We start from the raw sequence: 72,089 nt of genomic DNA on the forward strand, positions 1-72,089 counted from the left end.
AGATGCAAAGGAGAGGTAATTCAGGGATTGTGGCCTTTATGATCTCTCATACTTGAGAGGAACAGGTTTACTTAAACAGCATAAATTATGTTTTTTGTGTATTATTTTATATAGTGTAGGTTGTATATACAGTAGGGTATGTGACAGCGAACATGATTTGTTCCAGTGTAGCATTTGTTATGGCAAATGTGCATTATGGTGACTGAATAACACATAGGAAGAATTAATTGGTTCCAGGGAACCAGAAAACAGTATAAAAAATTCCATAATTAAAGAAAAAAATTATCAAAATAAGCACATTTGCACTACTACATTTGAGATAACAACAAATACATATAGTACCTTCCCAAGTTTCACACCTAGCCCTAAATTCTTACCATCCTGAGTTTCATGAATTATCACCCCGAGTTTTGTGCTGCTTTGACGAGGATGGGTCACATTTACTGACTATTGGTATCACGCGTATACAGAGGAACCCCCATAAGTCGGAGTTATTCTCTCTCTCTCTCTCTCTCTCTCTCTCTCTCTCTCTCTCTCTCTCTCTCTCTCTCTCTCTCTCTCTCTCTCTCTCTCTCTCTCTCTCTCTCTCTCTCTCTCTCTCTCTCTCTCTCTCTCTCTCTCTCTCTCTCTCTCTCTCTCTCTCTCTCTCTCTCTCTCTCTCTCTCTCTCTCTCTCTCTCTCTCTCTCTCTCAGTAAGAACAATTCTAAGGATTGCTAAATAGAATGAGACTGATTGAAAATTAAGATAGAATTACGTATGCGAGAGTAAGAAAGAGTGAGAAAAGATGAAACAAAAATAGCATAAAATGAATGAGAGAGAGAGAGAGAGAGAGAGAGAGAGGTATCACTCCATAGGCCCTTATCTTTGACAGATAACTGTAAGGGAGGTTTGAGACAAGACAAAAGAAGGGATAGGAAAGGGATGAAGGGACAAACACCAGATAGGTAAACAATGGCTTGTACAGCTGGTGAGTTAATCTTACCAGTTTTAGTTTATCCTGAATGATTTTTTATTAAAATTTTAGTGCTCGCACAAATGGCAAGTTTGTCTTGCGGGTTATGGTTCATTAATCTGATTAAAGATTAAAATTTCAGTGTGTTATTGCATTTGTACGTTATTACAACTGTATTGTTGTCTACCCTACTGTATATATATTTTGGGTATTGCAAATTCAGTAAAAGTTCCAGACTAATTATATTTGTTTCACCAGTCAGTAGTAAAACATCAGCAAGGCAAATGAAGAAAACTGCAAAGAACCGTAAAGGATGCTGTCGGATTTATAATACTGCATTAGTCACACGCTCTGTGGAGGAGAGGGAGAGGCTGATCAGTGAAAAAGTTGCAGTACTGTTAACCTCTTCTGATACTGCAGAAGGTGGATGGGCCAATAGTGAGACTCCAAAACATTCCAGAAGATTAGCTTCTCTAGTGAACAAGGTAAGGCTGTCTCCATCCTCCTTTGCATCATTGTTAGCATGTTTGATTCCCCTGCAGAATAAGGTCCTTCCTTTATGGATAAACTTTACCATATATATTTATACAATCTCCATGCTGGACTAGAGAGTTGTTCCAGGGTGCCAGAGCACAACTCTGGTTTTGGTTCATACCTATTCTTTGGTAAGTAAAGAAGGGCTACAGCATGAAAGCAGACAAGCCCAAAGTGTTACAACCCATCAGTAATGTTGACCATTGAAACTTTTGGTTCCAAGTTGAGTGCCAGTTGCTACACCATTGGCCTGATGCCTACACATTGTTAAAATAGGGATGGAGATTCTCTCTCTCTCTCTCTCTCTCTCTCTCTCTCTCTCTCTCTCTCTCTCTCTCTCTCTCTCTCTCTCTCTCTCTCTCTCTCTCTCTCTCTCTCTCTCTCTCTCTCTCTCTCGTTATACCTTTAAATGTTGTAATCTCAACATATTTTTAATCCACTTAGGTCAAAATATACATTTGCACACATCGATGAAATTCTCCCAAATTTGTCTTTGTTGAGATTTTTTTTTTTTTTATGTAGGAGGGACACTGCCCAAGGGCAACAAAAATCCAATAAAAAAAATGCCCCCTGAAATGCCAGTCCCATAAAAGGGTCCAAAGTGGTAGTCAAAAATTGAAGGATAAGTGTCTTGAAACCTTCTTGAAGAAATTCAAGTCACAGGAAGGTGGAAATACAGAAGCAGGCAAGGAGTTCCAGAGTTTACCAGAGAAAGGGATGAATTGAGAATACTGATTAACTCTTGCATTAGAGGTGGATAGAATAGGGGTGAGAGAAAGAAGAAAGTCTTTTGCAGTGAGGCCGCAGGAGGGGAGGCATGCAGTTAGTAAGATCAGAAGAGCAGTTAGCATGAAAATAGTGGTAGAAGACAGCCAGAGATGCAACATTGCGGCGATGAGAGAGAGGCCGAAGACAAGTCGGTTAGAGGAGAGGAGTTGATGAGGCGAAAAACTTTTGATTCCACCCTGTCTAGAAGAGCAGTATGAGTGGAACTCCCCAAGATAAGTGAGGCATACTCCATACATGGACGGATAAGGCCCTTGTACAGAGTTAGCAGCGGGGGGGTGAGAAAAACTGGCGGAGATGTCTCAGAACGCCTAACTTCATAGAAGCTGTTTTAGATAGAGATGAGATGTGAAGTGTCCAGTTCAGATTATAAGTAATGGACAGACAGAGGATGTTCATTGTAGAAGAGGGGGACAGTTGAGTGTCATTAAAGAAGAGGGGATAGTTGTCTGGAAGGATGTGTCGAGTTGATAGATGGAGGAATTGAATTTTTGAGGCATTGAACAATACCAAGTTTGCTCTGTCTCAATCAGAAATTTCAGAAAGATCAGAAGTCAAGTGTTCTGTGGCTTCTCTGCATCGAATGTTTACTTCCTGATGGGTTGGATGTCTATGAAAAAATGTAGAAAAGTGCAGGGTGGTATCATCGGCGTAGGAGTGGATAGGACAAGAAGTTTGGCTTAGAAGATCATTAATGAATAATAAGAAGAGAGTGGGTGACAGGACCAGAAACCCTGAGAAACACCACTGTTAATAGATTTAGGAGAAGAACAGTGGACCGTCTACCACAGCAGCAATAGAACAGTCAGAAAGGAAACTTGAGATGAAGTTACAGAGAGAAGGATAGAAGCTGTAGGAGGGTAGTTTGGAAATCAAAAGCTTTGTGCCAGACTCTATCAAAAGCTTTTGATATGTCCAAGGCAACAGCAAAAGTTTCACCAAAATCTCTAAAAGAGGATGACCAAGACTCAGTAAGGAAAGCCAGAAGATCACCAGTAGAGTGACCTTGACGGAACCCATACTGGCGATCAGAGAGAAGGTTTGTGAAGTGATAGATGTTTAAGAATCCTTCCTGTTGAGGATAGATTCAAGAACTTTAGATAGGCAGGAAATTAAAGCAATAGGACGGTAGTTTGAGGGATTAGAATGGTCACCCTTTTTAGGAACAGGCTGAATGTAGGCAAACTTCCAGCAAGAAGGAAAAGTAGATGTTGACAGACAGAGCTGAAAGAGTTTTGACGAGGCAAGGTTGCAAGTATGGAGGCACAGTTTCAGAGAACAATAGGAGGGACCCCATCAGGTCCATAAGCCCTTCCAAGGGTTTAGGCCTGCAAGAGCATGGAAAGCATCATTGCGAAGAATTTTAATAGGTAGCAGGAAGTAGTCAGAGGATGGAGGAGAGGGAGAGGAACAAGCCCAGAATCATCCAAGGTAGAGTTTTTAGCAAAGGTCTGAGTGAAGAGTTCAGGTTTAGAAATAGATGTGATAGCAGTGATGCCATCTGGTTGAGATAAAGGAGGGAAAGAAGAAGAAGCAAAGTTATTGGAGATATTTTTGGCTAGATGCCAGAAGTCACGAGGGGAGTTAGATCTTGAAAGATTTTGACACTTTCTGTTAATGAAGGAGTTTTTGGCTAGTTGGAGAACAGACTTGGCATGGTTCTGGGCAGAAATATAAAGTGCATGAGATTCTGGTGATGGAAGGCTTAAATACCTTTTGTGGGCCACCTCTCTATCACGTATAGCACGAGAACAAGCTGTGTTAAACCAAGGTTTGGAAGGTTTAGGTCGAGAAAAAGATTGAGGAATGTACGCCTCCATGCCAGACACTATCACCTCTGTTATGTGCTCAGTACACTGACGGGTCTCGGACACGGAAGCAGCAGTCATTCCAAGGAAAATCAGCAAAATTCCTCCTCAGGTCCCCCCAACTAGCAGAGGCAAAATGCCAGAGGCACCTTTGCTTAGGGGGATCCTGAGGATGATTGGAGCGATAGGACAAGATACAGATATGAGATTGTGATCGGAGGATCCCATCAGAGAAGAAAGGCTGACAGCATAAGCAGAAGGATTAGAGGTCATGAAAAGGTCAAGAATGTTGGGCATATCTCCAAGACGGTCAGGAATATGAGTAGGGTGTTGCACCAATTGCTCTAGGTTGTGGAGGATAGCAAAGTTGAAGTCTGGTTCACCAGGATGGTCAGTGAAGGGAGAGGAAAGCCAAAGCTGGTGGTGAACATTGAAGTCTCTAAGAATGGAGATCTCTGCAAAAGGGAAGAGAGTCAGAATGTGCTCCACTTTGGAAGTTAAGTAGTCAAAGAATTTCTTATAGTTAGAGGAGTTAGGTGAGAGGTATACAGCACAGATAAATTGAGTTTGAGAGTGACTGTAGTTGTAGTCAGATGGTGGAAAACTCAGAAGTTTCAAGAGAGTTGCTGGCCATGACTAAGAAAATATGCAAATCAGGATGTAATGCTATTTTGTAGTACCAAATTAACATAGTATATGACCTCTCCTGTGCCAGCCAGCAAGTGGATATGACTTCTGTGCCAGCCAGCAAATGGACATGCATAATGCTCTGTTGTGTTCCAAGTCTTACACAGTGTGAAAGTTGCAGCTAGCTATGAGGTGCAGGGGAGATGAAGAAGAGTGTCACAGAGTGCACGGTTTATTCACAAGTTTCATTGTTCAAGGTGCACCTTGTGTCCTCACCTGTGAACCATATGGATACAGCTGTTTACTTTACTTAGCTAGTGATGATTTTTCTAGTCCCCCCAAAAAACAAAAGACAAGCAGAAATACAAGAATTATAATATGTGACCTATCATAAATTCTTCATAAGATGTTATGAATTGAGTGAAATCATTCCTTCTGTATCTAGTGCTTTGTAATTGTTGATTGCATGTTATAGATTGCTAAATGTTTTCTTTGTTTTTAGGAAGAGACAGAAGATGAGGTCGCAATCCATTATTGGAAATAACCCAGAAATATGATCCCATTGAAGCTTCTTGCTAAAAACACACTGGAGTAATTTAGGAGTATTGAGAAATGTAATAAAAAAAATTAAGAACAAAGGGTAAGATTTAAAGAGATAACAAGAAATATGAGTATAAGCATTGTGATAGACCCAATCATACCAGAAAGCTGCAAAAAAAAGATAAAATATGAAAATGTAGTACCACCCAATATTCTGACTATTTGCTGTGATGGGATGAGGTCATCACTGCTGCATAACTTAATTTCTCCAGCTGTGCAATTCTGGAGTATTGTAATCTCATTTATTTCTCCAGTGAGTGGATTGCTTTTTCCTCATGGCACTCTACAGCTTTCCTAACAAGTTGAGTGGCAAATAGTATATTTCATGGTCTAACCAAAATCTTGTTATGAGTTCTGCATCATTCAGCACATTCAGTGCCATACATGTCTTCTGGTTGGATTGTTTATCTGCCAGGGCTGTTATTGTGTGGTAGTCATATTGATGGCAGAAACATGTCACAAGTGGGGGTAAGAGAGCATGAACCTGTTCATTCTACTCTGCACAGATTTATGACACATGCACATGGTTTGTGATATTTTTAAGTTATGATAAAAATGTGTGATTTTCCTACTAAGGTCATTTCTTGAATATGGCTCTAGGGTCTAACAGGGATCATGATAACAGTGAATTGTGATACAGCAGATTAGATTGTAGGTTGGGTAGAGGAGGACAATATCTATTTACAACTCAGAAATTTGAGTATTAGACATAATAGTTCTCCTCTCTCCTCTCTCTCTCTCTCTCTCTCTCTCTCTCTCTCTCTCTCTCTCTCTCTCTCTCTCTCTCTCTCTCTCTCTCTCTCTCTCTCTCTCTCTCTCTCTCTCTCTCTCTCTCTCTCTCTCTCTCTCTCTCTCTCTCTCTCTCTCTCTCTCTCTCTCTCTCTCTCTCTCTCTCTCCTTAAAGTTTATGCCTTATTATCTGACAGACATGCCAGCTTTGGGAAGCTGCCAGAAGTGGCACTGATGAGCCTATCCACAGTTTCTATGTCCCTGACTTGGAACCATACATTATTCCTAAAGAGACAGTCATTGGGTCTCTCTTCAGGCATCTCTCACAAGTTCCAGGTCGTGTGAACACCACTGCCCTGCATGCTATGGATGAGGTAAATATTCTTAACTCAGATAAACCTTTCCCTGTGATATGCAACAATTCTCAGTTCTAAAAACACTGCAAAATATTTATAAGTATCTACAAGAAAGTAAGAGGTTAGAAGAATAGATTTTGCAATTTCCAGCCAGTATAGTTTTTAGAGGTGGCTGCTGAACAAAAAGGAATGTATCAGAGTGGTTAGGAAAGATGTGCCAAATAACAGTGAAAGGGTTAAAACAAATACTTATCAAGAAATTTTATCTTCATAAATCTGAAAATATAATGTGAACCAGTTGGTGAATGAGCTTCCTTCATTCTAAATCCATATTAATATTTAGTGGTCCTTTGCTTGGTTAAAGCTGGAATATCTAGTAATGGAATTTCATATTGAATTTTAGACCAGTATATCACATTTAAGTGCATTTGGTTTTCATTTGGTTGGTCCAGGTAAATACTGTACTTGATTACCAAGAACCATATTTTAGGATGTTTCCCATTTAGTTCAGTTTTAGCCATTCTAGGAGATATGGACAAATTCATAAGTGTCATAAATAATTATTACCAAAGTTATGTTCAACTAATTTATATGAATTTAGTTTTCTGGTACATATTATAGTATTAAAAATTATTGTAGGTTGTAGCATATCAAATTTTAAAGTCATTAACACTGCTGCTGGTTTCAGTTAAATTTCATGAAAATCTGAATTCAAAGATACTTAAGAAATATACTCATGTTCAGTTTTAAGTGAAATATATGAATTTAAGTATATATCTCAAGTATGATAGGTGCAGTGGATGAAAGAGGACAAGATCCACTGAAATGTGAAGACAAAGTGCTGAAGAGATAAAAAAAAAAAAAAAAATGCTGTGGGGAGAATGTCTGGATTAAAACATGTTGAAAGTGAATGGAAGAATAAGGATAAAGGGAGACTTTTTCTTATTGTTGATGCCATCCCTCTGAGAGAATTCTTAGGATAAAACATATCATACATCTGATAATGATACAATGACAGACCAAGTAAAATCAAGTATTAAAACCTAACAATTACACTACTGTAACTCTGAAATGATCATAATTATTGCAAAATGTCAGAAGGGTAAATAACTTTGTAAGCAGTCACTGACCTTTAAGTATATTAAATGTATGATACTTCCCAAGAAAAAAAAATCAAATGAGTAATGTTTATTGACCAGTAATTGTCAAATTCAGACTTCTTGTAATTATGAATTTTCTTTTATCCTTAGGAGTCTGAGTCAGAATGTGAAACAGAGACAACCTCAGAAGTAGAAGACTTTTGCACACAGATGGTCTTAGCTGAGCTCATGGGTTCTCAAGAAGAGCAGGACCATAGTTCAGAAACAGAGTGGGAGCAGACATCAGAAGTGATGGACACTCAGGGTTTCCTTTTACCTAGCCAGATTGCTAAAACACAAAGGGAAAGCAAAGTGAACACCAGCTTACTTGGCAGTGATCCTGGCTTGCAATTTCGTGAACTAAATGGAAACAATACTGTTAATAATGAGAGAGCTGTCAAAGAAAATTTCACTTACAATAGTCAGATACATAATTGTAAGGAAAATACTACAGAGCTGAAAGAAAGCTCAAATTTAAAAAACAAGGGTGATAAGTCGCCATTATTAGAAGGTTTTTTACATGTATATGAAGAGAACTATGAAAATATTGGTACTCATTCATCCAAAAAACAAGATGATTTTGACCACAACACAGATCCAGATGTCCATGATGATGATTCTGATAATAGATGTGAATCTGGTGATAGCATATCAGAAACCATAAGATCCAGTCAAAACAATAAAAGAGAGGCCATCTGTCAGGAAAAAGATACATTCCAAAATGTTCAAATACTGTTTGAATCAACAAAACATACTGAGGCTATTTCAGAGGATGAAACTCTAAACCACAATACTTCAGCCACTGCAAAAGAATCCATGTTAGTTTTGCCTCACTTAAGGGCATCTTGTAAGACAAATAACAAAAAACATCATGCAGAAAATGTAGGCTTCAAACTTGATATAGATTCTAGAGGTCAGTCCCAAAAACATGAGTCAAATATTGATATTGCTTTTAATGTAGTTGGTTGTAACGACTCTTTAGGGCTTCATTCTTTATGCAGTATACCCTCACCAAATAGCAGTTCATGTAAGAAATATGACAGTAATAAGAAACAATTGGAAGATAGCCCATTGCATTCTTTACAGTATGATAAAGATCCATATACAACACCCAAAAAAGCCTGTGAGTACAAGAAGGCAGGTTTGGAAGTTTCATGTATGGGATCATCTAAATTTCATGGAAACAATAGTATGCTCCAATCTAGTGGAAAGGATTATTCAAAAACTAATAAGCAACTTGAGCATGAAATAGCAAATTCTGCATTTAAGGAAAAAACACTCATAAAGGATAACTTTGCTAATAATAAAAGTGACTTCATGATAGACACATTAATTCAAAACTGGAAAGACATTTTGCAAAGTGGTACTGAAAGTGATGTTACTATTATAACATCTGATGGTTCTTCCTTGACAGCTCATTCTATTGTTCTTCTTGCAAGGTGTTCACAGCTCTATAAGGAAAGTAAGGCATGTGGAAACTTCATCAAGTGGGACAACATACCACAAAAGACTGCTCGTCACTTTTTGTCATACCTGTACACCGGCATATGTGAAGTCACTACACCTGGTGATCCTCTATGGATTGAGTTGTATGATGTAGCTCTTCGATATAACTGCAGTGATCTTGTTTCATATATGGAACTTATTTATAAAGCTAAAAGAAGTCCTGTGAAAACTCCTTATGCAAGTTTCCAAAGAAACTGTTTTGTAAATTCAGATTTAAATGTAATACCTTCAGTTAGAAAAGTAAACAAATGTATTACACCTTCACTGAAAATACCTGTTGTAAATTTGGAGGAAGATTTAGAGCTTATAAATGGCCCATCAGATTCTATGAGTGATTCAGCAAAGAAATTTATGATGGATGGGAAAACACTGAAGCCAACCAGACTTTTCAGTGAAAAGACACAAAGAGAACTGGATTACAAAACTTCACCAGAAAACAGAGTTTCTGAATTTGACTTAACTGTCAACCACAAGGAACCACAAGGTGAAAGTGAGTGTCAGGAGAAGGATGAAGGAACAGAGTCACCTGATTTGTTTGAATCATTTTGCTCTAGAAGTTGTACTACCTCACCTTTGAGTTGTCCAACAGTAACAGGTATCCCACAGCACTCTTCTCATGGAAACCTGGTTCACTCGATACCCAAAGAACAGAGAAACATTTGTCAAGAACTACCAAAGACAAGCTCTTCATACAAACTGCCTTTATTAGTTGAAAGAAAGGAAGGCAAGAAAACTGGCAGCATCAAAGATATTACTGGACATGAGCAAGATATCCTAGCTACAATATCAAACTCTTTACTTCCCACACTGCCAGATAGATATGAGGAAAATGACTGTGATGATAACAGTGATGACTTAAGACAGAGTGACTCAGAAGCAAGGATAACAGATCTTTTATTTAGTGACTGTAGAACAGAGAATGTATATAAAGATTCTGTAAAGAAAGTGGATTGTATAGATGATGAAAATAAAAAGTCACCTATTGGTGAGACAGTGGACATACATGAATGCTATATTAGTAATATCTGGGATGATTTTGATGCTGGAGGTTCTCCTGTGATGGTCTTTGAGGAGGATTCCACTTTCAGCAGTCCAATACCCAAAGTTTGTGATAAAATCAAGAGTGATGATAAACTAGAATCATGTGCCACACCTATTGCACAGTCTTCCAGCCATCATGCTGCTTCCACACCTCTGTTACATGATAAAGATTTTCTTCAGAGGGACATATGTAGCAGCACATTACAGTCAAGTAAGCTTGAGGAAAGTGAGGGCTCTAAACTTGAGAATAAATGTACTGTATCAGCAAAATTTGATTCTATAGAATTCACAAAGGGCCAGCCTAGTGATGAAACTCTAGTAAACATAGCAGCAGAAGTTGAACAGTTGGATGATAATATCCATCAAACAGTTAATGAAGCAGAGTCAAAGCCAGTAACACCAGTCAAAACATGTTGTACACCTGCAACACATCAGATTTACTTCTCGAAAAGGAAGGAGGTGACCCCCCAGCCAGATTATAAAAACATGAAGTCACCTGATTTGAAGGTAAAGTAAGATGATGATGTTGCTAAGGAGAGAGAGAGAGAGAGAGAGAGAGAGAGAGAGAGAGAGAGAGAGAGAGAGAAGCAATCTAATGGAAATGAGAAAACATTGGGTTGCATGTTATAGGTGCTTTACTGAGAATTTTGTGGTTATTCTTATCAAAAAATATGAAAAAAAGAATCTTATAATGAGCTAATTGGATGGTATGAAGGTTATGACATCCTGTATACATATATGAACTTCATAGTTGTCTACTGTATTAATTAATTATATTTAATTTGTCCAAGACAGATCTGAACTTTGTTCTGTAAATACAAGTGGGAATCACTTTTCTTCTCTCTTTCTTTCTTCTGCAGAAAGCAATCTCGGTTTAACAACACTCATGAGTTTCTCTTTCAAATACTCTGTTCATGCCTGAGATATTGAACCTTTGCTTTTTGTTTACAGGATGCTGTGTTTCACTGGTGGAACAGTCCCAACATGCTTCCTAAACATCATGTTAATGTTATTTTTGAACAGTTTTAATTTGAAATTAAATCCATAAGATTTTGATGAAATTCATATTATATTTGGCCAGATAGTCCTAAACCCAACTCGTAGAAAAAAGTATTACTTTATAGTTATATTATAACAGAGTTGGGTCTCATTGATCAACAAAGTTGAAACTGTATGAAATGCAGACTGTAAAGTGTTAATGAGGTGTTCTGATGACCAGCAGCCAGCCCTCTACATCCTTCCCACTATTGTGCTGATTGACTATGGCAAATTTTGATAGCTTTGATCAAAGGGTGGTAAAGAAAAAGGAATAGGTGGCAAAAATAATGACTCAACAAGGAGTGGAGGAATGGAATGAGGTGATAAATGTTATTCTTTTTGTGCTTGAACTTCATATTCAAGCTTCCTTTATGCTAAGCATGATAGAATGTGTCCTTAAGTTCTTTAGAAGAAATTTTATTAAAACAATTCAAATATGTTGGTGGCTGTTTAAGAGTGTAATCCAGTTTTTTGTGATATGATGATGGTATTCATGGTCTTGTCAATTTGAAGAGATATGCATTCATACCTTTAAAAGACTATTAGTTTCATTTGGTATGTTGATTAACTATCTCCAAAATGTTATTGTATATTCAGAACTGTATTTTGTATGTTTTATATTTATTGCAGAAAGAGTTGCAGAAATATGGTATCTGTGCCTTAGGACGCAAGAAAGCTGTGATGGTGCTGCAGCATGTCTATGAACAGACTCACCCATTTGTTACTGATAGTGAAGCAGAGACCAGCTTCTCTCAGACACCTCAAAAAAATGCAGGTGAGGAAGATTTATAACAGCTTGCATCTTGTTAATGACACTGTTTTGTAAGTGGTACCTCTTTTTGTCTTCCTTTATATATTGGCACAGTGTTTGCATTTTTCCATTTTCTTTTCCATACTCTCTTTTTTTTAGCAAACTCACAATAATGTAATAGAATGCACAGTAATTTAAAGTAATGCATATTTTGTAATGATAGCATACTTATCTGAGCAATTATCATTTCCAGTCATACCAACAGATAGACCAAAATTACTGCAGTCTCAGATGAGGAAAAAAGGAAGATTTGGGTTAGCATCAGTGGAACTAAAATCAAACAAGAAAAATGCAACAAGAGAAGTAGCTCCAGAAGAATCTGCCTTACCTGTGGAGGGTGAAAGAGAGAAAGAGGAGAGTGAAGAGAGTCAGTTAAATTCATCTACCAGGTGTGATACTAAAAAGTTCTCTGTGTATTGTGTTCTTCCTTGCAAGTATTTTGTGAGCTCATGTCAAATTTTGATACACTGTCTTACATGCATCTTCTATGAAAACAAATAAGATTTTCTTTTTCTTCATACTTCCTTTTATGTTCCACTCTTTTAGACAGGTTGGAATCAGAAGTTTGTTATCATATGAACTCCTCTCCTCTAACTGACTGTCTTCAGCCTCTCTCTCATCATTGCAATGTTACATCTCTTGCTATATTCTACTGCTGTTTTCATGCTAACTGCTCTTCTGACCTTGCTAACTGCGTGCCTCCCCTCCTTCTGTGACCTTACTGCACAAAACTTTCTTCTTTATCTCACTCCTATCCTGTCCACCATTCCAATGCAAAAGTTAACCATTATTCTCAATCATTCACCCCTTTTTCTGGTAAAATCTGGATCTCCCTGCCTGCTTTACATTTCCTCCTTCCTATTACTTGAACTCTTTCAAGAGGGAGGTTTTAAGACACTTATCCTTTATATTTTAGTGACCTCTTTTGACTGTTTCGGGACTGGCACCTCAGTGGGCCCTTTTCCATTCCTCATAACATTATTATGTTATGGTTTTTAATGTTTTTGATATTGAACACAGTTCTGAAGGCTCTAGTGGGTACCTCTTTGGAGAAACTGTGTTCTCTCCTGAGGAAGAAGACAACCTCTCATCTACTCAGCAAGGTAATAGTCAGCAACTTTTATGGTATGTCCAGGATTAGTAATCAAATAAAACATTTTGTGAAGATTAGGAGAAACTGTGAAAAAGGACATTATACCAACTTAATGTAAAGGTTTCAAACTGGGTTAGGTAATGTGATATTTTTCATATATTATATATTATATCCTCTAGTTTGCAAAAAGAAATATTTAATACATTTTTAGGTTGTTTGCAGATTGTGTGATAATTTATAAATAGTACATATATTAATTTGCTATATGAGTAGGGCTTTTTCTTCATATATAACAGTATGTACATTTTCTCCTAACTTATATTATTGTATGTGCAGGTACAGATATTGTCATTTTTACTTTATTAGAATTTAGTGCACTTTTAATTTTTTAGAACCTAAATTCTGGCACAAAAATATGTAAACTTTTCAACATATTGTTATAAAATAACTCACTGATTGTATATTCTTCCAAATACAACAAAAATAGAATATCAAGACATTCTAAAGTTTTATCTTTAGCTATGCTATTTGTTTTCTAATTTCAGCTGACCTTGCAAGTCAGGTGCGGGAGATGATTGTTAGCAACAGCGATCTACATAGAAAAGTGCTTCTGTACGAACCTATCTTTGTGGAAGATCTGCATGCTATCCTAAAATCCAACAAAACCAAATGCAGCATTCAGGCCCTGTTAGATGTGTTAGATGACTTAGTAAGTTATGCTGTTTTTTTTTTTTTTTTTTTTTTTTTTTTTTTTTTTTTTACTGTTTAACTTGGCAAGTGGCAAATTGTTATCTGTTATGCCTTTACAGAAATCATCATCTGGTCTTATTGTCTTGGAGCATGTCCTACAGCCAACACCTTGAGTACCAGTTAGTAGTCTGGATCCACTATAGCTCATTTAATTTGTGCCAAGCTTTCACACTCCAGCAAAACTTAGCGCAGAATTCCATCACGACACATTGCTTATCTTGCCATCTGCAGATATCAAATAAGTGGTATAAATAATTTCACACACCACATAATCAAATTACAAGCACACACTGGTGCATACACTGAACTTTGTTTTTCAAGGTTTTATAGTTGACAGTTTTACTCATAAAGTACAATATATTTTTATTTTATGTGTAAAGCTTGTAGTACAGCAGTCATTTGATTTCAAATACTCCCAGTAATTCCAGCACCACAGCCATTTTCCATTCTTCCCAACAGCAGAAAACAAGCTGCATAATGTCATAAGCTCCTCAGTTTGTCCAGCCAGCAGCAAAAATGGGCTGCATGCTGGGAGAAGTTTGCCCTGTGTGATGCTGCCTTTACTCATATTTCTGACTACCCAACAAAATCCTCATAGCCCTTTTCTTATCTTTGTGCAAGTCCTCGGTTTACTTATTTGTTTCCCTCTTCCTTAGGTTTAATCCAGTCATAATCCTACTTCATTGTTCTTTTCTGTTATCCTTGCACCATTTTTCATGTTATGGTAGTTTTTTTTTTTTTTTTTTTTTTTTTTTTTTTTTTTTTTTATGTAGGAGGGACACTGGCCAAGGGCAATAAAAATTCAATAAAAAAAAAAGCCCACTGAGATGCCAGTCCCATAAAAAGGGTCCAAAGCAGTAGTAAAAAATTGAAGGATAAGTGTCTTGAAACCTCCCTCTTGAAGGAATTCAAGTCATAGGAAGGTGGAAATACAGAAGCTGGCAGGGAGTTCCAGAGTTTACCAGAGAAAGGGATGAATGCTTGAGAATACTGGTTAACTCTTGCATTAGAGAGGTGGCCAGAATAGGGATGAGAGAAGGAGGAAAGTCTTGTGCAGCAATGCCATGGGAGGATGAGAAGCATGCAGTTACCAAGATCAGAAGAGCAGTTAGCATGAAAATAGAGGTAGAAGACAGCTAGAGATGCAACATTGCGACAATGAGAGAGAGGCTAAAGACGGTCTGTTAGAGAAGAGGAGCTGATGAGATGAAAAGCTTTTGATTCCACCCTGTCTAGAAGAGCGGTATGAATAAACCCCCCAGACATGTGAAGCATACTCCATACATGGACAGATAAGGCCCTTGTACAGAGTTAGCAGCTGGGGGGTGAGAAAAACTGGCTGAGATGTCTCATAACACCTAATTTCATAGAAGCTGTTTTAGCTAGAGATGAAATGTGAAGTTCCCAGTTCAGATTATAAGTAATGGACAGACCGAGAATGTTCAGTGTAGAAGAGGGGGACAGTTGAGTGTCATTGAAGAAGAGGGGATTGTTGTCTGGAAGTTTGTGTCGAGTTGATAGATGGAGGAATTGAGTTTTTGAGGCATTAAACAATACCAAGTTTGCTCTGCCCCAATCAGAAATTTTAGAAAGATCAGAAGTCAGGCATTCTGTGGCTTCCATGCTCAAAATGTTTACTTCCTGAAGAGGTGCTTCTAGCATTATGCTTCTGCCTAATGGAAAGATCTGAGGCTATTCACTTTTGATTTCCTTGTTTTCATGTCAAAGTTCCATCTGTTTCTGTTCAGTGGATACTGGAGATGATTACCCCACACATTCTGTAATCTTGTAGCTCATTTTTTTTTTTTTTTATCTTATTTATTTATTTATTTATTTGATTTATTTATTATTTCTTTCTCCAGTTCAAACAATAGAGTTGACATATACAAAGCACTGATACTCTTGTTTTCTGTATTTGTATGAGTCTGGATGAGTGATCCCATCAGGGCTGTATGGTTCCATGTAAATAAACTGAGAGATTAGGTTAAGAAAAGAATGGTTGGTGAAAGTGATATGCGAGGGAGAGTGAATGATTTTTTTGGGGGGCGGGGGAGGGGGTTCAGATTTATCTCAGGTTATATGCATGTGACTGCAAAAGGGGAAACTTAGATTGTATGTGAGAAGGTATGTGAGGCTGTGTGTGCAGGACTGGATGTAAAATGTAAAGGAAGCAGTGAGAAAGAGTGTGTAATTCAAGAGTTGAATGGTAAATGTGAGAGGCTTTAGAGAATTATAATGAGTGACATTGAACTAATGGAGAGAGAAAGAAGCTTAGAGTTGAAAGTTTGGGAATGTAAGAGAAATATAAGCAAGAAGTCACTGAAATGCAGAGTGATGAGTGAGATGAAAGATGCGAATGGAAGGATATTTGAGTGATTATTTTCTAACGAGTTTGATTTATCTTTTCAGTGCCTTATTGTACGGACACAAGCAAACCAGAACAGATGTCAGATCAGGGCATCAAAGACAAGGAAAAAGACTTCACCCAAAAAAAAAACCTGATTAAAGTTTGTTCACAGAAAGCACTCCTGAGAACGGCTATCATCACTAATACTTGACACAAAGGAGAGAAAGTGTGAGAGATTGAGCATGTGTGTATATTTACCTAGTTGTGACAAAGTAAAAGAGCTATGCTTGTGCTGTCTCATCCATATCTGTTTTTATCCAGCTTTATCTTAAATTTGTTTATCATATTGCCATCAATGACTTCTCTGCCCAAATCATTCCAGACCTCCATATCCATCTATGTGGGGAAGCTATTTATTCTTAACACCTCTACAAGCATCTTTTTACAGTTTTCTCCCATGTCTCCTTGAGACTCTTGTATCCCACATCACCAACTGCATCCTATCCAACTTTTCCATACCAATCATCACTCTGTACAATGTGATTAAATCAACTCTCTCTCTTCTCTGCTCCAATGTTATAAGACCCAATTTTGCCATTCTTTCTTTGTACACAGTTCCCTCAAACTTGGAGGTAACTTTGTTGCTGCTCTTTGTATCCCTTCCAGATTTCTTAAAGATTTCATGGCCCTTGGTGACCATACGACTGCATATCCCATCCAATCTTGGGCGTATCATGGTCACAATTGTTTTTTTTATAATTTCTTTGTCCAGAGATGTAAATGCTGTCTTTATGTTTCTCAGTAATCACCTGTAATCTTGTTTATGTGTTTCTCTGGTGACAACTTATCAGTAATTATTACTCCTGGGTCTTTTTCTTCTTTTCTTTTGCTGAGTCTCTCATTCCCCAGTAAATAATCTCCTATCTGTCTCTTGCCACTCATGCCAAATTCTGTCACACTGCATTTCTTTGCATTGAATTCCATCTGCCACTTTTGGCTTCACTCCCAGATCGTGTGTGTGTGTGTGTGTGTGTGTGCGTGTGCATGTGCGTGTGCATGTGCGTGTGCGCGTGCGTGTGTGCGCGTGCGTGTGTGTGTGTGTGTGTGTGTGTGTGTGTGTGTGTGTGTGTGTGGCTTCACAATCTCTCAAGTGATAGCCTTGGCACTAGATGTTTTAAAAATTCAGAATTTTTCTGATTTTGAACACATTCCAAGATTTGTAAGTGAAACAAACTAAGAATGTGACATTGTTTTAAGGTAATCTAAACACTGAAAATATACATGAAATAAAGTACAGTACAAATCAGTGGTGTGTGTGTGTGTGTGTGTGTGTGTGTGTGTGTGTGTGTGTGTGTGTGTGTGTGTGTGTGTGTATATATATATATATATATATATATATATATATATATATATATATATATATATATATATATATATATATATATATATATATATATATATATATATATGCTGTGAAAGGGACCACCCACATTGCCATGGATTTGTTTAACCTAGCTCAATAATGCAAATGTAGTTTGCTCTATTTAAAGAATTCAATAAATCCAAAATTGTGTACGTTTCACAGTGTTATTGTAAATGTCTTTTACTTATGTATTTATTTATATGTTATTATTATTATTGATATTATCATTATTATTATTATTATTATTATTATTATTATTATTGTTATTATTATTATTATTATTATTATTATTATTATTATTATTATTATTATTATTATCATTATCATTATTATCAATTTAGTTAAACACACACACACACACACACACACAGACTGCTATGGAAAATTCAAAATATAGGGGGTTTGCAAGGCAATACACTGAAATGGATTACAGACTTCTTGAGGGACAAAGAAATGAGAACAGTAATAAAGGGAGAAAAATCAGAATGGTGTAGAGTTACAAGTGGAGTACCACAGGGGACAGTCTTAGCCCCCGTAATGTTTCTGGTGTATGTCAACGATATGGTGAGTGAGGTTGACAGTTATATAAGTCTGTTTGCAGACAATGCAAAATTATTGAAAAGAGTGGAAAACAATATGGATTGTGAAATATTACAGAAAGATCTAAATAAGATATATAAATGGAGTAGGAAATGGGAAATGGAATTCAAAGCAAAGAAATGCAAGATGATGGAATTAGAAAAAAGCAAAAGAAGATTGACAAGTTCCTACACAATGGGAGAAGTGGAAATTAAGAAAACCAAAGAAGAAAAAGACTTTGGAATTACAATAAGTGATAATTTATCACCAGAAAAACGTAAACAAAATGGTTGGGGAAACTGATGAGTTGCTAAAAGATGAAAGGGGCATTTGCTTACATAGATGAAGAGATGATGAAAAAGTTGATGGAATATGTGATTTGACCAAAACTGGAATAAGCCACAATTGTTTGGTCACCCCATAATAAAAAGGAAATAAGGAAGATAGAAAGGATCCAAAGAGCTGCAACCAAATTGGTACCAAGTTTGAGAGATTTAACTTTTGAAGAAAGATTAAGGAGATTGAAGCTTCCATCATTACAAGAGAGAAGAGAAAGAGGGGACTTGATTGCTATATACAGAGCTTTAAAGGGTAAGGATCAAGTTGACAAAGAAGACTTATTTGTGTGGGACTCAAGAGATACAAGAGGACATGTAGTGAAATTGAGGAAAACAGCAAGTAGAAGAGATATCAAGAAATATGGTTTCCCAAATAGAAGCATAGAAATATGGAACAATTGGATGAAACAGTGGTACAAGCAACAAATATTCATGAATTTAAAGTTAAGCTGGATGCTTATAGATATGGAAACAGGAGAGCACAAGCATAGCTCTTTTACTGTAAAACACAACTAGGTAAATACAGGTAGTCGTCAACTTACGACTGTGATCGGTTCCAGCAGACTAGTCATAAGTCGGTCTGGGTGTAAGTCAGCCTGTGTTATACTTAGGTATATTATACAGTTTAATGATGTTATAATAATCTTTGTCATATTTTATGAACATTTTCTTTTTTTCATTATTGTTATAACCATTGTGTCACCACTGACTTGGTAGTTATCATTTTTCAATACATTGTACACAGTTTTGTTTTTTTATTATTATATTTGTCAAGTTTGGATTATCTTATTGTTATTATGTTCATCAGATTTAAGTCAAACACTATATAGCATAGTATAATTGGTTTAATATTTGCAAAACATACAAAATTACAAAATACAGGTGCAAAAAAAAAAAAGCAAACAGTTTAGTTATAAAAAAAAACTAAAAACATCTGTTGGTCACTAGTGTTAGGCTGTGGATCGTTGATGCTGTCATTTGAGTCAGCTGGGACAGCACGTGGGATAGCCTGAGGAGTCGGTTTTTCATAAACTTGGTGAGCTTTGTCTGAATTGTCAGTTTCTTCTCGTAAATTTCATAATATGGATGAACATCCCCATCTCTTAGTCGCTGCCAGGAGGCTGGCCTGAAACTTGTGCGGAAGTGGTCGTAAATGCAGTCAGTCGTAAGTCATATATATATATATATATATATATATATATATATATATATATATATATATATATATATATATATATATATATATATATATATATATGAGGTGTCCAGAGATAGAGTGACATAAGCAACATTGTGGCCAAAATTATTATTTTCATTGCATTGTCTTCCCAGCCTTCCTACCGTGAAAGGAGAGAGCGCAGATGTCAGGATGGTTCCCACAATAGGATAAAAAAAATCCATGCAAGTGAAATTATCCATGGAACCTTCTTGCCACACTTCAGTGATTGCTATCAGTTGCTGGGTTAAATGACAGATTGCTGTCTTAATTTTGCTTTTACACCACACATAAACCTTAGATTATTATGGCGGACAACAGTGTACCCCCAGAGGAGCCAGGATCTTCCAGAGGAAGAGAAAGGGTGTGTACTCCTGCAAAATGGAAGAAAAATATCACTAAAAGATGAAGATACATGGGAGAAACCTACATGAGGTTTGGAAGTATCGGTTGATTCTATTATTTCATTATCTATTATCCTTTATACCGGTATATTTTCATAATGTTTATTTGTTCCTTTGTTTTAGTTTCTTCCAGTTTAATTTTTTAAGCTTGTATCATTCGTTTCTGTTCATCTTAGGAAGTACATGTATGTCGCTTACATTTCTGCTTCCTAACACCGATAAGTTAACTAAAAAGGAGACTTTTTGATGGTTGTGATTCCCATATTAGTACATAAAAAAATAAAACCACGATATAATAAAGGAAATAAACAATGTGTAGGCACTATATACAGTTTCAGTGTAGCTGTGTGATATCCTTAAAATTGTATCAAAGAAAAATGCAGTCATCTATTTATTTTTAATAATGTAGCTTTAATTATAACGTCATAATGTAATTCAAGTAAATAGTTGTAAAGTAAATAGTTGTAAATTACTGAATATTTTGATACCAATCATTACTTTCTATCTCAATCAGTTGAAGAGATGTCGCATTTTGAAACTCGCAAGACTTTGACAGCGTTTTTTTTTTTTTTTTTTTTTTTTTTTTTCAGTTTTAATTATCGGCATTTATGTCACTGGCTCTAGGTGCCTCACACATACATAGAAAAAAATAAATAAAAAAAAAAAAATATATATATATATATATATATATATATATATATATATATATATATATATATATATATATATATATATATATATATATATATACATACATAGTTGCGCGTGTGTGTTATTTACTTATTTATTTATAGAACCTGAGTATGCCTAAACAACTGGTCCATGCACACACAAAAGACCTCACATAACTAATTCCTTATTGTCCGCCATGTCTGTCTACGACGAAATGAAGAGCTCAGTGTAGCAGTCAAATTCCTCCAGATATCAGATATAGAAGTGAGTCTGTATTACCTGCATTTCACTGAAGCAATTGAAGGAAATGGTTTGAAAGGGATATCCGCTATTGGTAAGTAGCTCCTGCTGCTGCTGCTGCTCTTACTACTACTACTACTACTACTACTAGTGACATGAAAGATAATTTTTAATTCATGCCCAAAAGGTTTGAAATATTTAGTTAATCCTCTCACTGCTTCCACCACCACCAACTGTATCATCTTTGTCATTTGCAAACTACTATTATCAGTTTATTGCTTTAAGTTGTAAAACTTTACAAAATGTGAAAAAAGAATTCACTGCCTTAAAATTATTAGATTTCAACAATGAGTGGCAGGTTATTGTGTTGTAGGGGAAGAGAGTCACATCCATATTTTTATAGTATGGAGGAGGAGGAAGAGAACAAACAAAAACAAAACGGCAACAAAAAGCAAAACACGCACACACACACATACATACATAAATAAATTAAATAAGAGGTGTATGGGAGGGTGGTGGAGAAGGGAGTAAGAGGAAGAAGGGGAATGAGGAAGAAGAGAAGGGTGACGACAGCTACTACCACTAGTACTTTATATATATATATATATATATATATATATATATATATATATATATATATATATATATATATATATATATATATATATATACAGGAGGGACACCAGTCAAGGGCAAAAAAAAAAAAAAGCCCACTGAGATGCTGGTCCCTGAAGAGGATCCAAGGTGGTAGTCAGAAATTTAAGGATGTGTCTTGAAGGAATTCAAGTCAAAGGAAGGTGGAAATACAAAAGCAGGCAGGGAGTTCCAGAGTTTACCAGAGAAAGGGATGAATTGATTGAGAATACTGGTTAACTCTTCCATTAGAGAGGTGGACAGAACAGGGTTGAGACAAGGAAGAAAGTCTTGTGTAGCAAGGCCACAGGAGGAGGGGAGGCATGCAGTTAGCAAGATCAGAAGAGCAGTTAGCATGAGAATAGCGGTAGAAGATAGCTAGAGATACAACACTGTGGCGATGAGAAAGAGGCTGAAGACAGTTAGAGGAGAGGAGTTGATGAGATGAAAGGCTTTTGATTCCACCCTGTCTAGAAGAGCAGTATGAGTGAACCCCCACCAGACATGTGAAACATACTCCATACATGGACAGATAAGGCCCTTGTACAGAGTTAGCAGCTATGAGTGAGGGATGGGGGTGAGAAAAACTGGCAGAAACATCTCAGAACCTCATACAAGCTATTTTAGTTAGAGATGAAATGTGAAGTTTCCAGTTCAGATTATAAGAAAAGGACATGTTCAGTGAAGAAGAGGGGGACAGTTGAGTGTCATTAAAGAAGAGGGGATAGTTATATGCAAGGTTGTGTTGAGTTGATAGATGGAGGATTTGAGTTTTTGAGATACTGAACAATACCAAGTTTGCTCTGCCCCAATCAGAAATTTGAAAGAGATCAGAAGTCAGGCGTTCTGTGGCTTCCCTGGGTGAATTGTTTACTTCCTGAGGGACTGGACGTCTATGAAAAGACGTGGAAAAAGTGCTGGGTGGTATCAGCATAGGAGTGGATAGACAAGAAGTTTGGTTTAGAAGATCATTGATGAATAATAAGAAGAGAGTGGGTGACAGGACGGAACCCTGAGGAACACCACTGTTAATAGATTTAGAAGAACAGTGACCATGTACTACAGCAGCAATAGAATGGTCAGAAAGGAAACTTGAGATGAAGTTACAGAGAAAATGAAAGAATCTGTAGGAGGATAGTTTGGCAATCAATACTCTGTGCCAGACTCAATCAAAAGCTTTTGGTATGTCTAAGGCAACAGCAAAAGTTTCACCAAAATCTCTAAAAGAGGATGACCAAGACTCAGTAAGGAAAGCCAGAAGAGTGGCCTTGACGGAACTCATACTGACAATCAGATAGATTGTAAAGTGATAGATGTTTAAGAATCTTTCTGTTGAGGATAGATTAAAAAACTTTAGATAGGCAGGAAATTAAAGCAACAAAATGGTAGTCTGAGGGCTTAGAACAGTCATCCTTTTTTTAGGGACAAGCTGAATGTAGGCAAACTTCCAGCAAGAAGGAAAGGTAGATGTTGACAGACAAATTTAAAAGAGTTTGACTAGGCAAGGCACAAGCATGGAGGCGTAGTTTCAGAGAACAACAGGAGGGATCCCATTAGTCCACAAGCTTTCCGAGGGTTTATGCCAACAAGGGCATGGAAAACATCATTGCGAAGAATTTTAATAGGTAGCATGAAATAGTCAGAAGGTAGAAGACAGGGAGGAACAAGCCCTGAATTGTCTAAGTAAGGGTCTTATAGCAAAGGTTTGAGCGAAGAGTTCAGCTTTAGAGATAGATGTGATAGCAGTGGAACCATCTGGTTGAAATAAAGAAGGGAAAGAAGAAGTAAAGTTACTGGAGATGTTTTGGCAAGATGCCAGAAGTTACAAGAGGAGTCAGATCTTGAAAGCTTTTGACACTAATGAAGGAGTTTTTGGCTAGTTGGAGAACAGACTTGGCATTGTTCTGCTGCTGCTGCTGCTGCTACTACTACTACTACTACTGCTGCTGCTGCTGCTGCTGCTGCTGCTACTACTACTACTGCTGCTGCTGCTGCTGCTGCTGCTTCTCCTCCTCCTCCTACTACTACTACTACTACTACTATGTTTGTCCTTGCCAAAATTCTTTTAAATTTATGTACATTTTTTTTTTATTGTATATATTTTTTTATGCTGGTGTGTTGTATATGCACTTCTGTGAAATAAAATTGAACTGAACTGAACTACTACTATAATTATTGATAATAATTATAATAATGGTAATAAGAATAATAATGATAATGATGATAATAAAAACAATAATAATAATAATAATAATAATAATAATAATAATAATAATAATAATAATAATAATAATAACAATAATAATAATAATAATAATAATAATAATAATAATAATAATGACAATAATAATAATAATAATAATAATAATAATAATAATAATAATAATTATTATTATTATTATTATTATTATTATTATTATTATTATTATTATTATTATTATTATTGTTGTTGTTGTTGAAATAATTATTATTAATGACATTAATATTATCATTAATATCACTTCTTTTCCTTTTTTTATCATAAGGAATAAGGGCTTCAGTAGCAACCAATGACATTCAGAAAGGAAAAAAAAAAGTTTGCTGTATTGAGGCCTGGAATTCTTCCCAGGTGATTTTCTTGTAGTTGGGTCTGGGTGCCACTGGTTTTGTAATTGCCTTGCAGGTAATGTGTTAGTCTTGATCTTCCATTTTATTTTATACCGGTTAACTCTGGTAATTTCTCTTTCTATTTTCCTCGGTAGCATCCTTCTTGATTTGGCGGGTTGAGTAATAATTTATGTTATATCATCGGCATATGTTACGTATGTACAGCCAGGTGAAGGAGCGGGGAGATCGTGGGTGTAAAGTGCGTAGAGTGTAGGGGATATGGAGCTTCCTTGTGGCACTACGCTGTGGATTTCGAATGGTGGTCCTGTGAAGTTGGGGAGGGAGATGCGTGCTGTTCTGTTGTGTAGGAAGCTGTATAGTGTTTTTGATAAGGTGTGGGGTATACCAGTGTTATTGATTTTATATTTCAGGCCATTGTGTCAAACTTTGTCAAAAGCTTTGGACACGTCTCTCAGTACTAGGCAACATTGTTCTTTGTTACCTAGTGCGTGGTCTATTTTTTTTCTGTAGTGATGGCTAAAGCTGTGGCTGTTCCTCTGTTCGGAATCCATGCCGCGTTGCGGGTAGCATTTCACTATATTCTAAGTATGTCGTTAGTTTTTTGTTTATTGTTTTTTCGAATATTTTGCCCAGAACCTCTAGAAGTGATATTGGTCTATAATTAAGTGGTTCTGTTGAGGGTTTGTTGGTTTTGGTTATTAGTTTTATTGTGGCTTCTTTAAATTGTTGTGGGAAATAACCTGCCGTAAAAGCATGGTTGAAAATCTGAGTTATCGTTGCTATGGCAGACTGGTAATTTTGCGAGGATTGTTTTGTTGATATTGCTGTGTCCTGGAGTGTTGTTTTTAAAGGATTTTATTGTGTTAATAACTTCATGGGTTGTGATGTTTGATGTGGTGTTTTGCTCGTTATTTAGTCTAGGTCAGATGTTGCATAGGGTGTGAATGTGTTGATGTTTTGTGTTATGTGGTTGTTTACTTCGTTATCATTTATTGGGTCAAATTGCGCGTTTTCTTCTGGGCTGATGATGAATATGTTTCTCCATATGTCCCTAAAAATTTCTTCTTTTTCTCTGCTGTTATAGATTTTCACGTTGTGTTTTATATATGGAAGTATTTGTGTCATATTTCCTTTTAATTTCTGGATTTCACTCCAAAAATATTTTGGGTATTTGTATAGGTTTGTTAGGCTTGTCCCCCCCCCCCCCCCCGAGTTCTTATTATATTGTTGTTGGCATTCTGTTATGAGGGTGTTTTTTAGTGTGTTGTAATATCTGAATCTCTGGTAGTTCCATCCATGTCTCTCTATTCCCCTTAAATATTGTTTTAGTGTCCATTGGAGTTGTTTTATGGTGGGATGTTATTGGTTTTATTATTGTTTTGTGGTATTTCTGTGGTATGTTGTGTTTTATTGCCTCTAGAATGATATTGTACCAGAAACAGACATGAGCTTCTATTTCGTCTGTGGTGAGTTGGTTGGTGTTTAATAGCTGTATTTTTCTGTCTATTTGCGCTTTAAATTCCTCCCAGTTAGCACGTTTATAGTTGGGTTTCGGTGTTACAGGAATTGTTGTTGGTAATGATGTTATTGTAAAAATTATCAGTGTGTGGTCTGAGGCAGTCGTAGGTCCAGGCTTAAAGGTGTGGTTGTGGAATGTCTTTATGTTTGTAAGTATAATGTCTGGTGTTGTGCGTGGGTGAGGGCCAATAAAAGTAGGGAAATCAGGGCCTAGGTGGATAAGTTTGTTGGATTTAATGAGCATCTCCATATCTTTCCCCACTGTGTTGCTGTTGTGTGTGCCTAAGTATGGGTGTTTAGCATTTAGGTCTCCTGTTATGTACGTGGGGGTATTGTTACTGGCAAGACTGTGAAAGTCTGTGATGGGAAGGTATGCTCTGCGTGGTGGAAAGTATGTGATGGCGATGTTTATTGGTCCCGTGTTAATGTCCATTGTTATCTGTAATGTGAGTGTTAAAGTTTTCTGTGATTCTGTGTTTTATGGATGACTTAACTAAAATTGCGCTTCCGTCGTGTAGTTCGTTGTTCGTGTTGATTGTGTGCGTAACGTAATTGTGCATGTGTATTGTGTTGATTTGTGTGACGCCGTGGCTGTTGAGTAAGATAACATATGGATTTATTTCTCTGTATGTATTTGTTAGCATATGTCTGTGTGGAGTCCAATGAGCTACGTTGTGTTGCACTATTGTTAAAGTATCCATTGTGTTGAAATTGAAGTTTAGTGTGTGTTTAATAATGGTGTTTATGTATAAGAGATGTTTTTACCTCGATGTGTGTCGGTGTCTGCTTTTTGACTGTTTGTTTGGCGGGGGTGTAGGTTCTTGATGGAGATCATTGCGTGTCTTGTTGAATTGGCTATCTCCTATTATGCAAAAGCAGTTAGTGAGAGTAATTTCGTTGTTGGTTAGGTAGGTGAGTATTTCCTTTTTAGGGTAGGCTGTGTTGGTGTATTTCCCCTAGTAATGACCTGAATCTATTCCTTCTTTGATTGTTCTCAGGCTGAGTGTTTTGTCTTTTGTCCATGGTTCGCTTATTTTTGTGATGAGTTGTAGTCCTAGTACATGTCCTGGGAGTTTTTCTAGGGGTGGCATATCATCTTGCATGTTTTCTTGGCTGTGGCCTGATAGTTGTGTGCCCTCCTGTAGTGATGTGTGTGTGCTGTGTTGTTTGGGTTCAGTGCGAGTTGTGGTTTGATGGACTCGTTGAGCCTCTTGAGTGTTGTCACCTCGTAGGTTAAATATTTTTCTTGAGAGAGGGTTGTTTGGCAGTATTATGGGTGGTAGGTTATTTAGTGCCAGTGCTCTGTTTAATTCATCATTGTAGGTTCCGGGTTTAACTGAATTTATTAGGTGGGCGTGCATCATACACGACATGATTTTTGTTGTTTCTTTTTCTATTACTGGTTGTGTTGGGGAGATATGTGTGTTTGAATTTTTTCTTCCTGCTGTGATATTAGCGTATGTCTTGCCATTTCCTTCTTTTGTTGTCTTTTTTCTTCTGTGATTTTTTTTTTTTTTCTGTGTAGGCATTTGTTGGCGAGGGTACGGTGGTCTCCCCGACAATTCATACATTTTTCCCTGTGATGACGTTGCATTCTCTCCAGGTGTGTTCAATGGATGTGCATTCGGAGCAAATTTTATAGTCTCGGGGTTTTGGGCATCTGCAGTTTGGATGGTCTTCCATCATGTAGCATTTCAGACATGTCAGAATGGGTATGTATTCCTCTACTTTGATTGTGGGGGAGTGCTGTGCTCATACTGAAGCATAGCATGCCGATCTCTGTTGCCTTTTTCGCTGCTGCTGTCTCTTTGAAAGCAATTTTTGGGATTTTGGTGCGTGGGATTTTGAATATGTTGTCTATACCTTCATTCATCCAATCATTTTGGTGTAGAAGCTCTTCTTCGATTGCTTTTTCATTGTTGTTGAAGATGAAGTCCTCGGTGTTGAAGCTTAGGACTGTTCTTTTTGCTTTCAGCTCCGGGGGAAGGATGGGTTGGAAACTATTGTTGTTTAGGTGGGCATTCGCTTTCCCTTGGAATATTGGAATATTTCTTCATCCGTTCGTGTTAGTACTATGAAGCCATCTTGTATGGTGATTATTCTTGTAGCGTAGATCAGGTTTTCAGATAAGGTTTTTAGTAGTAGGATCTTTTTTCCGTTGCTGGTGTCATCGGTTTTTATTTTAACTTTCGCCATGGTGCATAATATGGAGGTTGGCGGTAGGTTACATATTCGATTATTCACGCAACTTACCTACAATCACTCCCTTCTACGGACCACCCCCCCCAGAGGGAGTCGCAGTGGTAGGAGTGATTGCCCCTTTTGGGTCTGGCTTCCCTAATGAAGTTGCTGTCGCCAGCATGCACTCAGTATCAACCAGTATAGAAGACTGGTTAAAAAAAAAAGAGGGTACACACACCTGGACCCACCCGTGGAAAGAGGCAGAGTGATCAGTGCCCTTCCTTAGGTATCGCAGGCTGTCCTGCCGTAGGATAAATCCCACGGCAACGCGAAAAGGAAGAATTAAGTGGTAGGGAAAAGTAGGGAGCCAACCCAACTCCCTGACAACCAAAGCCACACTAGCCACCGTAGCACTGAGGGTCACTCAGAGGTGTGTTCTGGGTTACTAGCTAGGTGGTCTGGAAGCGGGTAAATAAGGGGACAAGGAAGGGGAATGAGAGGATTGGAACACCACAGGAGCGAGCACTCACCGGACAGGGAGAGCCCTGATACACCAGTGGTTTCCTGTAAACAAACAAAACAGGTGGTGGCAGCAGTGCTCTCGAACCTTATGTGTGCTTCTGAGCAGGCCGGACTGCACGACCCTAAAGCTACGGCAGTCGGGCAGGTAGAAGCTTGATGGAGGGTGGAGCGGTGGAACACGTCTTGCTGCTGCGAAATCTGTCGATCTTCCTGAGAGTGTTGTACGAACGAACGAATACGAGAGAAAAGTTGGGTGAAGCGAAGTAAGAGTGGGGATAGAAGAAGGATATAGTGAGAAATATTGAAGTATAGTAATAGGTAACAGTGTGTGGGCAGTCCACGTTGCTATTGTTGATAGTGTAGGTAAAAATTTGTTCTTTCCTCGCTCTTAGACACTTAGATATAGCTAGGTTTGAGTTCCCAACCTAGAAGGTTGCAGCTGGATGTAAGTGTAGGTGTAGTGAGTAACATGTTTGTGTGGTGATTAGCTAGGGTTTTTTTTTTTTTTTTTTTTTTTTGTTGAAGGGTCGTATATACATGTTTCTTGAGTGAGTGTTTTTTTCCGTATTGATGTTGATGTTCGTGTTCGAAGTTATGTGTGTGTGTGTGTGTGTGTGTGTGTTTGTGTGATGTGTGGTGTTGAGGAATGTAAATACTGAATGTAAAATAATGTTGGTTTTTGTGTTTCAAGTTATGTGTATGTGTGATGTGTGGTGTTGGTGAATGTAAATACATATATATAATATTTTATTATTATCATTATTTTTTTTTTTTGAGAGTGTTGTTATTGACACGTGAAGATTATATACATCAATCAGAACTTAAACTGTAATATATGAGCCTTCTTATACAAAATGAACAATGTTTTTCAATGACAATTAAGTTTCTTCTTAACTAGAAATATTAAGGAAAATATTTTATATATAATGTAATGCTAAATATAGATATTTGTCAACCAAGTCCTGATAAAAGATATTATGATTGTTAACTTTATTATATTGATAGTCGACCCTTGCCATGCCTCGTTTTCTGTCTTGAGTTCCGTGGCGTGGAGCAACGGTAACTACAGCAGTGTTACATTTAATCTTCTACCTGCTCACTTTGTCTCCTCCTCTCTATTACATATCCCCATCCCTCCAGTTCAGTTTCCACTTCTTCCCTACTTTCGCAACAAATCACTACGTCGTCTGCAAACATGTTCGTGGTGATTCCTTTCTGATCAATTCAGTCAATCTGTCCATCATAACCGGAAACAAGAAAGGGCTCAAGACCGATCCTGGTGTAGTCCCACTTCCACACCGCAACCTTCTGCAGCGCACCTTACTGCTGCTATGCTTGTCGTCGTACATGTCCTTCACCACCCTCACATACTTTTCTGCCATTCCCGACTTTCTTATGCAATACCAAAACGCTTCTCTCGGACTTCTCTAAGTCTATGAATGCACAGTGCAGCTCCTCTTTTCATTCCATAAATCCCTCCATCAACATCCTCAAAGTGAAATGCATCCATTGTGCTTCTTCCTGGCATGAAACCAAACTGTTCATCGCTGATTCTCACAATTCCTCGCAGTCTCGTTTCCTCAGCTCTCCCATATTTTCATTGCGTGCCTCATCAACTCAATCCCTCTGGGGTTGCTGCCCCTCTGCTCATCATCCTTATTTATTTATTTATTTATTTATTTATTTATTTTATTTTATTTATTAATTTATTTTTTTATTCATTTTTCCACTAATGGATTCAGTTATTTTCTTCTCTCTTCGTTTTGAGGTGATATATTTTGCCGTAGATCATGTGAGAAGAGAGGATGTAAAATAGACTATATAGTGTCATTATTATGTCCGAGATGCTTTATTTTATTTACTTATTTATTTATTTTTATTTATTTTTTTCTTTGTCTTTGACACGATATATGATCATCACCATATTCACCTCCACCACCACCAGAAACACTTGTCAGTCATCATCATCATTAGTCAGCTTTCCACTTAAGTAACTCAATTGTACTCATCAATTGTACTCAATTGTACTCAATTGTACTCCCTCTTCCTCCATCCCTTCCATCGCTTCAAAAATACCGCTCCAGTAGTATTCGAAGATCCACTTTGCTCCCTCACCTATTTTCCTTCCCTATTTTCAAAAGCCACATAGATGATTAGCCGGGTTCTCAAGAATGTTTCCCCTGTTAATAATATAGAAATCTTGTTAATTTGTCACTAGAACAGTAAAAACAGCCTTAGAAACCAGTGCAGCTTCAACTACATATAATCTTTTGAAATTAGTCGAGGTATGGGCAGAAGTGTTTCTGTATTTGGTCCTAAGACAGCATCATCACCTCATGTAAGGTCAACGCTAGCTTATGTCCACTTTTCACTATTTATTTGTTTAATTATTTACTTATTCCGAAGTATTTTAAGTTTTTATCTGCGCTCTAATCCATAATGTTCTTCTCTTATACATCTAAGATATACTGACCATATTTTCTCTAGAAGTGAACAAACAAGGCTTTTGCTAGAGGTGACTGGTAATATATACTAAAACTGTAACTGAATGAATATTGTGGCTGCAGGTAGCAGCGTCAGCATCAGCAGCAACGGTAGCTGTAGTTGATCTATTGCTCGTATTACTACGTACTACTATCACCACCACCACCACCACCACCACCATTATTGCAACAACAACAACAACTACTACTACTACTACTACTACTATCTGCTGCTGCTGCTACAACAACAACAACAACAACAACAACAACAACTACTACTAATAATAATAATAATAATACTAATACTAATACTAATACTACGTAGTCTAGTTATTGTTTCATTACCATACTGCTGCTACTACTACTCTACTACTGGTAGTGTAGTAATGTGAGGGGCGAGTAAAATAGCGCATGCGCCCTTTGCCATCTCAGGGCTTCCTCCCTCATCAATGAAACGTTCAACTACGCGTTTGAAGTAAAACATATACCAGACTTGTTTGTTGATATAACCATTTTCAAGAAAATTTTCCTGACATGTATAAAAGAAAGGAAAAAAAATATATATACTTGAGAAAAAACTTTAGTTGAAATACTTTTTTATTTTTACAGAACACAATGATTTTTGTCAAGATCTCTGCATCTAATTATTGGAATGAATAATTTATAAATGCACTATTAATATTAGTGAACTGAGAGTGAGGTGGCGAGGATTTGTTGTGTGGATCGGTTTGGGAGAGGTAGTTGAGCAGCAGTGTCAGTATCATGGCGGGGCAGGGCGACACGGGGACTAAAGAGGAAATTAAAACTCAGTTCACTACGGTAGAGGGAGTGTATAGACTACTGTCACCGTCAGAATATAGTCGTCCTAATCGAGTCGCGTACAGCAGCAGTGGTGGCGGCGGCTCCACCCCGGCGGTGCGGGTGTCCCTAGTGAAGGTGTCTGACTCCCCGGGCCACGACCACGACAGGACCAAAATATGCTTTAATTATGGCAGAGAACTGTTTGTGTACACGTACAGAGGAATTAAAAAGGTACGTGGCGGCGGGGCAGGCATGAGGGGTGGGGGCATGGTGGTGTGAGGTCAGTGCCAATGGCAGTGCCGGATAAGTGCCACAGGGTATTTTTGTGCCAAGTCAAAGCTGCCTGTGTGAGTGTCATTATGTTTTTTATATACCGAGTCGGTGCCACAACGCAAGGGGGATAATGGTTGGAGAAATGAGTGGCGGCCGCACACGAGAAGTGTGTGGCACAGCAGTGTGTGTGTGTATGTGCAGACAGTGACCTGTGTGATGTTGATCCTTCCCTCCCCTCCACCTGCCACCACCACCACTAAGAAAGGCGGGGCGTGTCAAGAGAAGCAACATGCTACATGTGTGACATAATTCATGTGATTTAAGAGTTGGGATTGGGTAAATATGTGGGTTAGTATAAAAAAAAATGGAAAGTTAGGTTACCTTAATATATTTATAATATTGGACATCTAGTTGCTCATTTTACCTAGGGGATGTATTTATTATAGGATTGCTCAATTTTGTAATTGCAGAAGTGGGTCAAGTTTATAATGAGGTGAACTGGATTAGGAAGGTTAGATTAATTATTGTGTTGAGGCTGGAGAGCAAGATGAGGTGACTCATCCAATTAGCTATCCCATGCGCTTTGCCATTGTGTAGTGTGATTTTGTCCCTCTTTGTGATGGCTGTTGGTGAAAATCATCCTGTCAGAGTATCTTTAAGAAAACAGCTTTTTTTTTCCCCAAGATTCATAATCTTGTAAACACTTGAATTAGAGCTATAATTAATGTGTGATAATTATGCTTGTCAGTTTGATATGAGTTAAGAAAGAAGGCTAATATCTTGCTTTCTGTATTGCCCTTTTTTCACCTCAGTATGTTGCTGGTTGACAGGTTATAGCTGGGGCAACCGTTTATTTGTGCAATTCTATCTAGCCTGGGTTTTTACTTTTGATACCAAGCTCTCTTTCTGTAGCATCTTCAACTACCCTTTTTTTAAATGTGTGTGTGGTGTTTTTGGAGATTGGTCTCTGCTCATCCTAAGATTTGGATAAAGTTGAAAACCCTACATTCATGTGTGTGTGTATGTGTGTGTGTGTGTGTGTGTTTACCAAGTTGTATTTATGTAGTTGTAACATATGGGAAAGGAGCTACGCTTGTGCTGTCCCGTCTCCATGTCTACTTTTGTCCAACTTTTTCCTAAAATTGTGGATGTTTCTCACACAGACCACTTTCTCTTTCAGTCTCTTCCATGCTTCCATGCTTCTGCTTGGGAAGCTACACTCCATCACATCCCTCCTGCAAGTGGTCATCTTCACTCTTACCATGTCCTCTAGATTCTCATTCCACTCACAAAGATCCATTTGTTGTCATCCTGTACACCACTATTAGATCTTCTCCCACTCCTTTTTTCCAGCATCAAAAGCTTAATTCTATTGAGTCTTTCATCATATGGCAGAGCCTATAGTTCTGGCACCATCTTTGTTGCTATTCTTTGTAATCGTTCCAGCTATTATTATATGTTTCTTCTCGTGGGATGACTAGACCACTGCAGCATATTCCAGCCTTGGTTGTATCATTATGACTTATTATCTTCATCATTTCCTCATCTAAATATATGAATGTCATCTGTATGTTTTTCATTGATGAAGACTTTCTCCCTTTCCATTATTTTGTTTATATGGTTCTCCAGTGACTTATTTTCTGCTATTTGTAAACACCTCATGAAAGCATTCATTCATTACCTCTGCCATTTCTATTGGTTTCTCATATGTAATTCTGTCTAGTCTTAGTTGGTCAGTACTTTGCCTTGCATTCAGTTTCCCATTCACATGTTTGTAGAACAATTTTGGTTGGTCTTTACATTTGTCAATTATGTCTTTTTTGTGCTTCTTTCTTTTTCTCTTTGAATCCTAACATAATAAAATCTTGGTCCCTTAAATTCATTCCAAAGATTAAACCGTCTCCACCTCCTCCATTTCTTTTGTCTTTCTCTCTACCCCACATATAATTTTAACAACTCCTTATTTCCAATGTCTCCAGTTTTCTTGGCATGAACTTATCTTCTCTCTCCTTGTATATCTTTAAGAACTCATGCCATTTATTTTGAGATCTGCTAGCATTATGGAAATCATCCCAGTATGCATTCTCAGAAACTGTACTTATGTTTTCAAAGTCTGCCTTACTATAGTTTAGTCTTCCAGTTCTATGCTCTTCTTTCCTATCCTAAATGTTCCCCTCTCATCCCTGATGCCAAACTCCAAAACTGCGTGGTTGCCCATAGCTAACAGTCTCCACTCTAACGTTGTTTAGTATTTGAGGTTCTTTGGTAAATACTAAATTTTATCTGGATGATTCATCTTCACTGTTGAATCTTGTGTGTTCCCTTACCCATTGCATCAGTCCACATTCCACTGCCAGCTGTAGTAGTCTGTCTCCCCACAATCCCTTCATTCCCCAAGTCTGCCACTTTTCCCAGCACACTTCCTTACAATTGAAATTGCCCATCATGATGATCCTATTACACTCTTCCAACATTCTTTCTAGACACTCAATCGTTCCCTTTTCCATGTCATTGTATTCAAGATTCTCTTGTGCATTTGTTGCTGGGGGGACATACAGATGTGTGTGTGTGTGTATACTGGGGAAGAAAATAATAATGGAATAATTTTGAAAGTGTTGCCAGGTCATATTAAAATAATGGTAAATCTGTAGTTTCATACAGTATGTAATCCCATTTTCTTAATCTCTTTCCTAGTGCACAACAAGCATGGAGACTGCTTGAGAGTCAGGTTTCAATGCTGGAAGCAAAGACTACTAATATTGAGGGGGCTTTGTCCTCCTAGAATCCTACACTCACACTAAAAGAGAGGAGAAGGGGAAATGGAAAGCTTTAAGAAGGAGAAACTTGTTTTGTTGCAATACAGAAGACTCACAAGAACTGAAGATAATTAGTTTTACCAGAATATTATAATACAAAACTTCCCATTGCTGATATTGGTTTGGTGGAAAAGGCTTCAAAACTTTATAAATAAACTACAAGAGGCAAGACAAAATATCCTCCTGTTTCAGCTTTGTGTATCATCTTGATATATTCAAAATAACTATTCAGTATATGTTGAAAAACTTGAGATATAGATGAATGAAATAAAATGCAATATTGATGTCATTCATCATCTCTATGAACACCTAAGCATTTTTAGTGTGGGCTTAATTTTGTGTAATGTGCTAGTTATGTCATCCCTTCCTCAGTGTGCAAATGTTTAATTTGTCTTGTAATCTATAAGACACTGTAAGTGTTCTTATAAGTAGATGGTGCACTAAGCATTAAGGCAGTGTGGGGCAGATAGTCACTAAGGTTGGGTTACACTGCTGCAGTGGCAAGCTGCCACAACACTAGTGTGCCATGAAGCATGAGTTAACCAACTGTAAGATGTATGTAACTTCAGGTCACAAAGTATTGGGATGGTCAGGGTTCCGTATCTACAGACTTTGGATGATCATTACTTTGAGGTCTGTTAATATAGTATAGTATATCATTGTTATTTGTGTATTATTCTAACTTTCATTATGTATATTGAACAGTTAATACAACTTAATCAATTGTATAAGAAAGTGGAATGACAGTATATTTTGTCTTGCCTGCAATACCTGCCATTTGCTGTGTATTGGAGTGGTTTGTGCTGAACTGATATCAACAGAGTGAGATTGCATGGTTTTGTGTTCTCATATATCTAAGTACCTAAGCTGAGGCAATTCTAAATTTGGATAATTCTGATCAAACCTATAAGAAATGAGATCAGTGAACACACTGCAGAGTGAGGATATCCTGCCTCTCCTCACAGGAGGCAACATGTCGCCTCCTGTCTGGAGAGACAGGATATCCTCTCTTTCCAAGTGTGCTCATTTATCTTGTTTTTGTAAGTTCCTCAGAGATATCTGGAGAATACCTGTCACCAGCCAACAACTTTCAAAATCAAGAAAATTTTTTAAAGTATCAGTTATTGTTGCTATTTTTTGACATTTTTCATGATGATATATGTTATTTTGCTCTTATTTTTCTGTATAAAGGCATAATAACTTTAAACAAAAATTATGACATCATGTATTAAATGAAATGCTGCTCATAATTAAGACGAATTTCCATAAACATAAGTATTTACTGATATAAGTAAGATGTTACTGTAATTATCAGTGGGTACAAAGATGTAGAAAAAGTATATTTCCAAAATACATTTGTAATTATTTGACATGCTATAAAACTGGTAACAGCAGAGGGCGAAGAATGAAGTGTGAGTCGGTAAGTATTTGCAGATGACACAGCGTTGGTGGCAGATACAGAGAAGTTAACTAGACTAGCGGAAGAGTTTGGACGGATGTGTAGAAAGGCAATGATGGTTAATATAAGGAAGAGTAAGGCAATGAAGTGCACTAAGAAGGCAAGTAGTAGGATGAATGTGAGGCTGAATGGTGAGGAGCTGGAGGAGATAGACTGTTTCAAATATCATTAAGTCTACAGTAATGATGGATGGAGGAGTAGAGACAGGTAAGGAAGGAAGTAGGAAAAGTGTTAGGAGATATGAATAAACTGTTTAAGAGTATGGCACTTGGAATCAGGCTAATGTAAAGAGAATAATATATGAAGGGACAGTAGTGCTTATTGCACTGTATAGTGATGAGACTTGTAGTATGGTGATAGCAGCAAAGAGGAAATTGAATGTAATAGAGATGAGATGTCTAAATCCTAAGGAGTATGTGTGGAGTAACCTGGATGGACAGGGTCAGAAATGAAGAAGTGAGAAGGAGAATGGATATTGCAAGAGACTGGGCAGGATGGAAAAAGCATTGTGTGCTGAGATTTTTAGAACATGTTTAGAGAATGGAGGATGATAGGTTGGTGAAGAAGATAGTAAGATCAAGTGTGAGAGGTGGGAATTTGTGAGGCAGGCCATGTGAGGGATGAATGGATAGTGTGAAGGAGGCTATAAAGGGAAGAGGACTGACACTGGACTATAGTAGAATGATTATGCATGACAGAAGCAAATGGAGAGCATCTGCGTGTGCGTGAGGAATGACGTGGCTCTGCAATCTCTGTAGGAGGCACCGCAGATCACTGGTTTCACACAGGTGTGAGGCAGTCAGGTGTGATGGGGAAGGGTACTTGTTGTTAAGGTGCCTTGTTCCAGACCAAACTGTCCAAGTTGTGCTGCCATTCCCCGGAAAGTGAGAGCAGGAGTACTTTCTCTTCTTTAGTGGGGGCAAGGGGCTACAGGCCATATTATTAAATTCCCCCTTCCCCTTCCCTTGGCCACCTGCGGTATCATGAATCTCCCCCATCCCTGCTGGTGTGTTTAGAAAAAAAGTGGCAATGGAGGAAGGGTGGGGTAGAAAAAGTGTTGAACTTGGCAGGGTAAGAGACAAGACACCCTTCCTTTCATATATTTTTGGAAACATTACACTTATTAATTTGTTTTTTTATAGGAGGTAATGTATTTATAAATGTTAAAAAAAAAATTAATGATGTAACATTTCAGACCACTTAAACGGATATGTTTGTAATGTTTCTGGAGACGTTGGTGTTCCCATGTGATTGTAAACATACCTTGTGGCAGTGTGGCCTCCCACTGCTAGTATGAGTTGCCAGAGAGAAAGAATGGTATGCATTTCCTTAGATACTACACACACACACACACACACACACACACACACACACACACACACACACACACACACACACACACACACACACACACACACACACACACACACACACACACACACACACCTTGTCAACTAATGTTAGGGTGGCATTTAACTATTCAGATAAAGAAATAATTATGAAAATTATGACAAGCATGATACGACTTAAATTGCAATATGCAGCAGTAGTTTGGGCTCCACATAGAAAAAAAGATATGTGGAAACTGGAAAGAATGCAGAGGATAGTGATAAAGATGGTACCAGAAGTGAAAGACTTAAGAGATGGGATTACCAACACTACAAGAGAGAAGAGAAAGAGGAGACCTGATAACAATGTACAAATTAGTAAGCAATATAAATATAGAAAGAATTGACAGAAATGACTTGGTACCACAGATGGAGGAGGGAGGGAGATGGACAAGGAGGAATTGGAGGAAAATAAAGAAGAGTGAATGTTTGAGGGACATCAAGAAATACAGCTTCATGTATCAAACTATTGAAATCTGAAATTATTTAAAGGAAGAGGTGGTTGTGGCAAACAGTGTACACATGTTTAAAGAAAAACTGAATAAATATGGTTATGGAGACAGGACAAAATGAGCTTTGGCTCATGCCCTGTACAATACAACTAGGTAAATACATGCACGCACGCACGCACGCACGCACGCACACACACACACACACACATACCAATACTTGGTGAAAAGAAGAGCACAAAGAGATGTTGGTAGATGTGTTAAAAGGTCTTGAAAAGATAGTGATGGAAAGTAGTGATATATTTATTGTTGGTGATTTTAATTGTAAGGAGATAAATTGGGAGACATTGACAACTACTGGAAGTGAGAATTTCTGGAGTAATAGGCTATAAAACTGGGCAATGGAAAACTTGATGACTCAATGGGTTGATTGTGATAACCAGATTTAGTGGAGGAGATAAAACCATCAAGACTTGATTTAGTGTTTACCAAGGATATGGAAATTATTGAAACTATACATTATGATAGCCCTCTAGGTAAAAGTGATCATGTGTTGATAGAATTTAATTTGAAAAATAAAAATGTAATCATTGATGAAAATTATAAGGTGAAAAGATTTAAATATAGTAAAGCTGACTTTGAAAAATTAAGAAAGTACTTTGTTGCCATGGACTGGAAAGACTTTGAAGATGCAGAAGATGTTCAGAAAAAATGGGATGAATTTATAAGGATATACAATTAATTCTGCTGTGGAGAAATTTGTACCTAGAGGAGGAGTGAGATGTAGAAAAGGTAGAGAATGGTTCAATACAAAATGCAAAAAGGCTACAAAATTGTAAGTCAAATTCTTGGAATAGATGAAAGAAGAGGAAAACTGAGAGCAGATGGGAGGAATATATTGATGTTAGAAACAATTACATTGAGATAGTAAGAATGGAGAGAAGAAACTATGAGATATAATAGATAAGTGTATAAATGAACCCAAACTATTCTTTAGACATATTAATGAGAAGATGAAGAAGAAGGAAGGTGTATCAATATTGAAAGTTGAAGGAAGAATCTATGAGGATGCACAGGATTTGGCAGAGGTCATGAACAAGTTTCAGATCAGTATTTACTGTGGAAGGGGAGTTTGATGTTGGAAGGGATAAGTTGGTGAGGAATATACTAAGTACAGTCCCAGTCAGTTATGAGGAAATACTTAAGATGATGAAAGAACTTGATGTAAATAAAGCAACTGGTCCAGATGGAATATCAGACTGGATATTGAAGGAAAGTAGAGAACAACTGGCTGATAAAATTCACAGTTTAGTGGTGACATCACTCTCACAGGGAAGAGTACCAAAAGATTAGAAGAGAGCAAATATTACACCAATGTTCAAAGGAAGAAATAAGGAAAACCCACAAAATTATAGACTAGTGTTGTAGGAAAACTATGTGAAAGAACAATAAAGGAAAGATGGATGGAACACTTGGAAAGAGATAAAGTTTTGGTAAATTGTCACTTTGGATTTAGGAGGGGGAAGATCATGCTCTATGAATTTATTGTCCTTTTATTCAAGGGTAATTGATATTGTGCAGGAGAGAGACGGATGAGTGGATGGTGTCTACTTAGACTTGAAGAAAGCGTTTGACAAAGTACCACACCGAAGATTGCTATGGAAGATAAAAAAATTATGGAAAAATTGGAGGAAGACTGCTGGAGTGGATGGAGGATTATCTGGATGATAGAGAGATGAGAACTGTAATGCAAAACCAAAATTCATCTTGGCTGAAAGTAGCTAGTGGTGTCCCACAGGGGTCAGTGTTGGGACCAATGTTTGTAATATGTGTGAATGACATAAATGAAGAAACAGTCAGTTATATGAACTTATTTGCAGATGATGCTAAGCTGATGAGAAGGGTAGAAAATGTAAATGACTGTATGGTACTGTAAGATGATTTAAATAAGATAAATAGATTGAGTAAATCTTGGCAAATGGAATTCAATTTAAGTAAATGTAAAGTAATGGAATTTGGTAAGAGTAAGAAAAGAATACAATATCATTATGAGATGGATGGTGTGAAGTTAAAGAAGTCAAAAGAGGAAGTGGATTTGGGAGTAACAGTTACTGAAAATTTGACTCCGGACAGACGTTGATAAAATTACTGGAGAGGCGATTAATTTGTTAAAAAAGAGTAAAAATAACATTCTCATATTTGGATGAAGGCATGATAAAAAAAAAAATTGTTGATTTCCATGATAAGACCAAGATTGGAATATGCAGTAGTGGTGTGGTCTCCTCATACTAAGAGGAATATTATAAAGTTAGAAAGAGTACAAAGAGCAGTCACTTAGATAGTTCTGGAGTTGAGCAAGTCAAATTATGATGAGAGATTAAAAATATTGGAAATTCCTACCCTTGGAAATAGGAGAGAGAGGAGATTTAAAAAACATCTGTAGAATGATAAATGGTATGGAAAATGTGGACAGAAAATGTTTTATAAATTTAGACACACAGAGTACAAGGGGACACAGTAAGAAGCTGAAGAAAGTTAACTGTCGAAGAGATATCAAAAAGTATAGTTTTTCTCATAGAAGTGTGAACAAATGGAATGAACTCAGTGAAGATGTTGTCAGTGCCATAACTGTCCATTCTTTTAAGACCAAACTGGATAGATATAGAGACGGGATACTATGAGATTGCTTCCCTCCCATAAACCTCAACTAGGTAAATGCACACACAATATGCCCATCTAGAGATGTAAATGTGATCATATCTTGATCTTGCCTGGAGAGAGAGAGAGAGAGAGAGAGAGAGAGAGAGAGAGAGAGAGAGAGAGAGAGAGAGAGAGAGAGAGAGAGAGAGAGAGAGAGAGAGAGACTGTGGGGAACATCATACCAGACAGTGGTGTGCAGCTCCTTAGAGCACACACACACACACACACACACACACACACACACACACACACACACACACACACACACACACACACACACACACACACACACACACACACACACACACACACACACACACACACACACACACACACACACACACACACACACACACACACACACACACACACACACACACACACACTGCCTGTAAAAGTGAGCATCTCTTGCCAGCAGTGTGCATAGCAAAGCGTGATGGAGAGCATGGCTGGTAAACATTAGGCATTGGTGTATATAAATGCATAAATCAACCAGTGTGGCATAACTGGCAACTCATGCTGGTAGGCCTAGATAGCCTCTGGGATGAGTGATCTTCAAGGTCACCAACATATTTCTGATTTTTTCATTTGTTATTTACTTGTAGATCATCAACTTTATGGATTATTTTACTTTACAGGATATATAATCTACATTAGTGAAAATGTAAGCAAAGAATGCATTCATCGTCTCATTTCTCAGAATTATTGGTTTGAAAGGGCTACCAACATTGATCTTGGCCATCGTGGTAAACCACGGGCACAGGAAGGGGATGGGGTTGCTCTCAAATACTCCAGTCCTGTGAGTGAGGCTGGGGATGGGACAGGGAAGGGGAAATTTAATAATACAGCCGTAAGAGAGTGGTGTGAATGAGTGTGAATGCAAAAGTAATGTGCCTTGTCTTGACTACCCTCCATTTTGGGGAGATAACCCTTGTATGTATCTGTGTACGGAACTTGGTCTTAAGTGATTTTATGCCATTCTTTGCTTCCAGAAAGAAGTAACAGCCTTTGGCTAAGGCCTTTATACCATTTATGCCATCCCTACTTTAGCTTTATGCTAATGTTAACTTTGCCATGTAACTTGAAAGCTACTGCTTTAGCCATTCATTTTGAATATATAAAAAATAAAGACAGTAATAAGGAAATTGATAATAATGCATTACATGATCCCATGCCACACAGATTTAATGTTCTTTTGCTCTATACAATTTCATATTTTTCTATCCAAGCATAAAGAATAAGGATATATATATATATATATATATATATATATATATATATATATATATATATATATATATATATATATATATATATATATATATATATATATATATATATATATATATATATATATATATATATATATATATATATATATATATATATATATATATATATATATATATATATATATATATATATATATATATATATATATATATATAAGAAACAATTCCAAGCTGTAGCAGAGGTGAACAGGGAAAGCATCCAGAGTTTTTTTCCTTCCTTTATTTCTTGCAGTATTTCACTTTCATAAAAGGCATCTTCAGGCTAAAATATATAAATAAAATCTCTAAAAGATACATTTTAAAAGTATTAAAGCAAAGCTCTAACTCTAAAGGAGCACAACAATATAATAAAACAAAGACAGAACTATGAGTTGAAGGTACACCATGACATGTTATTAAAAAGTAGAAAACAAACAACTAACACTGTTCTACACTGTTCTATACATTGTTTGTTGCTTGTTTTCTATTTTTTTTTTTTTTTTTTTTTTTTTTTTTAAGTTAACATGCCATTGTGTACCTTCAACTCATACTTTTGTCTTTGTTTTATTATATTGCTGTGCTCTTTAGGAGTTAGAGATTTGCTTTAATACTTTTAAAATGTATCTTTTAGAGTGTTTTACTAAAGTTTATTTGTATATTTTAGCCTGAAGATGCCTTCTGTGAAGGTGAAATGTTGCAAGAAATAAAGGAAGAAAGAAAACTCTGGATATTTTCCCTGTTCATCTCTGATATATATATATATATATATATATATATATATATATATATATATATATATATATATATATATATATATATATATATATATATATATATATATATATATATATATATATACGAGTATATATATATATATATATATGTATATATAAAGTATGCAACCAATTGACTGTTTTAGTATATAACCCATGCATATAAACTGTTGATTTTTGTCTTAACAACTTGATCATCATATGCTTGGTTCGTTGGTTCATGTCGCAATATAACCTATTTTCTGTGTTCTTGGAATGTAAGCTGTCATGGTTCTGTTATTATCAGGTAAAGAATGCTGATATCTGAATCAAATCTATTTGTGCTTGTGCCTGTTAACATGACATCAAAAAGTGAGGCAGATTGTTTTTATGATTTTGTACTGGTTGATTATTCACAGCTATGATATGGGTATTTTACTGTAAAAGTTAATTAATTCAGCACATGAGGGCTGCTAATCATGAACCCTTGTAAGTCCTTATTAAGAGGAGGGACAAAGTTTTTTGCAAGACTGCAAAAACTATACAAGAAAGAAGAGGAGGACATATTACACGGTTATTTATCCCATAAATGTTAGAGATAATGGTTAAAATACACTGTTCCTGAATGTTCAAAACTGAAACTATTTTCTCCATAGGAATCAATGTAAAATAGATTAATCCATTCCCAGACAGCACAGAATGCACAGAATGCATGAGAAGATACTGTTTAGACTGCAGGTATTCTCTTTGTAACCGATCTGGTGAGGGAAGCCTTACAGAGGGACACAGAAGAGCAACCCACTTACTGCTAAAATGAAAGTGATCATAACATTTAGATATCTTGCTGCTGGGAAGAGCTACTATAAAAATGCAGTTGTGCAGTAGTGATGGCATTGGGGATCATTGAGAGATCCACAGGTAGCTCAGGATTACTCCTGAGCACTGAAAACTGTTTATATCGAGGCTTTTCAATAGGATCACATTTATTGTATTTCAAAGATTGAATTGCTGCCTTACACTCTGTCTCTCCTCCAAATATATAAAAACAAAGTAAATATTTTATAGAAACTATAAATTAGTAATAAACAGCAACTTTTGCTATGTCTTTCAGTATTTGAAATCAAGTAACTTTGCTCTAAAATCAAATTATAGTACCACAACTAAAGCACTAATGAGTTCAAAATTTTGTTAGAAAACCAATTTATTCAAAAAGGAAGGTGTTTGGTAACCGAGGTTCCACTGTATATTAAATTCTTGAAAATCTGAAAAAAGAAGAGAAAGTGAGTAATGCAAGCATAGTGCACACATCAGCCATAAAGTTTACACTTAATAACAAATTTTTTTTCTGTAAATGATGATGTTTAAAAAAAGGTGGGATTATGCTGGATTAGAAATAACTGTTTTTGGAAGACAGGTTTCACCACAAACTCATGTTAGATTATTAGTTCTATAAAAAGAATATTTGTCAGAGAAATCTCTTTCATTGATGCTTGTTGAACATAATCACTAAGCATAAACAAGAATACTACCAGTGGAAAGTGATGGTCTAGGACCACCTTCCGTCTGTACAGAATTAATTACAACTGTAATCTTGTAGTTTTCATGACCACCATGTTATTGAACTGGGCAGACAGTCACAAATTACATAATAATTGAATATTATATAAACTTGGACTACTCATTTAGTGGATTATTACAATGCCATGAATGTAATACAAATCAATTAAGTAAGATAATTATGTAAAATAGTTGTTGTATAGAATGTGTGCTGATTTTTCTGCTTCAAATGTTTGTGAGGATAATGATTGTTTTGTTAGGACTGTAATGTCTTTTTGTGCAGATAGTTAGTTGATAGGGTGAATTTCAAAGACAAATTATAATAGGTAAGTATCATAAAATTTGAGGAAAGGAAGAAAACTGTCAAGGATGTTTTTCAGTGGAAGAGTCCAGTAATAATGATTTCTCAACACAGCAAACACACACACACACACACACACACACACACACACACACACACACACACACACACACACACACACACACACACACACACACACACACACACACACACACACACACTAAAAAACAAGGTTAGTGGGCAGTGTGTGGATCATCTGTAGTCACTTGATGGCTGAAAATGGCCAGCTTCTGGTAGGACTTAAACTTAGGTCATTGAACTGATCTTGAGGATTGGCAGTTAAGCAGCCTTTTTAAAAGTTTTGTTAGCACTTGTCAGGCCTCCACTGAATATGAAAAAATATTTAACTGTGCATGTACAGTGATGTGTGATTGTGTATTGTGGGTCTTTAAAGTGCAGTGATGATTTTCCTCATTGTGTTGTCATATTTTAAAAGCATGTTAGTCTTGCAGAATTTGTTCTGTAACTTTTTTAGGTGCATTCCTCCACTAATACTTGATTTTAATTGTTAGGTGGTTGATGTTTTGAAACATGAAGTAAGGTGTGTATTGACTCTAAAGATGATCCTCTGAAGACAGATTATACCATTATTTTGTTGGAGGTTGATCCTTTTTTTATGTTGAGAATTTATTGTGGGTGATGAAGGATTTGTATGTAATGTATTTTAAAGATGTAATCAATATAGACTGTGTATTTCAGGCAGCAGACCTCACCAAACCTATAGATAAGCGATCATACAATAAAGAAGATGTGCCAACCTGCCATGACTTCAATTCTAAGACAGCCACTGCTGATGGGGTGTCCCTCCTAGTGGGTCTGCTGGGAGGACAGATCCAACTTATTGATCCCATCACTAAGGAAGTTAATAAAGCATACAATGCTGGTGAGGTTAGTATGATTTTTTTTTTTTTTTTTTTTTTTTTTTTTTTTTTTTTTTTTTTTTCAGTTTGCAATTTTAATGAATATTGTAAACTTGGCCATTTATGCCCAAGTAGAGAATCCCTTATCTGGAATGCTTGGAGGTGCTCTGGGTTTCAGAATAGACATAGACACCTCAACTACAATGGGACTGTGTACTGAAAACTGTCTCTCAATGAAAAATGTCATCAGTGTTGTAAAAATCATTGAACATCTTGATGTTCTAATAATGCTTTACGGTATGTATTATGATCAAATATTACTACACTGTTATTGTGTTACACTGGCAATCAAATGTGCATGAATTGTAGGTAATGTTGGCACCTGAGAACTTCTGGATTTGGGATTTTACCATTCTTTATAAAAGATTGTAGTCATTTTGAGGGATTTTTTTATTTAATTTTTATATAAAGTTATGAACAACTGAAGCCTGGTTCTGTGTTGTGCATAGAAGATGTATGTTTATTTACTTTATCTAGTCTGTGGATCATTCTTGGGCTTAGAGGTCAGGATGTATTTATCCTTTCACCACTGCTGATACTGCTTGCTTCTGTAAAATGTTCTCTTTTAAATTAGAATGGTTGTTTCCAGCCAGAGTGTATTGTATGCTGATAAATGTAGCACTTATCTGTATTCACCACATTCACTTATTTCTCCCTCCAGAGACTAATAGACAAAACGAAGGTGACGTGTGTGCGGTGGGTCCCTGGGTCCCCCAATCAGTTTTTAGCAGCTCACAGCAGTGGGCACATGTACACCTATAATGAGGAGCTGTTGTGTGGTATGGACCGACCTCACTATCAGCTCTTCAAGCAAGGTGAAGGCTACTCTGTCTACACATGCAAAACAAAAAGTACCAGAAACCCGCTGTACCGGTGGGTAATAGGCGAGGGGAGCATAAATGAGTTTGCCTTCTCGCCATGCTCAAAGTACCTTGCCGTGGTGTCTCAGGATGGATACCTTAAAGTGTTTAACTTTGATACAATGGACCTGGTAGGAACAGCCAGGAGTTATTATGGTGGACTTCTGTGTGTGTGTTGGTCACCCGATGGTCGCTATGTTGTGTGTGGTGGAGAGGACGACCTCATCACTGTGTGGTCCTATAAGGAAAAGAGAGTAGTTGCCAGAGGACAAGGGCACAAAAGTTGGGTCACTGTAGTGGCCTTTGACTCATTCACAAGTGTTTACAGTGATGCGGAAGGGGTTGATGGGTGCAGTGATGATACAACTAAACACAATAGCTTTAGTAATGATGTGCATAATAGTAAAACAAACAGTGGTGTACCTAATTCCAGGCCAAGCTCAAACAGGAATTCCGTGGCCTCGGATAGCTCGGGCATGTCCTTCATCACCAGTTACCGACTAGGATCAGTTGGACAGGACACACTACTCTGTTTATGGGACCTAAAAGATGATGCCCTCACTCAGCCGTACAGACGACCCCGGTCCAGTACAGTGGTGAGCAGTAGTGGAGTAGTTGCGGGAAGTGGTGTGCCCCAGGCAGGACAGCCAACTACTAATTCCAAGTGCAACAGCGTGAAGGATTCCGTTGCTACTGACTCCTCCCACCACTCCCACTCTGCCAACTCTCTCACGGCTAAGTTAGCTAATCTTAATTTTGGTGAAAAGAAAGACAAAGAAAAAAGCGAAAAAGATCATAAAAGAAGTCTCAGCCTTGCATCAAAAAATTCTACACAAAACTGTAAAGGATATGTAAATAAAAACCAAATAGTAGGATCGTCAGTCCCTTCTGAAGACTCACAGAAGCCCATGGGCACTCCACTCTGTCCACGATTGGATGAGTGTCCCATGCTGGAGCCCATGGTATGCAAGAAGATTGGCCATGAACGATTGTCAGGCTTGGTATTCAGGGAAGACTGTGTCATTACCTCATGTCAGGATGGCTGTATCCTCACCTGGTGTCGTCCAGGCAAGCAGGTGGGTTCTGGGATAGTGTTAATTTTAATATAGTTAGTTATGATTATTTTTTCTCCAAATAAGGTTATGACATCAAACAGTCAATATTACATCTAGGGGACTCTTGTTCCAATCATATAATGAGAGATTTGTTTGTTTCTAATCTCTCTTAATATATATTGGGCTTTTAAAGTTTAATATTCAATGGCTTGGCTGTTGCTCAAGGTAAGTGAAACATCCACAGGTTTTATTGTTTAGGAAAGGAGCAGTAATTAATTCCTTTAAGTAAAGAATATGCTAATATATGCCATTTCTCACAAGGTGATGGTATATTACAAGATTAATTGTGGTTGAAGAATGTTTTTGATTCCAGGTAAAACATTCTTAAAATTTTTATTTTCCACGGTTTATTTAATGCTTAGTTTGCCTGTCACTTTTTCATAGCTACAACACATTAAACTCTAATTATGTGAGAAATCTTATGGTATGTAAGTATGGTCATTTTTTTTTAAGTAGTATAGAAAGTAGGATGGTGAGAATCACAATAGATATAATAGCTTGTATACTGTTATGGAAAGGGAATACTTATATTTTAATTAGCTATCAACTAAAAAGCTGGCTGCTGGAAACAAATTTGATAAACAGATAAAAACCACATTGTATAACAAATACTTCTAGGCATCATTATGACATGTCTCAACATAATTTTTATCTTTAATCATTCCTTGGAATGACTACTGCTTCCGTGTCAGAGACCCGTCTTTGTGTGCTGAGCGCATAACAGAGGTGATAGTGTCTGGCATGGAGGCGTACATTCCTCACTCTTTTTCTCGTCCTAAACCTTCTAAACCTTGGTTTAACACAGCTTGTTCTCGTGCTATACATGATAGAGAGGTGGCCCACAAAAGGTACTTAAGCCTTCCTTCACCAGAATCTCATGCACTTTATATTTCTGCCCGGAACCATGCCAAGTCTGTTCTCCAACTAGCCAAAAACTCCTTCATTAACAGAAAATGTCAAAACCTTTCAAGATCTAACTCCCCTCGTGATTTCTGGCATCTAGCCAAAAATATCTCCAATAACTTTGCTTCTTCTTCTTTCCCTCCTCTACTTCAACCAGATGGCACCACTGCTATCACATCTATTTCTAAAGCTGAACTCTTTGCTCAAACCTTTGCTAAAAACTCTACCTTGGACGATTCTGGGCTTGTTCCTCCCTCTCCTCCACCCTCTGACTACTTCATGCCTCGTATTAAAATTCTTCGTAATGATGTTTTCCATGCCCTCGCTGGCCTAAACCCTCAGAAGGCTTATGGACCTGATGGGGTCCCTCCTATTGTTCTCCGAAACTGTGCCTCCGTGCTTGCACCTTGCCTAGTCAAACTCTTTCAGCTCTGTCTGTCAACATCTACCTTTCCTTCTTGCTGGAAGTTTGCCTACATTCAACCTGTTCCTAAAAAGGGTGACCGCTCTAATCCCTCAAACTACCGTCCTATTGCTTTAATTTCCTGCTTATCTAAAGTTTTTGAATCTATCCTCAACAGGAAGATTCTTAAACATCTATCACTTCACAACCTTCTATCTGATCGCCAGTATGGGTTCCGTCAAGGCCGCTCTACTGGTGATCTTCTGGCTTTCCTTACTGAGTCTTGGTCATCCTCTTTTAGAGACTTTGGTGAAACTTTTGCTGTTGCCTTGGACATATCAAAAGCCTTTGATAGAGTCTGGCACAAAGCTTTGATTTCCAAACTACCCTCCTACGGTTTCTATCCTTCTCTCTGTAACTTCATCTCAAGTTTCCTTTCTGACCGTTCTATTGCTGCTGTGGTAGACGGTCACTGTTCTTCTCCTAAATCTATTAACAGTGGTGTTCCTCAGGGTTCTGTCCTGTCACCCACTCTCTTCTTATTATTCATTAATGATCTTCTAAACCAAACTTCTTGTCCTATCCACTCCTATGCTGATGATACCACCCTGCACTTTTCCACGTCTTTTCATAGACGTCCAACCCTTCAGGAGGTAAACATATCACGCAGGGAAGCCACAGAACGCCTGACTTCTGATCTTTCTAAAATTTCTGATTGGGGCAGAGCAAACTTGGTATTGTTCAATGCCTCAAAAACTCAATTCCTCCATCTATCAACTCGACACAATCTTCCAGACAACTATCCCCTCTTCTTCAATGACACTCAACTATCCCCCTCTTCTACACTGAACATCCTTGGTCTGTCCTTTACTTATAATCTGAACTGGAAACTTCACATCTCATCTCTAGCTAAAACAGCTTCTATGAAGTTAGGTGTTCTGAGACGTCTCCGCCAGTTTTTCTCACCCCCCCAGCTGCTAACTCTGTACAAGGGCCTTATCCGTCCATGTATGGAGTATGCTTCACATGTCTGGGGGGGTTCCACTCATACTGCTGTTCTAGACAGGGTGGAATCAAAAGCTTTTCGTCTCATCAACTCCTCTCCTCTAACTGACTGTCTTCAGCCTCTCTCTCACCGCCGCAATGTTGCATATCTAGCTGTCTTCTACCGCTATTTTCATGCTAACTGCTCTTCTGATCTTGCTAACTGCATGCCTCCCCTCCTTCCGCGGCCTCGCTGCACAAGACTTTCATCTTTCTCTCACTCCTATTCTGTCCACCTCTCTAACGCAAGAGTTAACCAGTATTCTCAATCATTCATCCCTTTCTCTGGTAAACTCTGGAATTCCTTGCCTGCTTCTGTATTTCCACCTTCCTATGACTTGAATTCCTTCAAGAGGGAGGTTTCAAGACACTTATCCACCAATTTTTGACCACTGCTTTGACCCTTTTAGGGACTGGCATTTCAGTGGGCATTTTTTTTTATTAGATTTTTGTTGCCCTTGGCCAGTATCCTTCCTACATAAAAAAAAAAAAAAAAAAAAAAACATTTTCAACACATTTTCTCAATTGTGGTGTGCAGGATTGAGCTAAGTTCATGTTGGCTTCTTTGTGGCCTTTGTGTGTATGCAGTGGTACCTTGTTATACATCCTTAATCCGTTCCAGATCACTGGACTTATACCAAACAAATTTTTCCTAAACAGAATAAAAGGAAAATGACAAATACATTCCCATGAAAATTCCTATTGTTATTGGCATATTATACAGTACATTGATGGGCTTGTATAAAATAATTTAAACACTGCTTGATACTGAAATACATACCGAATTTGATGGCATATAAGATGCATCCCCATTTCTGTTGGGCATATTCAGGAAAAAAATAAAAATAATGCATTTAAGCTTGTAATGTTTAAAGCAGGCTAGTGGTACAGCTGAACAAAAAGCAAGTGATCACGATAGTAAAAAATATCCTACATGATTGCAGTAATAAAACAGAGGTAGTGGTCTGGTTACAGAGGTGAGGCAAAGAACGTGGCCTAGCTGCCAAGATGTCAACACACTTGGTGTGCCACTGAACAGGGCTGCATTTTCATTTTCAACATCTACTTACATTATGTTATAGTTGAAAATATGATATAGCGCCCTTGCCTATAATATGGTGGTGAAAATCTTCGGGTATACGGGTGAAGGAAATTTCAAAATTAAATCTATGGGAAGCCTCACATTTGCGTATAAAACACAGGGTGATTTTTTTTTTCCCACGTTTCAATGAAAAAAGACGTACATCAAGTTGGACTTATTCCAAAGTAGACATACCAAGGTACCACTGTACTGATATTAAACTTGATTACTAGTTTGCAGCATCACCACATTCTGTCTTTTCCAGATACATATCATTGCTTCAGTTTGCTGAACAATTTAATTACTTTCCCTTTCTATGCCTACATCATTCCTCTCCCTTTCCTATTTTTACATATGTATGGATGGTATAGAAAAGCCTGACTGCTCCCCCAGCTTACTCTTCTGAACTTGATGTAGAGGTCTGTCTCTGCTGCCATCCTATTTCCTTTTGCCATTATCATTCCCCATCCACCAAACAAAAAGCAAGCCAATCCCTTGCCTCACAAAAAATGAATAAATAAATAAATAAATAAATAAATAAATAAACATGAATAAATGAAAACAAATATTATAGTAAATAAAAACAAGTAATAGATATTAGAATAAACAAAAACAAGTAATTAGATAAAATAGATCAATAAATATGATTAAATGAAAAGTAAAAATCAAATAAAAATATGTCAGCAAACAACATCATATTTTATAACTTATTAACTTATCAACTGGTGTCATGGAAAAATACAATAAATATTGAATTGAATGTTGTCCATTGCATTCACTTTGGATAAATGAATCAAAATAATCAGTCAATCATACCTCGGTGGGCAGTGGAAGCAGCTAGGGGATGATTGACTGGGATCCATTTGATAACTTCCAGTAGTGAATTCTACTTCTCCTTTGTTTAAGATAAGGAGTTTTCAGTTTTTTCTCCCCTTGCAGGCTCAATGTGTTGTTTAGGAATACTGTATAATAATTGCCACTTGTAGCCAGCAGGTCCCATGTTCAAATCATTACTCCTGAAAAGAATATACATAATCAAAGCCCCCACAAAAATTTAATCTTGAATTAAATTACATAAATTATACATATAGATCAATTACCAACAACCCATGAAAATTTGCTTTTGGAAATTACCAAATTTTCCCTTCCAGGAGTATTCTCCCCTTTGGAAACCTTATTGTAGGTAAAAGGGAACTTATTTCTGATCAAGACAAAAGAAAGTAAAATAATATATATGGCTGATGCAGGGACATCAAAATATGTATCACATGGATTAACATTATGATTACAGTTAAGGGTAGATTTTTCAGTCTTCTCTCATAGGGAAACTCAAAAATTTGCTTGGTCATACTTTCAAATAATTTTTTTCTTTGTCTTATTTATATTTTTTCCAAGTTTGGTGGCCTGACCATAGATGCATATTTGTCTTTATTGTATCATAAACTCTATCAACTCTGGCATTTCTTCATAGTGTCATCATTGTCATCCACAAACACATTGTCATAGTTACTCAAATACTCAGACCTTCTGGCATGTCATTTATATGAATAAAAATCACATAACTTAGAGCACTCCATTTTTAACATTCTAGAAGGAGATCTTGCCCTTTTTAACTTCAAACTTTGAATAACATTTTTGAGATGGTCATAATATGCTAAAATGGGAATGTTGAATTGTTCACTGTTTCTTTGGAAAACATGCCTTTTAAGATTTGGAAAAATTTAAGGGCAGGGAAGATGTGATGTAAGTATTACCATTTTGTGAAGTATTTCTTTATTGGTGACATATGCACAAGTGTTAGGTGGCTGTTGGAATTATCACCATTCCATCCACTGCTACCTTTTGTAGTTTTCCTCCCCCTCAAGAAATTGTCAAATTGGGTACACATGCAGTGTGTCAGATACTAAGATGTCATGGAGAATGTGCAAAGTTATAATTAATCACAGATGATCAAAGAAATATTAAGTTCAGTATTTCTACCCATGAATGTTCTTACATTATAGACCACTGGTCAGAGTCTACTCATGAATGCATAAATATAAACACATTTGCATGACTTGAAAACTTAATCAAGTACTAAATTCTTAAAATGCTAAAAAACAATAACTATTGTTCCTCACTCAGTTATGCACAGCAGTGATTGGTCCTGTGTGAATTATGAAATAATTATGGATGGTGAAAATGTTTGTGCATGTGTAGTGAAGTATCCACCTTACACTTAGCTCTGAGAATCAGAAAATGGCCATTTTGTTCACAGGTGTAAGGAGACGCTATGCACTCACTAGTAGCATGGGGTGAAGTGTCTTTGCTGCAGGCGAGGCTAGGGGAACAAACTTGAAGCGCCAGTCCTTCCAACCAGTCCAGGTTCATATTTTTCTTCTGCAAGAAATTTAAGAAAAAGACAAGAATATTGTAGATTCTATAGGGATTACGGCTTCTGTGAAACTGCAAATAAAAGATCACAAAAGAGGTTTTACTGTAATTATCCTCTCAGAAAACTAGACCTCAGAGAAATTACAAATAGAGCAATATGCTAGTTTGCATCTTGGTGATAATCATAACAGTAGAGCTATATAGTTCTGCAGTAACAATATTTTAAAGCAATGTTTGATTTTCATATTTTGAGCTTAAACATGATAAGAACAATGGCACTAGTTTGATATATAGGAGGACTTGATGCCATTTTATGTATTGAAAATTATATTTGAATAGTTCTGTAAAACCTCTTAATATTACAACAAACAAGAGCAAAGAACAAGAAACATTGAAAAAAAAAAAGACAACTGGTTAAAACTGGTTAAAACAATAATTGACTGTAATAACCACAGTAGCACTCCAGTTCGAATAAGCAATTTTCCTGGGAGTCCATTGTGCCAGACAGGTTGTAAGGAAGATGGAGGAAATAAATGGTCACCTCCATCAGGAAATTTTTTTGCCTCAATAATCAATCTTCACACTTGGTTGCATGAGCCAGCAAAATCTTACAATGGGGAATGCAGGGAAATCACAGACTACTAGTTTCTTCTTGGTGGATGCAAATTTCAGCACAGGCAGAGAAAACACTAAAGTTATTGTAGAGGAAGGAATGATAGTATGCTTTGATTTAATGATGCAGAAGTAGCTGAGTTATGAAGTAGTGTCCTGAATTGACAAAAACCAGGAAGCAAATAACAGATGTCCCACAACTTCACCTCTAAAGTCTATAGAAACCAAATGAAGAACAAGATACTGGTGCAAGGTATCTTGTAGCATTGCACTATTTGGAGAATGGCTCACCTATTGTCACGTAAAGGGAAAACATCAGTCATCTTCAATTCATTCCAAATAATCAAACACCTACACAAGCATGAATAATTATTTGTACTATAATGAACCAAAAGCCTTAAAGGATCAATTAAATGTGGATAGAAAGGATAATTGTTAACTAGAACATGACAGAGACAATGGCCATCTATAAAATTTAAATTCACTAGCACTGCTGCTGCTGCTAGTGTTAGTAGATATTGCACTACAGGAAAATCTTTTATCCAGAGTTCTATAGTCAAGAAACATTCAAAATCTTCATGGTATTAGTGCTGGCTTTATCTACAAGAATTGCAGTGATACACTGGTCTCCTGTTTATATCTGGTCAAGTAACAAACACAGATAGCAATTAAAGAGTACTCTCGTAAATTAAAAACACATAGATGGGAACACAGAATGTAGTGCTTTTCCTGGAGACTATATTTATCATAGGCCATTCATCAGTTCGTAAGCATAATGTTCACATTCTGAAAAGGTTCTTTGTTGTGAGTAATGTGTAAGTTATTTATGAATGCCTGGTAATTACCACTGGATCTGAACATCTATGAAAGCTCAGCCTAAGTTGTTGGTGGTTTGTGAGACCATTCACAACTCTGAACATCTTTGTGAAGGGTTCATATCAGTATAAGCATTCATATGCTGCTATACTGGTGCTGAATAAATGTATTTGTGTGTGTATGTGTGTGAATGGAGAGAGGGAGAGATGTGTAATGTGCTACAAAGTATTAAATTAAGCTCTATCTTTATTATTTAATTTCAATAAATTTGTTTCTTATGCAATATGTACTTTTGTTTCAGCCTGGAAGCAACCAGCATTCAACACCAAGCCCAACTACAGCAGTGGCCATGGGTGGGGGACCCATGCCCTCAGGGGGAACAGTTGTGTAGCCTAAGCGATTGTGGCAGTCCCATTGCAAGGATTGTCACAGGGGCCAAAGGGGGGAAAGGTTATGCCAGAGAGGTGAGGATGCTGGTAGTTTAATGTGCTGTGAGTTAGCCTAAAATACTTTTGCCTCATTCATCTACTCTTTAATGGGCCAACACATAATTTGTAAAACAGACATTTTGCCCAGATGCCACAGAAGTTGGGAGGCAGAAATTATGGTCTTTGGTGAGTAAAGCAGCTTTGTTAGTTTGTGTCAGGTTCTTAATGTGAATGCCCCATCTTATCTAAGTTTAGGACCGAGGCCTTACTGATCACTTAAGGTAATTTATAAAAATTTTCTCACATTTTCAACTTTGTTGAAATGTTCATCATATGAATTCTGCAGTTATCACAGCAGTAATCTTGTTATAAATATACATATATATATATATATATATATATATATATATATATATATATATATATATATATATATATATATATATTCATTACCACTAGCTTCATCCTCTGTCTTCTTTTGTCAGTCTGGCTTTTTCATCCATTTCATTACTAAACTCCTTCATATTCATCTGTTTTCCTTTGATGACTTTTGCATCTTATATGAATTTCTTTATTTTTCATTTGTTTTCCTTCCTTCAGTCTCAGATTTTACACCAGCTACATCACTGAGATAATCATCCATATCCATATTCTTGTGAAAGCTGGTTGATTTATCTTCAGTTTTTTTTTCAGCAACCCCAAGATTTTACATCTTTTTCATTATCAAGGATTTCATTATCAGTTTTCTTTCATCAGCCTCTAGAGATTACATCTTTCCATTCAACACTGAAATTTTTTTCTTATATGTCATTACACTTATCCACTATTTCATCTTTGTATGCACTATTTTTCTTTTGATGAACCCTGGATTCCCAAGTTTTCTCTTCCTGTATACATGTTATTATGATATTCATTTGCCTTTGTGGAGGTTCTTTGACAGTTTTTCTCTGAATGTCCCTTGGGTTTCACATTCCTTTGTATCACATTATTGAATTTGCTTTCATTTGTGTCATTGTGCTGCTCAGCAGTCACTTGTAAGTATTTAGTGCTCTTCTTGAGACAATTCGTATATTCTGTATCATTCATGTTATCACCACACAGGTCCTGCACTTGATTTTCGTTTTCTTTATTTGATGTTCAGAGCCATGGCTGTTATTTCTTATTTGTAATTTTACAACTTGCCTTCATTGATATTCTCATTAGTTTCAGGAAAATGTAATGTGCATTTTGAACGCTGCTCTCTAAGTTATTATTATTGTCAAATTTATCAATTTCTAGTGAATTCTTATTATTGGCCTTATTCATATAATAATTGTTTGTAACTGAAGGTGAAGCTACAATACTTGTGTGCTGTAAAATTTCCTGAAGATTATTAGAGTTTGCTAGTTAATTTAGAACTGTGCAGGAATGGATTTCTTCTTTGGTATTCCCACATTGACAGTACTGATGCTTTTTATTTTATTTTCTGTAACAATCTGCTACTCTGCTTTTTTTTTTTCTTCATAACTTGGATTTTTTCCCTTTCTTTTCAATAAAAGTCCAGCTATCATCAGAGTCAAACACAGACTGGGTGTCGAGTTTTCATTACATTTTTTTATTTGTTTGCATCTCCTACCAGGAACTGTCTTCTCAACATACTCCACATCCGTTTCCTTCTGCTCATGGACATCAGTTACATCTCAATTTTCCTGTTGACTATTTCCTTATATATATATATATATATATATATATATATATATATATATATATATATATATATATATATATATATATATATATATATATATATATATGGTGACTATTTCACGTTTGTTTAACATCACATACATCATTGCAGTAACAGTTGGCTGAAACCATTTACTCTGCTCTTTCCTTGGCCAACCGAAATGTAACCACCACCTCATAACTTAGTACTACAGTCTCTTTACCACAGGTCACACAGTCTTGTCTTTGCCAAATATATTACTGGTTATAGGTATCATTTAGTAATTATATTTATTATCCTCAGCTCCACAAAGTTTGCACCTTCCACATCTTATAATATGCATGGAAGTAGTGATGTTTTTATATAATTAAGAAATTGATCTAAAAGGATTAACCATGACAGGGAGTGTTGAGGACCTAACCTGTGAAAAGACACAGTGTACTCAGCATCTTGCCAACTGAACCATAATAAACATCATGGCAGATGTTCAGTTTGGTCAACCTTGACTGTTCTCCCACTGCATGGCATTTATCCAAATTTTAGATCAATTTCTGGTGTTTCCAGCTACTGCATATATCTCCTAAGTTCCCTTCTCATAGCTAATTTTCTGTTAACTGCCATTATCTTCTATACTGTAGCGTTCTCTTCGGATGACGCGGGTTGAATCGCCAGTGGATCACAAAATATTTTCTCTTCTGTCAGACTTCATATTTTCATAAGGGATTTTTCACTGCTGGCAACCAGTGTAATGTCTCAAGTTTTGAAACACTGAGAAATTGATCTGGAGGGTTAAGCCATGAGAAGGATCCAAGGATTGAACCCATGACAGAACTTTCAATGTATGTGATGTTTTAGCAATCAGACCATAATGATCAACATAGCCCAAGTGGAATTTAGTCAGTCTTGACTGTCCTGTCACCACGAGGAGTGTAACATGTCTTGTACTTATATATTTCCTGCCAGTGAATGAAAACCAAGCTGATGTGAACATAAACATAGTTGATGGTCCTTATAGTACACCAGTCACTCCTCAACTTATAGAATTCCCATCCAGTAATCTACATTATATTGTATACATTGATAATTTCATACCTTCACAGGGCTCATAATATCTCAACCAACCTCATCCATACAGTACACAACAATGCTTGTTCCATCGTTTACATAATACCTAGCAAGCCTGTTTCCTTAAATACTGTGTACCATTATAAAACATTCCTCAACCCATCCAATCTTTATTAGGCTCCTACAGACAGGATATTTATATTATCTTTAGGAGAAGGGATTAGGTGTTTTAGATTCCTTGAGTTTGGAAAGAAAAATGAAGAACATATGTACCCATCATTGGCAAATCTAACTTGATCAGCTGGAGATGAAGAATATTCTATATTGGACAAGTAGTGTGTGAATGGGTAGAAGCATGCAGTGTAATGATATGCAATGCTGGTGATGGCAGAAGTGTTGGTGGCTAAGATTAGATCAGATGTAGAGATGTTTACCCATAATAATTGATTTTCACTTGATGGTCCTCCCTCATTTACGTTGCCATTTAAACATTTCTTCCTGATTTTTGTTGATTGTTGAGATTTTTTGTTATCTTTTAAAATATGCCAAAGAAAATTTGCTTCTGAATATTATCTAATGATCATGTTCCACTTGAGTGCTTTCCTGTGGTCTAGAAGATAGATACTCTATAGATTTGTAATTTAATATATATATATATATATATATATATATATATATATATATATATATATATATATATATATATATATATATATATATATATATATATATATATATATATATATATGTGATTTAGAGAAATTTTGATGGGGGAAAAAGCTCTAAGGGGTGTCCTTTGTTGTGACCACCTGGAAAGAGATGTCAGAGTTGTCATCAGTAACCCAAATAAGAGGTGAAGACATGAATGTTAAACATGTCAGGTATTTCCTCACAGCTTCAGGAGGTGCATTCTCCCCACCCTCCTTTTTTAGTGATGGAAGAGAGGAGAAACTGTTCCTACCCATATGTAAATATGCATTTTGTTGTGCAATGCTGCATGATCTGTTGGAGATACTCTACTCCCTCTTGCAGGTGAGCCACTTGTTAACTTGTTATGGGAACCAGGTGAATGAAGATAAATAGTGGGTCAATGTATCAAAGGATATTGACACATGTACCAAATATATTGAGCTGGTTTTATATTGATGAACATTTATTTTCCTAAATTTGTGAATGTAGCATCAAACAAGGCATATATAATATAATATAATATATATATATATATATATATATATATATATATATATATATATATATATATATATATATATATATATATATATATACACACACACACACACACACACACACACACACACACACACACACACACACACACACACACACACACACACACATAGTTTGTTTCATCTGCTGTAGTTAATGTACAGTAAACTGAATACATATATTAAGATAATGAGTTGGCCTATACTGCACTGTGCATTAGAGACTGGCTTGTTCCACTTGTATTCTGTGATCAAAACTGTCCCATAGTTTCATCCAATTTAATTTAAACAGCAGAATTCTCCTTTAATCCAATTATGTTAATTCTGCATCACCTTTGTTACAACCCCTTTGTTTCCTTTCTTATCATTAGGGTAAAATCTTATAACCTTGTTTAAAAAATTAAAGTAATTTAGAAAACATTCACATGACATGATTATTCTTTACTGTCCTCTTCAGTTTATTTTACAAATTCAATTTTGTACACTTTTGTTAATGATGAGATTAATTTGTGCTGTGCCACACTTGGTGTTTAATATTGATTTAAGGGTGACTGGAGGGTGATGTCATGTACATTCTAGGTATGACCTGTAAATTATGTTAATTTTTTTCCCAGTTATAGAAAACTCTTCTGTAAATAATGGGGTCAAAGAATCCCTGACTGACTGAAACAAAATATTTATCAGGATATGTAAGCATTATTTTTAGACCTTGACTTATAGCAGGAATGTCTCAGAAATATGCAATCTGATTTTTTCCCCATAGTTTTAATGAAAATTTATATGTGGATTGGGGGTTGCTGTAAAAACTTTGCAGTTTTTTTTTTAAGAAATTTAATTCAAATAAAAAACTCAGGACTTCATGTATTTGATCTTTGAAAGTTTAATGCACCAACTGGTGTAAGGTCAGAATCCTTTAAGAATATAAGTGATGCATTTCACTTTGAAATAGAGCTGCCTTCATACTACATGGCTATACAAGGTGTCTGGAGGTAAAGGGGCGGCATCACCAAAACTTAGTTTTGAGTAATCACATTCAGAGTTTAGCTATATGTACTGCACTTTCCTTGACTTGCCAAGTTATCGTTTGTATTCATTTTAATTGTGGCTAGATTTTTATACCCCAATTTGGAAATTGGTTAGGTATGGTAATGGGAATACTCATAATGTATGTGGATTTGGAAAATCTATGTTGTTTACCTAAACTATGGTATTAACCATTTCATTTTAAACCAAAATGCTGATTTTTCATTATTTTTTTATAATAAAGATGTTGCAATTTTTACAACAAAATATTTTTTGTTTAAATATTATAATCATTCATTGATTATTGTCTAATTAACTACAGTGAACAGTTACGTCCTCTTTACCTCTGACAGGCACTATATGATAATAAGGAATTCTTGTTCACGATTCTCTTGCTACAAGGGTTGGTGTACCTCGCTCTGTTTTTGGAAATCAAAGAAAATGTGTGTGCCTATCGCACAGTAAACTTAACTGAAAATGCCAGATTTGGCCATGTCACCGATTTTCCTCTGTGCATCTCATACGTGAATCATTACAGCCACCTTTCTCAAAACAGGAATATTATTTGATAAGTAATGTTGCAGCTCTTATTTTCAATGTTAACTTTATCCTGAAATGGTCTAAGATGGTGTTTTTTCTTATTATTACTTGTGATTCATATCACTTGAAATTTTAAAGATGAAAATGTAGGTCCTTGGAAATTTAAAAGCATGACTTGTGGCTCTGGGGCCTTTGCTAATTGCTGGAGTGGAAGCAAGAAAAATATAATTCATTTGCTTAATAGCATGTATGTATGTCCTTTACTCTTTTAAGTAAAACAAAACTAGATTTTAAAATAACATAATAATCAACTAGTAAAATACAACAGATGTCAAACACTGAAAACATTTTATGATGTACAATCTAAATTTCTTTTAAGACAGAGTATGAGGACTGCAGGAAAGTAATTTTAAAGTGTGAAATTTTTTTGTAAAATCATGCACTGGACAAGTCAATAGGAATAAGTTCGTAACACTGCATACATGAATTTTATTACCTTGGCAAAGAAAATTTCTTGCATGAAAATAACTTGAATTTGGAGGTTGCATGTGTCCTTTCATTGAAATATTAATATGTTTTGTATGCTCATACTGCATCATATAAATCGTGCAAAGTTTCAACTGTGTGTAGTTGATTATATTAGTTAGTTAATGAAACAAAGAAGTGCCAGGCAACAGTAGACAATGGAGTATAAAAGAATTATGTGGTAATGCCTGGGAAGATGTCAGAAATGTAATTGGGATGAGGTGGTAAGATGGTTGTATCAAATGGAAAGTGTGGGATTGCTGGAGTGACAAAATTATGTTTTATATGTAAGGAAAATAAAGTGACTGTAAGGCCTTCCTGAAGGCAAGGTGGGCCGGGGGAAGGCAAACCAAATAAGTAAGAATAGCTGATTGGACCTCTCTCCATAACATAGGGAGAAATGGAGAATTCAAGAAACAGACACTACAGGAGTTGGCTAGAGTGTGTCATGAGATGGAGTTAAGGCTGGTATGGGCTATACTGAAAGTTAACATGGAGAAGATTAAGGTGATGGTAACAGGGAGAGCCCCTAGAGTGAGGCTCAAAAACAATACTTCACTCCATTCACTTGAACTGTGCATTTGAGTCTTAGGCTAGATTTGTAACAGCCCTGCTGATTGGCTGGTTGCTCTCTCTCGCTCACTTGCACTGTTGCTGCCACTCACACATGCTGTCACAATGTTTCTGTATTATCCACCTTCATTCTTCTTCTGTACAAAATATACCACTTTGGTTCATACTATTAGACACAGCAATGATCACAGAACTCAATATGTTTACCAAATGTTTGAGGCAAAACATAAAGACATTACAACTTGAAGAGAAAATGGAAACAAAATCATTGTACTTTTTTTTTTTTTTGTCTGTTATTTGCAGCATTTACCAAATGATTTTCTGAATAAACCATACAGAGAAAAGCCTCCTCTGTAGGATGCCACTAGCAAATTATAAAGTTAAATGTAAGTGAAGCACAGATCTTTTTATGAAAATGTCACACTGCTTTAAATTGCCCATAATCTGCTGGGTAATGACCCATGTGATAGGCTATCTTATCATAATCCTTACTCACAGGCTCAGAAAAGGGATGCACTCAATCAGAGCCAGGCAATCAGCGGGACTAATAAAAATTATGACACAAAATGATCAGGGTCAAGAGATGTGAATCAAGCAGAAAAACAGTACAGGTTCCCAGCATGTGAGAGGGTAATTTATATATATAGTGGACCAGTCCTGCTATCTGGAAGAGATGTCTTATGAAACAAGAAGCAGCAGCAAAGAGAATAAGAGTGGCAACTACATGGAGAAATGGAGACAGAGCAAGGCTGCTGGTCAACAGAGGGATACCCTTAAGGAGCAAAGAAAATATTTACTGTATGTGAGAAACTGGTGATGTGAAAAAAAAAAAATAGATAAATAATAAAAAAATATGGAGAGGATCAAACAAAATAATTGCGGAATGTTGAGATACGTGATGACGTGGAGCATGTGAGATGGGAATAACTATAAGGCATCTAAAGAAGTGATGGGAAGATGTGGAGTGGAGTATGTGATGAATATGTTGAGGTGTAGATAGTGGTGGTACAGGTTATATACTCAAAACAGCACTGGAGTTTAATGTATCTGGAAGGAGACTAGAGGGAAAATGAGACGACCTGGACATGGTGTGTCGTGCAAAGTATGGATAGGATGAACACTAGGTAAGAATCAATTATCACAAAATGCAGTAGAAACTCATAATCTCTCCAACTCATTATGGGAAACTAAGGGCACTAAACAAGATGATGAACTACTCATGAGCAGGTGAGTATAATTTCTCACAATTTGCTCTTGTGGTTTGAGTAATAAAAGAGGGAGGGGAATGGATGAACTGCAACATTAGTATCTGAGAGCTTACATTAAAAAGATTGATAGTAGCATTAGACTTGATAGACTTAGACTTGGCATTATGATTTTAATGTTTAAATGAATGTGTCAGGTGACAACTTAGGTCTTGGACTGTGGCCCTGGCATGAATTAAGCTCCACTACATCAACAGTATTTAATTGTAAATCAGAACTCTCAAATATTAGAGCAAATCAAATTTAGAACCTATTATTATTTTTTTTAAAGTAAATTAATTTGTTTTTTTATATATTTACTAGCACTATACTATATTAGCATTATATGCATTCAATAACATACATCCTGGTTTTGAGGTTAACCTTTAAAAGGTAATTAAATTAGAGGCTGGAACTGTCTTCTGGTAATTCAAGACATTGTTTTGTCCAGTAGTCAACCAACTGAAGGATTTATGTTACTTAAATCACTGTCACTGGCAGTGATTTTCATTTGGAGAAATGCAATTTGCAGAATTTTGGCCAAAGCTGAAAAATATGCAACCCAAATATTAGACTCACTAACAACAGAAGCTAGATCTTTACTAAATTTTACTTTACTACATCTTTACTAAATTTATGGTTGGCAAGGATTCAGGATTATTAAAAGTATAACACTGCAATATCATATCTCAAATGTATATTTTTTATAAGATGAAATATCAGAAAATAATTTAACAGCCAGATTCTTACAAATCTCCATTACTCACCTTGTTATAATTGATTTATCATTGTACACTGCAATATAAAATTACCAACTGCAGAGCAGGATCATTGTGACAGGGTCCACTGCAATGATTCAATAATCTAGGGCAGTGGTTCCCAAACTGGGGGCCATGGCCCCCTGGGGGGCCATATAGCAGAATGTAGGGGGCCATAATCTGAGGCTATGCATAAATAAAACCAAAGGAGTTTAGCGGGTAGGTAGCCACTGGAGGGAACGTACAGGTTCAGTACAGGTTTGTGCAATGCCTTGCTGCCAGACACATGAGTAATACGTCCCAAATTTCTTTATTAATAATTAACAAAAGAAAAAATAACAAATGGAATCAATAAAATTACAGGATTTGCTAGAGTGGTTTTTATATGGACCTAATGAGTGTAGGACTGTAGACAGTCACGGTAGTCACGGGTTATGGTTGTGGGGGGGGGGGGGGCATGGACAAGGATCATGTATGAAAAGTGGGTAACGACCAGAAAAAGTTTGGGAACCACTGGTCTAGGGCATGAAAAATCATACCAATTCACATCTTTAATCTATTTACTGTACATCCTCATATAATTTTCCAATACAGAAAAATAATTATGTACAATATAAGGAATCCATATAAACCCCCTCAAAATATAAATAATGAAAATGCAATATTACATGTCACATACTCTCTACTTGTTCAAGAATAATCACATAAAAAAGAAATAAAAAAAGAAAAGATAACTAATGAAAGTAGTACATATACACAGTACAGAGAAACCATAAATAAGTGAATAAACACCATCAGCAGTTAATGATATTGCTTTTGAAAAAAGTTGTTATATGAATAAACTGATCCACTGTAGTACATATGTGCAAGTCACTGAGTGAGGAAGGTCTTAACGAGAGAGGAGCAAGTAAGACTACTGTAACTTTTGCAGTGTTACATGCCCTGCAGACTTTATGCTCCCACATCTGATTATCAGCTGATCAGACCAGATGTAGGCAAATTCCTATAGTGGCTGCCAAGTGGAATGTATCAGAGTAATTCCCCCAGAAAAGTTCTTAGGAATGGGCATTACATACAGATAAATGGAGTACTTTCCATTAATCCCAACCACGTGCAACCACTCCTTCTCAATCCAAAGATATCCCTACTGCATATAACTCTCTCCATAGTATCCCTCTATCCCATTCATGGTTTTCCCTCTAGCCTTACATCCTTCAAATCTAACTCAGTTATCTTCACCAATCACTCTTACATGTTCACTCCATGTGCAGACTCCTGTAACACTCCCTGTTCTGCTCAATCAGTTGACTCTTTTAACATTGGTTCTCCATTCTACTTCCTCATTTCTCATCCAAAGCACATTACTTATACTTAACACACTGTATTGGTTGTCGAATACAGTAATGCTGGACACTGCTACTAAATTTTCTATGATCACTACTAAATGCACATCACTTGACTGATCGGAGAAAGAATTATGTTTCTTCATTTACATAAAACCAAGAAAGCAGCTCTAGTCAATGCTAGAATAATTTATGAATTAAGAATACAAGACTTGTCCTACCAGTTAGCATAACTTAACAATGTAAAATTACATAAAATATTCTATCAACTACTTGGAGGCGTTCTGTTCTCTTCAGATGTCCCAAGCACATCTTTCTCCACTTCAGTTAGGCTGATGTTTTGGGACTTGAGTGCTTTCTGTTCAAAATGAGAATGAATAAATAAAGTCATAGCTTTACTTTTACACATATTACATTACATACATATAGCCATACACTGGGTTCATGAAGACCTGTAAAAATAATAAAATTAAACAAAATAAAAAAGTTACATGCAAACACATGATATTAATGTATTCATTAAAAATCAATAACATATGAGTTTAGTTGACTTCAGGAATGACATTTCTATAGTCGTTTTGTACAAGGTGATTCCTAACTGGGCATTTAATAATCTCGATGACTAGAAGAAATGTGTCTAATAAATGGGACTTGCCAGCAGTTTCTCCTTAAACTTCATTTGTATCTGGCTTGTCATATTGTTGTGGGCATCTTGATGATACCAGTTCTCACCTACCACTTACAGTCTTTTCAATGAAAAAACTGAACAAGCTGACAAACTTACCATAGTTTGTACGCCAAGCAATGATTGCCTGCTGCTACCTATATATTCACTACTCCGTGATTTTCACTGCTTTTATGTTGTTCTACATTGATATCACAATTCACAAATACTGAAAGGCAACGATAATAATAACAGAATTCATGGCTATCATGAGAAATACAGAAATGATAAGGGAAATATATCAATGAATGCACCTTTGATGTTACAATATTGCCATCAAATATGCGAGTTAGGCATCAGTACCACCACAACAGTACACACTGCCTCCATAAATATTTGTGGTATAATTGTTTCTTGAATGGTAACTGCTACAATACAATTTTATTAAAAAACAAACAGTGAGGCGGCAGTGTGTGCCAACGTGGCTGTATGGTGGCAGTGTTGCATCATTGATTATACATTCGTTGATTTATTTTCTATATCAATCCTATATTTCTCATTACAGGCTCAAATTTTGTGATTATTAATGCTTTTACATATTAATGAAATACAATAAAACATACTGTGTGGCTCAATATTTGTAATCCAAAGTGAAAATCTTCATCTGGGTTTGTGCACAGTTCACTAGGTCTCAAAAACACTGCATGAGGATCCGCTTCATCATAGAGCTGACTTTTCTCTAGCCTTTTGGCTAAACAAGTGAGGCAGTTTCTGACTATGTAGATTGGGGATCTTTTGGTAAGATCCAGAAAGCAAAATTAAGTGTAAACAATAGTTAGTGAAGGGATGAAATTAACCAAAGAAATTCAAAGTGGAGAGGTCAGATCAAAGAGTTATGGTCACAGTTTTCTAGGACTCTGAAGAAATCATTCTGGTTGAATTCCTAGCAAGAAAACAATCATTAGAAATTACTCTGAAGTGGTTTTGTAGAAATAAAAAGAGCCCACTGACCATGAAAAAGCAAGGGATATTGCACTGAATAATCACGTTTCACCACAATAATGCCCTAGTTCATTCAGTAAGAGTTTTAGATCTGTTGTACATGAATTTTGCTGGGAAACTCTTCCACATCTCCCTAACAGCCCTGATCTTCCTCTTCACATTTTTATTTCTTTTCCCAAACCTGAAACAACTTTTAAAAGAAATCAGATCTCTGAATGATGGAAAAGGAGAGGTTTTGACACAATGCATATAAAACAACCCACAATGCTACAAAGGAAAGTCAGAGGTGGAAGGAAACACTGCCTTCAAAAGCACAATGAGTTGAGTAAAGGATACTTAGAAAATAATTCAACCTGTAAGGTAATAAAAGTGAAGTTAAGATTTTCAGGGAATTTTCTAACTTGCCCTCATATTTTTATTCCTAGAAAATAATTGTGCACACTATCTGAAAAATCTTAATTATCACATTTTTAAAAATATTTTATTTACTTATTTTATTTTTATTTATTTATTTTATTTTATTTATTTATTTATTTATTTTATCTATTTATTTATTTTTTGTATTATAGCACCAAGAAGACTTAGAGTATTGCAGGACTGAGAGGTTATATGGGACTTGTCAATATTATATGCTTCAGTTTTTCACCCTTCATATTTATTTATTTATTTATTTATTATTTTTTTTCCATAAAATCAGTCATAGCAAATTTTCAGTCCTCCCAAGTTCTCCAAGAGCATTGAGCATATAAGCTTATCTACATGGCATGGGATTATCCACAAATGTCTCATTTAAGCAACAGATTAAGAAGTGCTGGTGATCAGAACCCTTACTCATGAAGCTAAATGTTAGTGACGTTGAATGTAGCAGTCAACTCACCTTAACACAGGACTGATATGCTGTGAAGATATTATTGCAGTCTTGGTCTTCTTCTGCAAGACCTTTGAGGAATTTTTCAGCAAACCATTTATTGAAGCAAGTATCATATGTTTGCTTCAAGTCACTACACTCTTGTCCAACACTGTTCATTTTGCTGTTCTCTTAATTTTTAAGAACTGAAAATGTATAAAAATGTGTTTAAAAAAGTGAATATTACAATAATTTGAAGAAGAACCTCATCTGATGTCCATGGGCCAAAAATAGATGCTTAAAAATAAAATTTGGGTAACTTAAATACAAGATAAAGCTATTGGCCCACAATCTGAGTTATTATACTCTTAGGAGATATTCATCACAATCTTCAAAACTGCAGCATACAATACCATACAGCATTTTATCTTAAAGACTGATGTAAAACCAAGTCAAAGAAAGCATCTGCACATCCTATAATACAGTCACCAAAAAAGAAAAAAAAAATTGATATCAGATATCAGAATAAATTAAACATATGAAGAATTTATGGGTATTTTTTCCACATGAAAGCAATTAACATCATCAGTAATTGACCTTAGTGTCCTTCAGGTGGGATCTATGGGGGGGGGGGGAAACCTCCACTAACATAACATAGTTATGTTAGAGTCCTTAATGCGGGGGTGGTCCAGGGGAGGCAAAGCCACCCCTGTTAGGTTAGGTTACATTAAGTTAGTGTTTGTAAAGGGCTGCTAGGAGAGGTGAAGCTCCTCCCCCCCCAAGTTAGGTTAGGTAAAGTTTGCTTAAGTTACAAAGTTCTCCAGTTTTCAAAACATGCTATCTCATCCCTAGACTTTTTCATGAATGTCAAAATTTGGCATAATTTGGCTTCCCCCAGCAGGTCCTCTAGGCTTGCTGGAGATAAAGAAGAAAAAAAAAAAAAAAGGAAGATAGGATGTATTGTGTTAAACTGCAATTTTACTGGTTACAATAGCACAGCAAGGGATGTGGGGGTGAAGCCTCTCCAATTAGCAAGGTTAGTGACTTCAACTGGTTAGGATAGTGTAGCAGGGACTGTGGGAGTAGATATTCCTTGTTTGTTGACTAATTTCTAGGGATTTTTTTTCACCAAAAAAAGTTTTTTCTCTTCAGCTTTTTAATGTTCCCCAAATTTGGCAAATTTTGGGCTTCCCTTCCTTAAAATCCCACTTTCCCACCAGGTCCCCAAGCTTGGTTGTCCTAGAGAGGGACAGCAATAAAATACATAGGGAGCTGCTATTAGTAAGATTTACTCAATGTTTTGAAAGTGAGTGGCTCTGGGTTGGTGATCTAGTGTTAGGCTGCCCGCACACGAGCAACTTTTTATTGCTAGTTGTCACAACAAAAAATTGTCGCAATTAAAAAATTGTCGCAACGAAAAGTTGTCGGCAAGGTACATCCGCACACGAGCCACGCGATGGCGACAACTATTGTTTAGTCTCATCATGGATGCTGTGGAGGTAGCAGTAACCTGTGCACTCCTGCTCAGGAGGAGACGAAAAAAGAAGCCAAGAAATCACTGGGTACACCCCATAGTCAGTCAGCGATTACTACGTGGAGCATTCCACACATTGTTTGAGGACCTAAAAGGGCACCCTGATAAATTTTTTAATTACTTTAGGATGTCACAGGAAACCTTTGGTCATCTAATCACATTAACTGGGCCCCTTATAGCACACCAGGACACCAACATGAGGAAGTGTGTGCCAGTAGAGGAAAGGCTGGCTGTAACATTAAGGTAAGGATAAATAAGGAAAATGTTTATTCGTATTACGTGTAATTTATTGACATAATTAATGATTCTTCTTGAAATAGCACTACAGGGAAATGAAGAAAATATGTTCCATTTTCAGAAAAGAAAAATACATCACTATTTCTATACTACACATCGCTGTAGATATGATTGAATTGCTTTCAGATGTAACCAATACTTTGTGAATAAAAGAAAATGTATTTCCTTATATATTGAGCACAATAAAAAAACACTCAACTTCAACAAAATCAATGAAAGATTCAACAATAGAAATCTGAAAAAAAAAACTTTTAATTCTTTTTATATTTAGATAAACTAATGATATTAGTTATCAGCTGGAAATCATAAAGAGGTGGTCTCTTCTCTACCTCTGTTATGAGTGTTTCGCAGTCAAATACCTCTTTTATTATAGACATGATAGCTACCACTTCCTCTCACCACTGAAATCTGAAAGACACTGAAGGGGCAAGGCAGCAGCAGGCTGGGTGGTGGCGACAACGGAAAGTTGCTCGTGTGCGGGCTCACATTTAAAATAACGTTTTCTATCGCCGGCCACAGTTGCCAACAATAGTTGTGTTGTCCGAGAAATTGACCCGAGCGCAACTCCCTCTCAATTTTTTGTTGTCGCCTCAGGAAAAGTTGTCCATGTGCGGGCTACCATAGCGATGTGTGTGTTCTATATTTGACAATTTTTTGGTTGTGACAACTCACAATAAAAAGTTGCTCGTGTGCGGGCAGCCTTAGGGATTACTTTCCTAAAGGCAAGCCACTAGTAGTGATAAAAGTCACTGATCAGCACTGTACAATTAATTCATGTACATTATGCCTGAAACACATCTAATAATGTAATTTCAATGCATATTACCACTCACCTGATTAGCTGCCCCAATTCTATTAGTTAGGCAATAAGTGAGGTAATACAGGTATAATGAAGTAGCACAGATTGGTATATTTGCAGTTTCAACCAATACTCCCCCTGTTGACTCCCTCAAACTTACTGGACCCCTCATAAGGTAAACTAACCTAACCTAACATTTTGTAACCTGAATGCTTCATCCCCTCCCTGGGCCCGACACCCCCCCCATATAGTAAATTTATTATTAATTTTCGAGAGGGTAAAATGGCCATAGAAATGTTCCAAACAGTGAGATATAGACCCTGCGAAGGGCTATAGTTACGTTTGATGTATTGGTTTAAACTGCAATAAAACTCACACATCTGCTAGCACGCCAGTCTCATGTGTTAGTAAGGCTGAAGATGTAGTGCAGGGATTATAAAGATTGAATTGTGTACCTTATGCAGAGTGTTTTCAATATGTCTTGTAACATTAAAAGTTTTGTGTAGATTAATATTGATGAGTAACAGACAGAAAGACGGCAGTCTAATCCACAAACTGATACAGAAGAGGGCCAAGGGATGAATGAAGAGCAGATTTATGAGTTGAGGATTTAGGTAACTACATAATCTGGCAGGCTAACACACCTTACTGAAAAGAACCGCCTCCTGGCCTAGACAAAGTTTAATTATTACAGATCATTCAAGGCAGAAGTTAAACCAACAGAAACACTAGTTAATCACCTTTATTCAGCTGACGTTGCTTTGTATCGGCGGTTGCCAGCAACACCCTGGGTGAGGTTCCTTAATTGGTTTGTTATAACATGTGACTACTAGTAGTCTTCAGCTCCTGTCGGTGTAAGCAGCAGCAACAGCAACAATAACATTGTGGACACCGAAATTTCATCACATCATACTACATAATATGTAAAACTACATAGATTTCAGTCATTTAAAATATTTATTACCAGCTAAAAAAAAATAATAATAATAAATAAATAAATAAAAGATTAAAATAAAAGTGAAACATAAGAATATACGAGATGAAGCAAGAGCGCGAATTTCGATAGTTAAGGGATCATAGATGATTTTAAACTGTCTCACAGGGCATCCATGCCTTGCAAAAAATGTCATCAGAGTCATTCATCTGCACGTTAAACATCCTTATTACTATCAAGTATAATCACACACACACACACACACACACACACACACACACACACACACACACACACACACACACACATATATATATATATATATATATATATATATATATATATATATATATATATATATATATATATATATATATATATATATATATATATATATATATATATATATATATATATATATATATATATATATATATATATATATATATATATGCACACACACACACACACTTCTCGCACTCCCTGAATTGCTAAAAAAAAATATATATAAAAAAAAGTTAAAATACAAAGTTGATGTGCTGTGTATTAATGACAAAACCACTTTTTCCTTTTTTAATCTTCATTCACAAAGCTTACAGAACACTGCTGTAGCAAAAAGAATTATTATTATTATTACTTTTTGCTGAAAAAAAAAAAAATATCGCGTATATAAAATTATATTTTGCTTTAATTA

The 72,089-nt window shown here is 36.5% G+C and overlaps 2 protein-coding genes across 5 annotated transcripts in view; both read left to right on the top strand.

The window, feature by feature from the left end:
• Positions 1–20,403, top strand: part of LOC135090497 (uncharacterized) — a 25,641-nt gene extending 5,238 nt beyond the window's left edge. Inside the window, exons 4-11 of one of the 3 annotated variants that reach the window (XM_063987318.1) lie at positions 1,212–1,438; positions 6,235–6,411; positions 7,644–10,586; positions 11,748–11,892; positions 12,122–12,317; positions 12,949–13,031; positions 13,567–13,730; positions 16,181–20,403. In XM_063987318.1, coding sequence (XP_063843388.1) covers positions 1,212–1,438; positions 6,235–6,411; positions 7,644–10,586; positions 11,748–11,892; positions 12,122–12,317; positions 12,949–13,031; positions 13,567–13,730; positions 16,181–16,273 — 4,028 coding nt within the window. In that variant the 3' untranslated portion in view covers positions 16,274–20,403. Of the gene's footprint in view, positions 1–1,211; positions 1,439–6,234; positions 6,412–7,643; positions 10,587–11,030; positions 11,408–11,747; positions 11,893–12,121; positions 12,318–12,948; positions 13,032–13,566; positions 13,731–16,180 lie in introns of those variants that run through there. The other 2 variants (XM_063987322.1, XM_063987323.1) reach the window with 2 other exon arrangements.
• An 11,258-nt stretch (positions 20,404–31,661) lies between these two features.
• Positions 31,662–59,228, top strand: LOC135090548 (WD repeat-containing protein 20-like). 2 transcript variants are annotated; one of them, XM_063987394.1, is made up of 4 exons: positions 31,662–31,966; positions 45,461–45,649; positions 46,343–47,617; positions 55,190–59,228. In XM_063987394.1, exons 1-4 carry the CDS (start codon positions 31,697–31,699, stop codon positions 55,277–55,279), a joined length of 1,824 nt encoding a protein of 607 aa, XP_063843464.1. In that variant the 5' UTR covers positions 31,662–31,696; the 3' UTR covers positions 55,280–59,228. The 2 variants fall into 2 exon arrangements, with proteins under 2 accessions (XP_063843464.1, XP_063843473.1); XM_063987403.1 differs by lacking the exon at positions 55,190–59,228 and adding an exon at positions 53,345–53,554 and having other exon boundaries at positions 31,663–31,966.
• Positions 59,229–72,089: the final 12,861 nt, after the last annotated feature.

This window comes from Scylla paramamosain, chromosome 3 (genome assembly GCF_035594125.1).
Source record: "Scylla paramamosain isolate STU-SP2022 chromosome 3, ASM3559412v1, whole genome shotgun sequence".
NCBI classification, from domain to species: Eukaryota; Metazoa; Arthropoda; class Malacostraca; order Decapoda; family Portunidae; genus Scylla; species Scylla paramamosain.

Excerpts from the sequence above, each read along its gene's own strand:
- LOC135090548 (XM_063987394.1), top strand. The coding sequence starts at position 31,697 with ATGGCGGGGCAGGGCGACACGGGGACTAAAGAGGAAATTAAAACTCAG. Across the intron at positions 31,967-45,460 it reads CGTACAGAGGAATTAAAAAG|GCAGCAGACCTCACCAAACC; the intron begins GTACGTGGCGGC and ends TGTGTATTTCAG. Across the intron at positions 47,618-55,189 it reads GGTGTCGTCCAGGCAAGCAG|CCTGGAAGCAACCAGCATTC; the intron begins GTGGGTTCTGGG and ends CTTTTGTTTCAG.